At 44.6% G+C, this 72,089-nt stretch overlaps 2 protein-coding genes across 2 annotated transcripts; one reads left to right on the top strand and one right to left on the bottom strand.

Moving 5' to 3' along the window:
- Nucleotides 1-2,521: 2,521 nt before the first annotated feature.
- On the bottom strand, nucleotides 2,522-11,967 carry SLC25A32 (solute carrier family 25 member 32). The gene is made up of 7 exons (XM_073590109.1): nucleotides 11,693-11,967; nucleotides 10,645-10,795; nucleotides 9,605-9,690; nucleotides 4,847-5,007; nucleotides 4,650-4,763; nucleotides 3,926-4,071; nucleotides 2,522-2,975 (listed from the first exon to the last, which is right to left on the bottom strand). Exons 1-7 carry the CDS (start codon nucleotides 11,856-11,858, stop codon nucleotides 2,840-2,842), a joined length of 960 nt encoding a protein of 319 aa, XP_073446210.1. The 5' UTR covers nucleotides 11,859-11,967; the 3' UTR covers nucleotides 2,522-2,839.
- A 24-nt stretch (nucleotides 11,968-11,991) lies between these two features.
- On the top strand, nucleotides 11,992-29,849 carry DCAF13 (DDB1 and CUL4 associated factor 13). Its single transcript, XM_073590108.1, has 11 exons — nucleotides 11,992-12,174; nucleotides 15,241-15,440; nucleotides 16,430-16,537; nucleotides 17,949-18,038; nucleotides 18,725-18,880; nucleotides 19,311-19,388; nucleotides 19,892-19,974; nucleotides 20,873-21,037; nucleotides 21,377-21,512; nucleotides 25,990-26,153; nucleotides 29,098-29,849. Exons 1-11 carry the CDS (start codon nucleotides 12,105-12,107, stop codon nucleotides 29,183-29,185), a joined length of 1,338 nt encoding a protein of 445 aa, XP_073446209.1. The 5' UTR covers nucleotides 11,992-12,104; the 3' UTR covers nucleotides 29,186-29,849.
- Nucleotides 29,850-72,089: the final 42,240 nt, after the last annotated feature.

The following is a 72,089-nucleotide window of genomic DNA, read 5'->3' on the forward strand; positions in this document are numbered from 1 at the left end:
TGAAAATATTTAAAAAAAAAAAAAAAAAAAAAAATCACAATTTTTTCCCACAAAAATGTTGTTTTAGCCCCAAATTTCTCATTTTCTCAAGGGTAACAGGAGAAAATGCACCATACAATTTGTTGTGTAATTTCTTCTGAGTACTTCTATACCCCATATGTGGGGGAAAACTACCATTTGGACACACGGCAGGGCTTGGAGTGTAAAAAAAACACTATTTTGACTTGAACAGATTGCGGAAGCCATGTCACATTTGAACAGCCCGACATACCAAGACAGCAGAAACCTTCACAAATGATCCCATTTTCAAAACTACACCGCTCAAGGAATCCATCTAGGGGAGTAGTGAGTACGTTTAATCCTCAGGCAATTCACAGAATTGTATAACATTGGGCCGAGTACATGGACAATTACAATTTTTTTTCATTAAAACGTTGCTATGACCCAAAGTTTGTCCTTTTCAAAAGGGATAATAGGAGAAAACAAACAGTAAAATTTATTGCGCAATTCTCCGGAGTACGCTAATACCCCATATGTGGTCGAAATCTACTTTTCAGGCATAGTGCAAAGCTCAGAAGGGAACATATTATAGTTCAGATTTTTGTTGTTATGGTTTGTGGGTGTCATGTCACATCGGCAGAGTCCCTGAGGTGCCAGAACAGCTGAACCCATAAGTGACCCTATTATAAAAAACACTTCTCATTTAATTCACCTACGTGGCAGACCGTGCTTTTATACACGCCTAAAAAGGTGGACACCGCGGATCATAGTCCAGATAGTGTCCACAGTGCCTCCATCTGCCTCATTATAGGGAATCTTCCACAGGGGTTCTGTCTGAATCATGTATTTCAGAGATTTACACAGAAACCCGGTGTAGGCGCTCAAGTGTCGAGCGAAGGATAAATGTGAGCGGAGCCTTACTTAGATCTTTGGGAGTCAAAATGAACAAATCGGCACGTGAAGAATTGGTTTTATTTTTTATGCTGCTCCTCGTGTGGTATAAGTGATTAGGCGACTTTATTCTTCAGGTCGGTGCAATTACAGCGATACCAGATTTATATTGGATTTTTGTGTTTGGCAGCTGTCACACACTAAAAGGTGCTTTTTATTGCAAAAACTAGGTTTTTTGCATCACCATATTTTGAGAGATAGGTTTCCATATTTCAACCCACAGAGGTCTTGTGAGGTCTTGTTTTTTGCGGGACGAGTTGACTTTTTTTGGTACCATTTTCGGGCACATGACATTTTTTAGTCACTTTCTATTCTGATTTTTGGGAGGCAGAATTAACGAAAACCAGCAATTCAGGAATTTTTATTTTTTTGTACCGTTCCGCGTGTTGTAAAATTGATAAGGCAGATTTATTCTTCTGGTCAGTACAATTACAGCGATACCCAATTTATATAGTTTTTTTTTATATTTTGACGCTTTTTAAACACAAAAACTATTTTATAGAAAAAAAAAATCGTTTTTGCATCACTTTATTCTGACAGCTATAACTTATTTTTCTGCTGATAAGCCGCCATACAGCTTTGTTTTTTGTGGGGAAAAAATGAAGTTTTCAGGGGTACCATTTTTATTTACATTAGTCTTTTTGGTAGCGTTTTCCACTTTTTTTTTTCTGGTGGATGATGAAAAAGCATTGTTTTTTGCCACTTTTTTTTTACGGTGGTCAATAAAGGGGTTAACTATTAACAGTTTCATAGATCAGGTTGTTCTGAATGCAGCGATAACAAATCTATGGACTTTTTTGCTTTTACATAAATATACATATTTATTGGTGTAATATTTTTCTTTTTTTGTGATTAATTTTTAAATAATTTTAAAAATATTATTAACTTTATTTTTTTTTTTTACTTAGCCCCTGTATAGGACTTAAACTTTTAGATGTCTAATTACTGGTCTCATGCATTGCAATACATATGTATTGCAATGCATGAGAACTGTCAGTTTTACACTACCAGATTGGTGGTTAGACTCGCTATTGATCGCGGCATCTAGAAAATAACTAAGGGTTAACATCATGGGGACCTGATCCAAGTACATCCCTATAATTTCTCTGATCAGAGCTATCGCTCTGCACCAGAACTGCAGCGCTCCAGACCATGGGGGTCCTGAATGCTGCAAGAACGTCAACAATCGTCCGTGCTGCACAAACACCAGCAAGCGCTGACGTTTATCTACAGTGGGCGGTCGGGAAGTGGTTAAGTCAGATCACTTTTCGTGTGGATATTGCACAGAATTTATTTTTTCTGTTACTATAATACGCTGTGGATTTTCTACCCAGGTGAAGAATTTCTGGTGCATCTGCCCTATGTGAACAAACCTCAGAACAGAAAAACAGAAGGTTACGTTCCCACAATGAGTTTTTGGTGAATTTTTGACGCTGCATAATTTTGGAAAAAAATGCAAACAACCAATCTTGTTTAATGGGTGCGGAAATGCTGCAACATCAAAAACTCACCCAAAAGCTCATTGCGTGCAAGTCAAAGTCCATATAATAAGTGACTAGCGGAATCCAGCTCATCTCCAGTTTTTCTTTTTAGTTTGTTACATTCATTTCTATGGCAGAATGTCTGGACTGTATTCTCTTCCGAGGAAATAAAAGCAGAACAGAATTGTATAAAAATATAGCAGCCGATGGCCGGAATGCGACACAAGACGTCTCTTAATCACGAAGAGCAATATATATATATAAGAAAATAAATAAAACATAAATCTGCTCTCGTGTGGGTACCAGCTCGCACCCCTGGACAGCGCTGGCAGTGTTTGGTACAGTCTCCATCGTCCCGGCATCAGATCTCCAGCGTTCCTCCATGCTGCCCACAGGAACATCTTTCTTTACTCCTTGGGCTTCCGCAGTCCGAGCAGAAAGTGAGAGACGTTCTCGTAAGCCACGAAGGTGATGCAGCAGGCGGGAGTCACCCTGATTACGTTGGGGACGATTCCCTTGTAGAAGCCGTGAAAACCTTCTTTCCTTTGGGAGAGAAGAGACAGAAATGTAAGCTCATGTTCTGGCTGCGGATTCGGACCCTCCCCAGTCATTTCTCAGAGGGGTGGCTCCAGACGTCATGGTCAGAGTGCTATTCCGTGTCGATCCTGCAGATTTGTTGAAATGGGAGAAAACTGCTGGAAAAGTAATCACACGCGAGTTATGGCTGTATAACTCATAGCACAACAAGAAAAAAAGGTAATGGTCTTGGAATCCAACAAAATCTATAGGAGCCACGAGCAAATTAGCTTGCAGGTGCATTGAAGCGTGGCGATGCCCTCATGGTATTCCCATTTCAGTAAGTGATGGCACAATGCTATCACCTAATGATCATTGGGGGTCCCGACTCTTGACTTCTGGTTACACCAGTGACCCTAAAGGGGACATCCAGTGAAAACAAGTTATTGCTTATTCACAGGAAAGGTGATAGCTTACTGATCGATGGCCGCCTGACTGCAGAATTAGATTTTTTTTTTTTTTTTTATTTATCCCAGGTGGAGAACTTTAATTCCTGTGAGAATGGAGAAGCAGTGCACATATCAGTCCACCACTCCATTCATTCTCTATAGGACTGCTGGAAAGAGCCGAGCACAGTGACCACAAATGGGAAGAAGGGAGCAGCGGGCATCTATTCTAATGGAAATAAGAATGCCCCGTTCTGCGGATCCCTGCGGTCAAATCCATAAGCAATAATCTATCAACCCCTTTAAGAATGAAAGGGCTGCTGTTTTGTGATCCTCGGTTTTGCCCGATCAGTGGTGTTCCCTGTCGCCCGTTACAGCACAGTTCAGCTGTAGTTCCTTGCACATCTGTGCAATAGTTTGCACTGCTGGGAAGAGACTGCAGCGCAGCCGTCCCTTCATTCTCAAGAACGGTGGATGTTCTGACATAAAGCTTCAAATGAACATCCTAGCACACGGCTCGTACCGACTTACCGCCACGTCCTGCTGATGACATCCATTACCCCCGAGTACTGGTTATGCTGATCCTGTAAACGAGCGCGCACCACTTGATAGGGATAAGTAGCGGTCACTGCAAATATCTTCGACAAGGCAGCCATTGTGATGTATTCCAAGGTGTTCTGGAAAGGGATCAGAGTGATGGATGAGATATAATGCAGAGAGTTATGGGGTCCAATTACCTCAAGTGACTTAAGTTGTGTAATTGGATGAAAAATGGCTCAACCCAATCACTGAGTATCTACAGCTCCGGAGAAGAGTCATCCAATGACAACAAATGTCCTCAACAGGGTCTGGGGCAGCACGGTGAGGACATTGCTGCCACACAATGGTGCAAAGAGATTGTGCAGCAGGATCTATCGACACAGATGGCGAACACACCATATCGCCCACTCTTCTCCTTTTATCAGAAACCCTCCATGAGGACTCCCACCTTTCTTCCCTGCACCCCATCATGACTCAACAGGCCGTCACCAGGGTCTGGGCAACACAGTGAGGACATTGCTAGCACACAATGTTGTAAAGAGATTGTGCAGTTGGATCTGTCGACACACATGGAGCACACACCTTACTGCCTGCTCTTCTCTTTTTATCACAACCGCTCCATGAGGAATCCCACCTTTCTTCCCTGCACCCCATAACGACTCGTGCATGATACGAAGTAAAATACATAGATACATAAAGACCTGCAGGTTATTACCAGTTTTGTGTCACTGGGCCGATTTAGATGCTTATTATAATCCATCTTCAGCTGCTCATAAGCCATAAACTGGAGGGCGCCGTGCGATGTTCCCAGCAGGCCCGGTACAAACCCCTACAAATACCAGACGTGATGATCAGTAAAGGAGACGCCGGACTCCAGGGACGATGACGGGATATTGCGGAGACAGCGATCACCTTGTACAGCCCGGGAATTCCTTCTTGCCTATAGATTTTCGCCAGAGCGTGGAACATGCCTTTGTATTGTCGTTTTGAAGGATCAGTGCCGGCATCGTACTGAAGGACGAGGCGAGTCTTTGTAACCCAGATCGGGTTAGTAAAACAAAGGGTTAAAGCACCTGCATTATGGAAATGAAGGAAGCAATGAAGGTAAAAATCAAGAACTAACATATTACCAGCCTAAATAAGTGGATAAGTAGAGATGGCACGTGGCGTCACTGAATAAAAAGCGGGGCAGGAGCGCTGCTCTGCAGGGAAATGCCATAATGAGGACACCGAGCTGAAGCTGCCGAGCGGTGACTTTATGCTTGGGATTGGCAAGAGTCTCAGAGGTTGGACCCCCAGAGATCAGTCAGTGACGGTGACAGGGATGCTCTAGGCACCCGCTCCCATATTCAAAGTTGTCGCTTTACAGACTAGTGCGAGAACGGCCAGCTTAAATATTCAACGTGAGTGGCAAAAATGGAGGGAGAATATAGTGAGGGCGTCTGGTGAACACACACGATCCAAATATGTCCTAACGAGTGGAGGAACCCCGCTGCCTGGCCCCTATGATCAGTTCCATCACACTACATATCCATAGAGCATTCCACCTTAACCCCTTCCTGACATCCGACGTACTATCCCGTCCACGGTACCCGGGCCCGTATGACCGTGGACGGGATAGTACGTCTACCGCGATCAGCGGCGCCCACGTGGTGAGCGCCGCTGATCGTGGCCGGGTGTCAGCTGATTATCACAGCTGACACCCGGCACAATGTGTCAGGGGCGGTCACGGACCGCCCCCGACACGTTAACCCCTTGCACACCGCGATCAAACATGATCGCGGTGTACCGGGAGTTAAAGGGAAGCATCGGCAGGGAGGGGGCTCCCTCCGTGCTTCCCTGAGCCCTCCACGGCAGCGCAATGTGCAGCGCTGCTGCGGGGGGCTCCTTTCCTCCAGGCCCCCGAATCCAAGATGGCGACGGGGGCCTTCGGGGGCCTGCAGGAAGCTGGCTTCCTCAGTGCCTGCAAAGCGCAGGCATGAGGAAGCCTTCAGCACTGCCTGTGACAGATCGCTGATCTGTCACAGTGATCTGTGATGTGACAGATCAGCGATCTGTCACAGGACAGTGATGTCCCCCCTGGGACTATGTAATAAAGTAAAAATTAAAAAAGTGTAAAAATAAATTAAAAAGAAAAAAAAAATCGCCAAATAAATTAGTAAAAAAAAAAAAAATATTCCCCAATAAATTCATTTTTTGAAAATAATAAAAAAAAAAACAAAAAACAATAAAAGTACACATATTAGGTATCGCCGCGTCCGTAACGACCTGCCCTATAAAACTGTCCCATTAGTTAACCCCTTTAGCGAACCTCTTAAAAAATAAAAATAAAAAACGAAGCAAAAAATAATGATTTATTATCATACCGCCAAACAAAAAGTGTAATAACGCGCGATCAAAAAGACGCATATAAATATCCATGGTACCGCTGAAAACGTCATCTTGTCCCGCAAAAAACGAGCCGCCACACAGCATCATCAGCGAAAAAATAAAAAAGTTATAGCTCGCAGAATAAAGCGATGCAAAAATAATTATTTTTTATATAAAATAGTTTTCATTGCATAAAACCGACAAAACATAAAAAAAACGACCTAAATGAGGTATCGCTGTAACCGTACTGACCCAAAGAATAAAACCGCTTTATCAATTTTACCGCACGCGGAACGGTGTAAACGCACCCCCCAAAAGAAATTCATGAAACGCTGGTTTTTGTTCATTCTGCGTCCCAAAAATCGGAATAAAAAGCGATCAAAAAATGTCACGTGCCCGAAAATGGTACGAATAAAAACGTCAACTCGTCCCGCAAAAAATAAGACCTCATATGACTTGGTGGGTCAAAATACGGAAAAATTATAGCTCTCAATATGTGGTGATGCAAAAACTATTTTTACAATAAAAAGCGTCTTTTAGCGTGCGACAGCTGCCAAACATAAAAACTGCCATAAATAGTAAATCAAACCCCCATTATCACCCCCTTAGTTAGGGAAAAATAATAAAATAAAAAAAAATGTATTTATTTCCATTAGGGTTAGGGTTAGGGCTTGGGTTAGGGCTGAGATTAGGGTTAGGGGTCTGTTGGGGTTCGGGTTGGAGTTAGAATTGGGGGTTTCCACTGTTTGGGCACATCAGGGGCTCTCCAAATGCAACATTGCGTCTGATCTCAATTCCAGCCAATTCTGAGTTGAAAAAGTCATATGGTGCACCTTCCCTTCCAAGCTCTGCCATGCGCCCAAACAGTGTTTTACCCCCACATGTAGGGTATCAGCCTACTCAGGACAAATTGGACCCCAAAAATTGTTTTGCAATTTGTCCTGTTACCCTTAGGAAAATAAAAAATTGGGGGCAAAAATATCATTTTTGTGGAAAAAAAATGATTTTTTTATTTTCACGTCCGAGCGTTATAAACTTCTGTGAAGCCCTTGGGGGTTCAAAGTGCTCACCACACATCTAGATAAGTTCCGTGGGGGGGGTCTAGTGTCCAAAATGGGGTCATTTGTGGGTGTTTCCACTGTTTAGGTACATTAGGGGCTCTCCAAAGACAACATGACACCCGCAGACCATTCCATCAATGTCTGCATTCCAAAACGTCACTACTTCCCTTCCGAGCCCTGACGTGTGTCCATACAGTAGTTTTCTCCCACATATGGGGTATCAACGTACTCAGGACAAATTGGACAACTTTTGGGGTTCAATTTCTCCTGTTACCCTTGGGAAAATAAAAAAAATGGTGACTAAAAGATCATGTTTGTGGAAAAAATACGAATTTTTTTATTTTCACGCCCGGGCGTTATAAACTTCTGTGAAGCACTGGGGGGTTCAGAGTGCTCACCACACATCTAGATAAGTTCCTTGGGGGGTCTAGTTTACAAAATGGTGTCATTTGTGGGGGGTTTCCACTGTTTAGGTACATCAGGGGTTTTCCAATCGCGACATGGTGTCCGATCTCAATTCCAGCCAAAAACGTCAAATGGCGCTGCTTCCCTTCCGAGCTCTGCCATGCACCCAAATAGTGGTTTACCCCCACATGTGGGGTATCAGCGTACTCAGGACAAATTGCACAATAACTTTTAGGGTGCTGTTACCCTTGGAAAAATAAGAATTGAGGGTGAAAAGATCATTTTTGTGGAAAAAATATGATTTTTTCATTGTACGGCTTTATGTTATAAACTTCTGTGAAGCCCTTGGGGGTTCAAAGTTCTCACCACACATCTAGATAAGTTCCTTATGGGGTCTAGTTTCCAAAATGGTGTCATTTGTGGGGGGTTTCCACTGTTTAGGTACATCAGGGGTTTTCCAATCGCGACATGGTGTCCGATCTCAATTCCAGCCAAAAACGTCAAATGGCGCTGCTTCCCTTCCGAGCTCTGCCATGCGCCCAAATAGTGGTTTACCCCCACATGTGAGGTATCAGCATACTCAGGACAAATTGCACAATAACTTTTAGGGTCCTGTTACCCTTGGGAAAATAAAAATTGGGGTGAAAAGATCATTTTTGTGGAAAAAATATGATTTTTTAATTGTACCGCTGTACGTTATAAACTTCTGTAAAGCCCGTGTGGGTTCAAAGTTCTCACCACATATCTAGATAAGTTCCTTGGGGGGTCTAGTTCCCAAAATGGGGTCACTTGTAGGGGGTTTCCACTATTTAGGTACATCAGGGACTCTCCAAACGTGACATGGCGTCCGATCTGAATTCCAGCCAATTTTGCATTGAAAAAGTCAAACGGCGCTCCTTCCATTCTGAGCTTTGCCATGCGCCGAAACAGTCGTTCCCCCCAACAAATCAGGTATCAGCGTACTCAGGACAAATTGCACAATAACTTTTGCAGTCCAATTTCTCCTGTTACCCTTGGTAAAATAAAAAAAATTGAACCTGAAGTATTTTTTTTGTGAAAAAAAGTTAGATGTTCATTTCTTTTTAAATATTAAAAAAAATTCCTGTGACGCACCTAATGGGTTAATAAACTTCTTGAATGTGGTTTTGAGCACCTTAAGGGGTTCAGTTTTTAGAATGGTGTCACTTTTGGGTATTTTCTATCATATAGACCCCTCAAAGTGGCTTCAAATGTGATGTGGTCCTAAAAATAAAATGATGTTGTAAAAATGAGAAATCGCTGGTCAACTTTTAACCCTTATAACTTCCTAACAAAAAAAAATTTTGGTTCCAAAATTGTGCTGATGTAAAGTAAACATGTGGGAAATGTTAGTTATCAAGTTTTTTGTGTGCCGTATCTCTGTGATTTAAGGGCATAAAAATTCAAAGTTGGAAAATTGCGAAATTTTCAAAATTTTTGCCAAATTTCCGTTTTTTTTCACAAATAAACGCAAGTTATTTGAATGAAATTTTACCACTAACATGAAGTACAATATGTCATGAGAAAACAATGTCAGAATCACCGGGATCCATGGAAGCGTTCCAGAGTTATGACCTCATAAAGGGACAGTGGTCAGAATTGTAAAAATTGGCCCGGTCATGAACGTGCAAACCACCCTTGGGGGTGAAGGGGTTAAGGCCGGTTTCCCACGTCTCCTGGTGCCAGTGCGGACTGGTCCTAATCCAGACCCCGCGGCCTTACATAGGGCTGTGAGGGGGCCAAGTTGGGATTAGGACCCCGGACTGTGAATGTTTGATGTCTGGATCCTGCCTCGGCCGTGATAGACGTGACTTACCGGCTCCGGCGGCGGACAGGAGGTGCTCGGTGGCAGTCAGGCTCTCCGCTCTCCCTTCCTTTTTGTAGGCCTTGATGGCGTTATAACTAGTAGACAGAAAAAGACACAATCAGGATGGAATAAGATCAGGGAGACTCCAGCCATTAATACCCGTGTCCTGATAATACAGGAGCCAACAAATCAAATAACGTGAACCCCTAAGGGAGCGTGAGCAGAGGCAGCGTGCAATGGGGCGAAAGAACAGGGGGCTTATGTTCCCCCGATAAGAGATGAAAGCCGCTGACAATCAGTGTGACCAGTCAGGATTTCATGCACTGCGGACCCCTTTCCTCAACCTGATCAGTTGTCCTTCAGGAGCCTTGGAAAGTTGGGTAACAACTACTGTGAGATCAGTACTGGCAGATACAAGACTTATCACCAGCGGACAAACACTAACTTTTTTTTTTTTTTTTTTTTTTTTTTTTAAGGGTTTGGATAACTTTGGGGGCATTTTTTTCCTCTACTTAAATGTATGCATTTTGGGGGAAAAAAAATAACTTTTACAAACAGCTTTCATTAAATATGTTTCACAGTTTGCTTTTTCCGGCTTGGTTTCCCTGCACACTGCTGAATGAGCCAACTAAGACTCCATCAGAGAGCTGGTTTTGGCGATGAGTTGGTAACTGCGATTTTCACAGATAGAATATAAAGAGTTGTATGGGGCAGATAACATGACCGTGTTTTTTTTTTTTTTTCTCACAGTCCAAAAGTTGGTACAAAAACCCTGCCCGAGTAGACGGCACGGGCTGTTCAGAGCCTTTGAACTTAGTGATTGGCTGCAGCGCCATCCATGTGACATCAGAACTGCAGACAATAACAGACAACGGGCTCAGGCGGCCTCAACTCAGATGGACCAGGGGAGGGTGGGTAATAACTTGTTTTGTTGTTTTCTTTCAAGCAAACTGCAGATGGAGGATAGAGATTTTCTGAAAAACAGTAAAAGAAAAATAACTTCCCCTGGCAATCATACCCATTAACGCTCTCATGTTGTATTCACTTACAAGAAGAAATAAAGCCCCCAGGAGGCTCCTGCGCCCCACATATTTGGGGTAACCCCCTGATAGAGACCACGTAGGCCTTCTTGTTTCCACACAGTGGACATACAATGCAGGATGCCATTATACTTTGGTCGGAGCTCCAAGCCGTCACTCACTGAAAAGTCAAAACACAAAACGGAGATTAATATCCAGTAAAGCTTTATTTTCCCCTTAAAAGCATGTAAATGGGGTTAAAAATCATTTTTGCAATTGGGTTTCATAAAAAAAACAAACAAAAAAAAAAACAAAAAACACAGTTTCCCTTCTGTAGCCTTTGTGCTGCTGGATACAGAATGAGTTAACTGAGAAGCCATAAGTGAGCGCGTTCTGGAGGGGAGTTTTTAACTCTTTTTTATCTGTCTTTTTTCTATGCTCTTCTCAGATCATTTATGACCTCATCAAAGGTGAATGTGCAGAAACAGAGAGCCGCAACAGCCGAACTTTAATGTAGGATTCTCCAACGTCCTAACACCCCCGATGCAGCGATTCCCCACCACGTCAAGATCTCTGCTTGCTGTCGCCCTATGCTGGGCATGTGGAGCGGGCTCAGGAGCTGAACCAGCACCACTCCTGGCAGGTACCAGCTGGGTTACACAGTCCGCACCTGCCTCCAAAAGCAAAGGGGGCAGCTGTTTAACCACTTAGTTGCTGTCAATCATTAGATGACAAATGACCACAGGTGCAAGTCCCTTAGGGGAACTTAAAAAGACACGTCATACAGGCCCCGACATGGGAAGAAAACCAAATCCTCGCTCGGCTGAGCCGATGGGAACAATAAGGGGAGAATTGTCAGATTTTTTTTTTACTTCTAAAACCAGTAAAGTGGAATAAAACGAACAATAAAACATATGTCAGATCATGAAGGGTTAATGGTGAGGGGTTAAATAGTGCGGGAACTGATGGTCAGGGGTGAGTGCGGCAGATACAGGACTCCTCCTGGTTATACAGTGGGGGACTGCACATCCCAGCATGCCCCGCACCGTGAGATCCGCGATGGTTCTCGGTTTTTTACCTGCGAAGCGGATCTTGACCAAGTCCAGCGGGTGCAGCACCAGGGTGGAGATGACGCCCCCGCTCAGGCCGGCCGCCAGGTTCTCGTACTGGACATGTCTGAACACGTCCCTCACCACCGTCACCGGGTGCACGGGCTCAGCAGCCGCTCCGGACGGGACGGCCATGTGTACGTTACATCAGGCTCCTCTCCGCTGACCTCCAGCACTAGCCCCGCCCACTATTCCTCCTACAGCTCACCTGCTGCCCAAAATAAAGATGGCGACGCTAACAACTAATCAGTGACTGTACAGGCTGCCCGAAGTAAATATGGCGGCCACACGATGGAATGACGTAGCTACAGGAAGCGCTGACTTTTAACTTCCGGTCCATGCGGTGCACGGGAGAGAGAGGAGCTCGGTCTGGTGGTCGCCATGAAGGTGAAGGTGCTGTGTAGAAATCCTGATGATTACGTGCGGGAGACCAAGAAGGATCTGCCCAGAGGTGAGGACTGTCCGCCATGATGGTCACGTGGGGGATTCAAGATACGCAACTTTATTTACTCCTGACCTGTGCACATAGTGTGTGTGTAGTTATCTATGTATCCCGGCTGCCTGGTCACTTGTATGTGTTGTCATGGAGTGAGTGTCCTGTAGGAGGTGCAGTCTGGTGTCGCGGAGCGTCCCGTATGGGGGGGGGGGGGACAATCTGGTGTCGCGGAGCGTCCCGTATGGGGGGGGGGGACAATCTGGTGTCGCGGAGCGTCCCGTATGGGGGGGGGGGACAATCTGGTGTCGCGGAGCGTCCCGTATGGGGGGGGGGGACAATCTGGTGTCGCGGAGCGTCCCGTATGGGGGGGGGGGGGGGGACAATCTGGTGTCGCGGAGCGTCCCGTATGGGGGGGGGGGGGGACAATCTGGTGTCGCGGAGCGTCCCGTATGGGGGGGGGGGGGACAATCTGGTGTCGCGGAGCGTCCCGTATGGGGGGGGGGGACAATCTGGTGTCGCGGAGCGTCCCGTATGGGGGGGGGGGGACAATCTGGTGTCGCGGAGCGTCCCGTATGGGGGGGGGGGCAATCTGGTGTCGCGGAGCGTCCCGTATGGGGGGGGGGCGACAATCTGGTGTCGCGGAGCGTCCCGTATGGGGGAGGGGGACAATCTGGTGTCGCGGAGCGTCCCGTATGGGGGAGGGGGACAATCTGGTGTCGCGGAGCGTCCCGTATGGGGGAGGGGGACAGTCTGGTGTCGCGGAGTGTCCCGTATGGGGGAGGGGGACAGTCTGGTGTCCTAGAGAAGAGTGAGTGTTTCTGTGTGAGACCCTGGTGGTAACTGCGTCATTACCGCAGACTGCGGTCGTTTTTGTGCATTAGTTTGTTGCGCGGCTTTTACCAGTAGCCGTAACTTTTCCATATGAGTTTTCGGTGGGTGAGTTGTAGTTGTGAATTACGCCATTAATGTTAGCGTACAATGTTCTGAAACGCCTTTAAAAAATGGTGAAAAAAGCCCAAACCATTCCACTGTCTGTTTTGTTTCTCCAGCGTTCACTGTGCTATAGTACAAGAATCTCTTGACAGCGGCGTTCAATATGTGCTGGCCAGAAGCGCATCACGAGATAGCGTGGCACTGATGGGTTGTCATGACAGCCGAGGGTCTGCAGAAGACCCCTGTGCCTGTTATTACCATTATTCTGTGAACGCCGGCGGTGTCAAAATATAAAATAAATTAATAAGCTTTTTTTTTTTGGGTCGTCGCAACATTGCAATAATGGGCGATCAAAGCATCGTTTGTACCCCAAAATGGTATCAGCAAAGACGTCAGCACAGGGCTCGTATACTGTGAGAGAAAAGTATAGGTCACAAATAGGAGATCACCCAAGACTGGATTTGGCAAAAAATAGAACATGTAATCTTTATTAAGACATGAATGACAAACAGACAAAAATTTAAAAGTCTAAAATTCGTCACTCATGTGACATACACACAAACCCAGGCTCATAATAGAGCCACACCCCCTTGGCTAAACACTCCAAATATACATTTAAATAAATGGCCCTATGTTTAGTTAAATAGCATGCCATATATAATCAAAACAAACCATGGGGTTATAGACAGATACAACGCCAATAGTTGTTTCATGTGAGTACACAGATATAAAAGCTAGAAACAATGGCCCTGAACCACAGTTTAATATTATCATTTATTGCCAATAGGCATTGAAGCATGCGATCAAAAAATATAGAAAAGACCCACAAATGAGACATAATACATGGAGGATCAAACGTAAGCTCAATTGACAATATATAAAAGTAAGATAGAAATAAGACCAAGTATCAAATGCTGTGTCTCCTATAGTTTCCTCGTATACAACAAGCAAGTCCGGGCATGTATAGTTGAAATATTAGAGGCTCAGATAACCATCTCAAAGGTAATAAAACATAGCCCCAAACTGCCCATGTATAGATCCCATATATACATGGCCATAAACTGCAAAAGGAAAATAACTCCTTTGCACACCTCAAGTTACCAATTCAGAACCAAAATGAGTAGCTCGAACCCAGGCTGTGATGGTCACAGACGCTCTGGTCTCTGCCCTCCTTGATTCTACTCCTATTCATATATGGCGCCTGTGCGTTGAGCATCAGCAACCATACTGTATTTCATAGGTGACTATCACAGCCTGGGTTCGAGCTACTCATTTTGGTTCTGAACCCATGGTTTGTTGTGATTTATATATGGTATGCTATTTAACTAAACATAGGGCCATTTATTTAAATGTATATTTGGAGTGTTTAGCCAAGGGGGTGTGGCTCTATTATGAGCCTGGGTTTGTGTGTATGTCACATGAGTGACGAATTTTAGAGTTTTAAATTTTTGTCTGTTTGTCATTTGTGTCTTAATAAAGATTACATGTTCTATTTTTTGCCAAATCCAGTCTTGGGTGATCCCCTATTTGTGACCTATACTTTTCTCTCAGTATACATGCTCTTGTCTATAGGTCAGGTTGGATCCCTGTGTTTAGTCAGTGGTGCCCTCTCAAAGTTTGTCTTGTCAGCACAGGGCTGAAAAAATAAGCCCTCACCGGCCCCAGATCCCGGAAATGAAAATGCTACGGGTCTCGGGAGACGGCTGCAACTGCAGGAACGTCTTTTCTTACGAATTTTTGAATTTATTTTTTTTTGTACCACTTAAAAATCAAACCTATACATGTTTGGGGTCTGTGAACTCGTAAAAATGTAACCTCGCCTGGGGTTAAAGGGGTTGTCGATTTTGCAGACGTGATTGTTTTAACTCATCGCCCGTTCAAAGCGTCGTACAGACCCAGTCACATCCACAATTTCCGGCCGTGATTTATTTTCATCTGATCAAGTGACCAAGACAGATTTTTATCAACCGTAAATAAACCATAAAGGTATCTGTGTCTGTCCACTACTTGGACCTCCCCATCTCCATCACTATATGCCCCCATATTCAGTAAGAGCAGCCTTTACTCGGTGCCGGCACCATTCCCGCCTTGTCACATCAGCATTTACCATAAGGCACGTGTTTTAACTCTAAATGCATTCTCTTCCAGTTCCACGTAACTACGACCCTTCGCTCCACCCGCTTGAGGTGCCACGTGAATACACCAGAGCTCTGAATGCCACCAAGCTGGAGCGCGTGTTTGCCAAGCCTTTCATTGCCGCCCTGGAAGGTCACAGAGATGGAGTCAACTGTATGGCCAAACATCCCAAGAGCTTGTCCACAGTGCTGTCAGGGGCTTGTGATGGCGAGGTAAGGAACCCCAGCGGCTGTAGGGTGTGTAAACGTTCGCAACCAGTTTTGCAAGGCATGATTAACCCTTTTGACTTATCACAGAAGCAGCCATTCCTACAGATAACACCTGGACTCGAGAAGCCTTCAGGGTTGGCTGTTTAATTTCCTTAGATGCTACTAACAGTGCCTGATTAAAGCAGGTTTTTGCTATGTAATCTGACAGCAGAATGATGTAGGGGCTGAAACCCTGATTCCAGCTATGTGTTGCTTACTGGGGGCAGCAGTTGTGATACAATCCCCTGTTTTCTCTGCTGCAGATCTAGCGGAGCTCTGATTGCTGAGCCCTGTATAACTGGCAGCTTTCTGAGCGCATATAATTAGAGAGCTGCTAATCAGTGCTGGGGATGTGGTTAGACCAGGAGGCACGAGACACCTAGTCCTGTAGTGATAATCTCCTGCTGATGAAACAAAAGCAGCCCAGTAAGTGACACATCGCTGGAATCGGGGTCTCTGCCCGTACCTCATGCTGCTCTCAGATTACATAACAAAACCTGCTGACAGATTCCCTTTAAGACACTTAAACAATGTAACTGAAGGGAGCGGTCTTTCAATGTTTCGCTACTGTGTGCCCAAGGAAACGTTTGCCCGGCGGCCTCTCGGGTATTCGGTCAGAGTCAGTGAGGTTCACCATGAGACTGATTAGTCGGTGCTGTGCTTCCCACTAAGTATGGAACCCAAAGTGCAGTTGTGAACAAAGCCGTACATGACAGCCATCCTGTCCAAAGGACTACATGTAATGCACGGACGTGCCAGTGTGACCGGCACACAGAGCAGGCTTCCAAGCCAGGGACCTCGGTCATCTGTCTGCCCTAGTAAGGTTTCACGTCAGGAGTTGTCCTCATGGTGCCCCCTCTTAATTAATAGCAGCTGCTCTGGTCGTCTGTCGTAATTTTTAGCTGTGATTGACTTTTAATACAGGGATGATCTATTTTTTTTTATTTCCGCAGGTGAAGATATGGAACCTGACCACACACAAGTGCACCCGCACCATACAGGCACACGAAGGCTTTGTCCGAGGGATGTGCGTGCGATTCTGTGGGACTTCTTTTTTAACAGTACGTTTCTGTGATGGGTACAAACTTAAAGTGGTTTTGAAATGCATGAAGATCTACGAGAGTTTTGATATCCCATCAAAGTGTATGAATATACCCAACAGTACATCTCCATTAAATAACCCAATCATCAGAATATATAGAAAAATATCTTTATTACAACAGCATAGCAATACAACAACCAGATACTATTAATTCTTAATATCCATACAATAATAGTGTACAGTTTAAAAATGGACAGGTGAACAGCAATATAAACAACACAGCAAAGGAAGGCCACACTGTATTAACCAGGATAGGAGAAGCAAAGTACCTCAATCAATAAGTGTCACTAAATATCCATTAATTATCATGATCACCATATATTAAATAGTACTGCCTCCCAATCCTCGGTCATGGAGTATAAAAACGGTTTACAGAACTTTGCAAGTATGTAAATAAGTTTCAAAAAAAGAGAGCAACATATCAAAGAGATTGGACACGGAGACTAATTATATCCATCTCATATAATCCAAAGTAAAGCGCCAAGATAATATGCAAATCCAGCTAGAAGTAAAACCGCCTCTTACCCATGACAAATGTGACACTCCAAAGCGCTGGTGCCCCTAACTTAAAGTGGTTTTGTCTAAATAAATTTTTTTTTAACTTTTCACCTTGCACCAGTTACTTACCCTCTGCTTCTCCAGCACTGCCTCGGTCTTTTACCGGCTGCAGTAGTGAGGACGGGCACATGCAGGGCACATCACCGCTGCAGCCAATCGTCGAGCTCAGCAGCGCTGCCCAGGTAGACTGCACTGGTGGTTGTGCCATTTTACATTTCATCTCATACACCCATAGGAGTCAGTAGTGGAGGCATCTTCTCTTCAGGATCCTTAACTTTTGGGTGGTGCGGGTCAGAAAATGTCTCTCATTTTGAAGTAGACTACTTTCACCCATTTGTTTTTTCTCCTTTATCATAAGTGTATCCTATTTTTTTTTTTTATGATTGACTCTAATTGGATGAAACTCAGATGGAAAACTGAATTCTAGTCTGTCTAGTTTCATCTCGTACACTTTAACGGTTGAGTCTGATCTGCAAAACGGATGAGAATAGGACCTGCCCCGAGACTTGCAGACCAGAGACACGGATCCGTATGGGTTCGGAGTCCGTGTGCTGTCCAGAAAAATGGACGGGACACAACGACACATGGATGTGTAAATGGCGCTGAGGGATGCGGATATGCAGGGATGTCGAGCGCTTGCTGCCATGCTACCCCTCAGATTATAGCCGATCACTGGGGGTCTCGGCAGTATGGCACAATGTGATGTGTGTCTTGTAAATGGACCCTGTGAAAAGTAGGAACTCTAGATGGCACGGAGGACAAACACAAGCTGCCATTATGAAATTCTTAATGGGTTTTTACATCTGCATTAGGTCGGTGATGATAAGACCGTGAAGCAATGGAAGATGGAAAATCCAGGCTATGGTGAGAAAGAGGAGCCCATCAATACAGTTTTAGGAAAGGTAAAATAATGAATGGTTAAATAAGAGCTGAACCTTCCCCGCAAGCATCGGGGACCCCTGTATTGTACATGCGCAGTCAAAGGTGGTATTTAGGTGGGCCAGAGACCATTTCACTTGAGTTCCGGTGCCGTAGTCACACTGTGTAATTGCGACCAGGCCCCACAGATGTAGATCTGCTGACACGGAGAACAGCTGAACAATGGGAGTATCGGACCCTACCCAATCTGATATTAATGACCTAATCCTGGATCAACCTGTTAATGACTAGTATTGAGCAAATGTGCTCTGTTAAGGTGTTATCTAAGCATGCTCGGGTGCTGAGTGTCTTTGGCGTGCTCGAATAGTATTTTCGAGTTCCTGCGGCTGCATGTCTTGTGGCTGTTAAGCAATCCCTACATGTTTTGTGCCTGTCGAACAACCGCAAGACTGGAACATATTATTCGAGCACTCCGAAGACTCACGGTTAGCACCCAAGCATGGCGAATAACACCTTATCTGAGCACGTTTGCTCATCACTATTAATGACACTTTCCACTGCACTGAAAGGTTATATTGCTTCACATTTTACATAGAAATATGCTTTAAATTTTTTTTTTTTTTTTTTTGGTCCAATATTGTAGCTCTATTTTTACTATTTGCTTTTGTTCGAATCCTGATCTAGAGTCTTCTTGCTCTCATGTTTGCAGACAGTATTTACAGGGGTGGACCACCACTGGAGGGACGCAGTGTTTGCTACCTGTGGACAGCAGGTGGATATCTGGGATGAGCAGAGGACGTGTCCCATGCGATCCTACACCTGGGGAGTTGACAGCATCTCTAGTGTCAGATTTAATGCCATCGAGGTAATGCTTTTCTGATAGCACTTGCTGGTAATTCCAGCTTTCCATGTTGTGTATGATGTTGCTGCTGATCTCATATCTGGACAGGAGAAATACTTGAGCTGATTCGCTCAGCTCACTGATTGTATATCAGCAATATTCAAACGATGCACCCCCAGTAATTTCTAAATGGAGGGGCAGCTGCTCTCCTCTGAGACTGACAATGGACTCGACGGAAAGTCCGAGGCCATCTTTGATCTTGTGGAGAGCTGCAGTCGGGTTAGTGCTTCCTCCACTCCATTTTAGCGATTAGTAGCGGTCTGCAAAACTGCACCCCAAATATCAAAACTTCTGATTTCCAGCGTTTTGTCAAAGTGCAGTGTGATTACACAGTCTAAATGTTGCCCTCCTATTGTTGTGCTATGGCGGTTGTTTTCTAACACTTTTTTTGCAGACAAATATTTTGGCAAGCTGTGCTGCAGACAGGAGTATTGTTCTCTATGACCTGCGGAAGCCTACACCACTGAAAAAGGCAAGTCCCACCCTGACAGCCCCCCACGTGTGCGTTCGTGAGGGGATACCCCAGATCTGAGGCCTTTTTTCAGCATGGGATTGCGGTCCCAACAATAAAAAAAAAAAAAACTTATGGAAAAGCTAGGTAATAACTTCCATATTGGTGGGGATTGGACTGCCAGGGACCTCATACAATCCTGAGAACAAGGCACTGAAGTGCTCCAGTGAATATGTATGAGATAACAAAGTGCTCTACCTGGCTACTTCCATTCCAACGGGATCTTTCGGTTCTCTGTTCTTGAGATTGATGGGGGTCCCACGGTCGGAGCCATGCAAGTTATCGCCTGTTGTTTGGAAAGTTATCTTTTAATGTTGGGAATATCTGCAACAATGCCCTCCTTACTACCTTTACCTGCCTGACGCCTGTTGGCGATTACAGGTATCTTAACCTGTGGAGCTAGCCTTCCTTTATGTAGTTTCTGCTTTATTTGTTGAATAATCCTTTTTCTTTTAATGGGGCAGATGATTCTAGAAATGAGGACCAATGCTATCTGTTGGAATCCTATGGAGGCCTTTATATTTACAGCCGCAAATGAGAACTACAAGTAAGTAAAAAAATCTGTTACGAGAGGGCTTACCAATCATTACAGATTTCCCCTGACCTACGAGTGTCAGCCGCTCTGTCATCTCCTTCCTAATCCGGGGAGACCCACTATGTATTCTATGTCCCCACTTTCAGTCCGAGCAAAGAGCTGCTAAGTATCAGTGACTCTGGTCCACCTGGACCTTCCATGTATTTTGTGGACGGGCATTCATTTTATTTGTCAGCATGTAATCCTACATTTCCTCTGCACGGAGCGGCATCCTCTGCTGATCATATCTGTGTGCAGGAGCTGCAGCAGATCGATGAGCTAACTGAAAGTGGTTTTCTTCTATAAAATTGTTATTCCCAAAATATATTTAGGGGATAACTTGTGGATTGCTGTGCATCTGACTGCTGGGACTCCCACCGATCCCAAGCAGAGCCCCATCTTGAATGCAGCGGAGGTGCACATGCTCTACCACACCTTTCTGTGACATTCCTATAGATGATGAATGGAGCATGCATGACTCTGCTCCATTCAATACTGAGCTCTGCAGATGTGGTTCCAGGACCCTTTCATAGGATCGCCTGGGGGGTCCCAGAGGTCGGGCGCACAACAGTCCATAAGACATACCCCATCCTTTCTGTTCGCACCATTCATGGTGATTGCTCAGTATAAGGAGCTGTGCCACTTTCAGGCTCTACAGCACGGGTACTGCTCCTTCGCACTGATAGTGATCACATGTCCTAAGGACAGATTATCAGTATTAAAGGCTTATTAAACGCTGTTAAATTTAAAAAAAAAAAAAAAAAAAAGATTGTCCTCCCGAACTGCAGGAAGAGCTCATTATCTCGTTCACAAGTTTGTTTTAAGATAAATGTTTTTTTCTGACTCCGTCATAAATGGTCTCCTCCTGCAGACTGTACACATATGACATGCGATACATGGATGCCCCCGTAATTGTCCACATGGACCACGTATCGGCTGTCCTGGATGTTGACTACTCTCCAACCGGGAAAGAATTTGTGACTGCCAGCTTTGATAAATCCATCCGCATCTACCCCTTTAGCAGTGGATACAGCAGGTGAGTTTTTCCATAGAAATATTGAAAAAAAAAAAGATGCAAATTAAAGTAACTTTGGGGCTGAAAGTCTGGAGACACATAGGGAGGAGAAGTGGGGTGTGACTATAATATACAGAATGGTCAAAACTGATTTTTCAAGTCTGGGTAGGGGGGAGAAAGTGCAAGAGAGTTCAGAATTTTCTAGCTTATAAGATTTAGATTTAGCTAGATCTGGTTAAACGTCTGTAATGGCAGTCAGATATATCGGCAGCGCTAGAGAGAATGATTAGCTCGATGACTCGCCGTTTCTGCAAATATTGCATGTTCAGAAATGATTTAACGCGTAACTGTCGATCGCAGGGAGGTGTACCACACGAAGAGGATGCAGCACGTCACCTGCGTCCGCTGGTCATCCGACAACAAGTACATTCTGTGCGGGTCGGATGAAATGAACATCCGTATTTGGAAAGCAAACGCATCGGAGAAGCTGAGCCTGGTAAGATTGTCCAAGGAAGCCATACACTTACTGCAGAGATCCTGCACCTGATATACAGCTCAGTACGAGGCTGTGACTCAGCAGCACTGTACCTTGCCTTACTTGATGACAAATACTGAGCTTACTGTCAGAAGTTCTTATAATGGGGTATTCTGGCTTCATGATGTTATTGCTCCTGATCTATGCAATAAGCACCATATATGAAGCTCCGCAGCTGTGCTTCTTCCCACCATGATCGCAGTGGGTAGCGGCAGGAGATGCAGGGCTGTGGAGTCGGTAAGCCAAACCTCCGACTCCTCAATTTCCCTTATACCGACTCCACGACTCCGACTCCCACACATATTGCTTATATTTAAGTGAAAAATTTATTGTAGTACAATGTGAACCTCAGACATTTAATCATTTTTATGATCCAATAATCAAGATATTTAGATAGAACAGAATATTTATTGGTGTACTACCCGGTTTTCATTCTTTTTGGTACAGATACGATATGGATAGACAGATATGGATAAATGGATATATAGATAGAGCAGATTTCTAATCTGCTTTTGCTATTGAAAACATTATCTATGAGCTCAAAAACCTTTCAGGTGATGCAGTTTTTTAAAAAGATGATCGGCTTTTGCAGCTGAAAAACGTATCCTCAAAAAACACTGGAAAAACGCTGTGTATGAATGTAGCCTTAGATCATGAATAGAACAGTCATTTATAGGACATTTCACAACTTTCCCAAACTCCTATAAAAAAAATATTCAGCACATCCTGCATTGAATTACTGTACCCAATTTATTATATATTTTCGGAGTCGGTCCATTTTACACCGACTCCAACTCCGACTCCACCAAAATGAGCACCGACTCCGACTCCGACTCCACAGCCCTGAGGAGATGCGAGATTTTCACAAACTCTTAGTTCTGCAGTCCTTGTCAGGGATGTTGAATTTCTCTTATGACTTTGATTTATCATTTTCAATTATAGTTGAAATTGGCAATATAAATTAACTAACAAAAAAATAGAACTTATACCACGTCCTCAGAGGTAAAAACTACCGCTATAGGCCCGCCCCTGAGGACCCAGAACTATACATCCCTTATTGAAAAATGACAGGGAGGGGCTACAACGTCATACATCTGCAGTTGTTTTTTTTGTTTTTTAAACTAAAATGTGAAAAATGTCCATAAAATAAAATTAAAATGTACCAATGCAAAAATGTAGTAAAAAAATCACCATTAAAGGGGTTGTCCGGGCTTTTCACATAATCTCAGTGCATATCTGGGCTGCAGAATGCTGACAATAAGTAATTTACCTTCTGTGGCCAGTTTGCAGGGTTTGCTAGACATCATCTCTTGCTTGTAAGAAAAACGTCCAGGGGGGTGTGTTCTGGCATTGAAATGAGAACTGGTCGTTTCCTCCTCACTAGTTTCACTTTCCATAGATCACTGTTCAGCGTGTGTCTGGGGGAGGAGCAGCTGGGTGGTTCTGCTCTCTGCACTGAGGCTGCTAGAGGGGGAGGATTTGTTACTGAGTGAGGAGGGATAGGCTTGTTCATGTGGTCGGGGAGGGCCTGTTGCTATGGAGGGTGGGGTTGTTGCTATAGAGGACATGTTTTTAGTAGAGTAGGAGGAAACGACCAGTTCTCATTTCAATGCCAGAACACAACGGACGTTTTTCTTACAAGCAAGAGCTGATATCTAGCAAACCCTGCAAACTGGTGACAGAAGGTAAATTACTTATTGTCAGCATTCTGCAGCCCAGATATGTACTGAGATTATGTGAAAAGCCCGGACAACCCCTTTAATTATGAAAAATTGTGTATTTAGGAAAAAAATTATAGTGTGTTGTAAAAGAAAACATCCAATTATTTTTGTAACTTGTACAAACTTTCTTTTCATACATGTTTGTACGCACACAGGCAGTTTTTTATTACACCATACCTACCACTTTGGGAAAAAAGGAACCAGGGACCCAAAAAAGTGCATTGAAAATGTGAAAAAGCCACAAAAATATGATGGTCTCGCAATTTGTACAAGGCCAGCATTCGCACCTGATGAACTCTCTGACATGTGCACGGCATGTATGGAGCTGTCTCACGAGCTGAGCCCCATCCCCGTGGCTGATCGCGGCAGTTTGACCCCTTTAAATGCCGCTCTCAGATGTAACAGCGGCATTTAGGAGGTTGGGAATTGATGCAGTACTTCAGCATAATAGTGCAAGTGATCACATGTTCATGGTTATGGATGGACTAGTGGGGAAAAAATGTGTCTGTCCTGAAAGAAAAAAAGCCCTAAAACAACTCTTAATAGACAGAAAAATAAAAAGCGATCTAGCTGATAGAAAGAATGGAGGAAAACTTATGTGAAGGGGGGGCTAGCTTCTGGACATAGCATTTACTCTCCCTTAGTGTCTTTAATGGGAAGGAGCAGACTCCGTGCCCACGTCTTTTGCATCCCCAGACAACCCCCTTCCTTCTCTTCCTCCGAGCCCATTAAGGTGCCAGAAATTGTGCTGCAAATCAGTTTACAAATGTCTGTTCCTAGTTCAGCAAACCGCAAGAGCAAGTAGACATCACAACCGTGAATAATTTAGTATGTTGCGCTAATTCTTACTACCAGCCGTGTGCCAAGTTAATCCATCAATGTCTCTGGCCACATGGAGGCGCTCTCCAGCCTTTGCACTGCTGCAGATAACTTTCGGGCTCCTGTGACTACTCCACCATCGCTGATTTATTTTTCGGCGTTCAGGTCATCGCTTAACGCTTTGACATGGAAACACGATTAATTGAATCCTAAGGCCTGTTTCACACTTCCGTTTTTTCAAATCCGTCAAAATCCGTTGGTTTCCGTAAAAAAACGGATCCGCCATTTTTTTTCAGGATCCGTTTTTTTTGTCCCATAGACTTACATTAGTGGTTACCGCGGATCCGTCAAAAAAACGGATCCGGTTTTTTAAAAACGGATCCGTCTGCATCAGTTTCCGTCAAAAAAACGGAAACGGATCCGTTTGGCGGACACAAAAACGGAAGTGTGAAACAGGCCTAATTTTCTCACTTCTTAGTGTGCAGCCGATGCAAATCACCAGGAGAGCAGTACTCTGTCACCATTTAATGGCTGACGGCATTTAAGGGGGTCCAGGAGGCGGGAGGGATTTTTATAATTACTCAGATGAGAACAGCACTGTGATGGAGACCCCTTTACACTAACTTATCACGTTGATTGGCCTCCATATTAAATTCTTCTACTTGCCTAATGTCGAGGCTGCCGCCCCTTTAGTTCTCAAGAGCCAAATCACTAGTTTGGAGTAAGCTCCGCACCCTCTGCAGCTGCTTTCTGCTGGGGGCCAGGACACATGCAGCCATCACTGTGTTACATAATCCACTGAGGTCCTACAAAAGTGTAAGGAGACAATATGGCTTTTCATTGTACACCTCTTTCTTTTCATCTTAAGTGTATTTCTTTTTTTCTAAGTTCACAACATCTTCCAGGCAAGACCCGAGCGTCCTTGCCTGTAGTGCTGAAAGCGTTAATCTTCCTTTCTGCACCTTCCGGTAATGTTCTGCGCACACACCGCTTTTGGTCGACTAAAGTGTTTAGCTTGTACCAAATCAGCAACATCGCTTTACAGTTCCACAATTAAATTAAAGAAAATCATTGCTTTTAATTAGGATAAAAGCCTCATCTGGAGGCTGCTGACAACTTGCTGCATGATCGGGAAAAGAATACAAAATGCAGGGAAAATAATCATGGGAAGGGGCAAAGATGGGGCCGCCAACTCCTCCCCTCTCAGTAATCATCTGATATTTACTCCTTTTTTTTTTTTTTTTTTTTTTTTTTTTTAAATTCACTTTTAATCTTAAAGGGATGTGATACCTAGATAACGCAATAATAAAAAACATGGTGTAAGCCCCGAGTTCTACCTTCCAGCTTCCACTCCAGAAAGCAGTAATATTTGCAGGGACTGAAATACACTTTAAAGGGTTATTCCCATTACGGCACATGGATATTGTCAAATAGTGCTTGATAATAGCCATTCTTGGGGTATTGACTTTTTTTGGTTTAACGCTGGTTTCCCAGGAGACCGACCACCGTTGCTAAGGCCAAACATGCCCAGTGCTTACAGTTTATTTTCGATTGAGCTTTTGAGCGTAGCTCTGAAGCCGGCCAGGAGCACTGGAGCACAATGTTATCTCCTAATCCCGGCCAGCTTGAGCGACATGTTTAGAAGCTAGAGAGCAGCGGTGGTCGGTCTCCTTGGCAATGATCTGTAAGCAAAAGAAAAAAATAATGGTAAATGACAAAAGTTCTGGTGTTTACAAGCACAATCCGATAATGCCAACATGCGAAGAAGGCAATAGCTCTTTAAGCTAATGATTTGTAGGGATCCGATCCCATTTTTGGTGTGTGTGTATATATATAATTTTTTTTTTTTTTTTTTTTTCCACCCATCTTCGGAGGTAACGCTTGTGGTATTCTTTCAGTTGTCTCCACGAGAGAGGGCCACCAATAACTACAACCAGAAGATGAAGGAGAAGTTCCAGCATCATCCACAGATTCGAAGAATCGCCCGACACCGGCACTTACCCAAGTCCATATACAACCAGATATCGGAACAGCGCATCATGAGGGAAGCTCGCCGCAAAAAGTATGTAACCTATATGTGCTGCCACGTATTGGTGGCCACAGAAGCCCGTTCTGTGGTATTTACTATCAGAATGTACAGTTTGACATGGGGCAGACTTGTATATTTATTTAGCGCCGTTAATTCAACAGCACTTTACAAACATCACTGTCCCCATTAGGGCTCACAATCCAAATCCCCTCTCAGTATGCTGTTGTATAGGTTTCTTACGATTTCCTCCTACACACCTAATTCCTTGCAGACGTTCTTGGTGGGATTGAACCCAGGGCCTCAGTGCTGCAAAGTAACAGTGCTAACCACTGAGCCAGCATGCTGCCCCTTGCCATCATTGTGTGATTGTCAGCAGAAGATGGCATCTTTGATCCCATGGCTAAGCTCAAACTAGAGTATTTTCAGTCCATGTGGTTTCTGTGTGTACAACAAAACTACACATGTACTGCCTCCCGGAATAACATTGGTCCCTAATGGTGATGAATGATTGTGATGTAGTTGAATATCCTGGTAAAAAAAAATTCTCACATTAACCTTAGGGTAAGTTACAAACATCAAATAGGATCAGGGGTCCGGGTGCCTACGATGATGTTGGGTAGCCATGTGTGTCAGAGATGTCCCTGGGAAACTAGGGGGCTGCTTCGTACAGGGGATCAATCAGATTGCCTGGAGTTGGACTCCCAACTATCTGACCCCCCCCCCCCCCCCCCCCAAAAAAAAAAAAAGTCAGCCATCATGCCACGATTTTTACAACCTGCTTTAAATGAAAAGTTCGACAATTTTGAAGGCCCTCTGCCTAACACCACTGACTCGAATGTTCTTTTAGGAAGTCATGCATATTCTAACTAACGTTCATTACACAGGGGTTTCACTTGCCTTTACATAAAGTTGCACCCAGGAATATACAGTTAGGTCCATATATATTTGGACAGAGACAACATTTTTCTAATTTTGGTTCTAGACATTACCACAATGGATTTTAAACAAAACAATTCAGATGCAGTTGAAGTTCAGACTTTCAGCTTTCATTTGAGGGTATCTACATTAAAATTGGATGAAGGGTTTAGGAGTTTCAGCTCCTTAACATGTGCCACCCTGTTTTTAAAAGGGACCAAAAGTAATTGGACAGAATAAATAATTGTAAATAAAATGTTCATTTCTAGTACTTGGTTAAAAACCCTTTGTTGGCAATGACTGCCTGAAGTCTTGAACTCATGGACATCACCAGACGCTGTTTCTCCTCCTTTTTGATGCTCTGCCAGGCCTTCACTGCGGTGGTTTTCAGTTGCTGTTTGTTTGTGGGCCTGACTGAAGTTTAGTCTTTAACAAGTGAAATGCCTGCTCAATTGAGTTGAGATCAGGTGACTGACTTGGCCATTCAAGAATATTCCTCTTCTTTGCTTTAATAAACTCCTGGGTTGCTTTGGCTTTATGTTTTGGGTCATTGTCCATCTGTAGTATGAAACTGCGACCCATCAGTTTGGCTGCATTTCGCTGGATCTGAGCACACAGTATGGCTTTGAATACCTCAGAATTCATTCGGCTGCTTCTGTCCTGTGTCACATCATCAATAAACACTAGTGACCCAGTGCCACTGGCAGCCATGCATGCCCAAGCCATCACACTGCCTCCACTGTGTTTTACAGATGCTGTGGTATGCTTTGGATCATGAGCTGTACCACGCCTTCGCCATACTTTTCTCTTTCCATCATTCTGGTAGAGGTTGATCTTGGTTTCATCTGTTCAAAGAATGTTCTTCCCGAACTGTGCTGGCTTTTTTAGATGTTTTTTTAGCTAAGTCCAGTCTAGCCTTTTGATTCTTGATGCTTATGAGTGGCTTGCACCGTGCAGTGAACCCTCTGTATTTACTTTCATGCAGTCTTCTCTTTATGGTAGATTTGGATATTGATTCGCCTACCTCCTGGAGAGTGTTGTTCACTTGGTTGGCTGTTGTGAAGGGGTTTCTCTTCACCATGGAGACTATTCTGTGATCATCCACCACTGTTGTCTTCCGTGGGCGCCCAGGTGTTTTTGCATTGATGAGTTCACCAGTGCTTTCTTTCTCAGGATGTACCATACTGTAGATTTTGCCACTCCTAATGTTGTAGCAATTTCTCGGGTGGGTTTTTTCTGTTTTTGCATCTTAAGGATGGCTTGTTTCACCTGCATGGAGAGCTCCTTTGACCGCATGTTTCCTTCACAGCAAAACCTTCCAAATGCAAGCACCACACCTCAAATGAACTCCAGGCCTTTTATCTGCTTAATTGAGAATGACATAACGAAAGGATTGCCCACACCTGTCCATCAAATAGCCTTGGAGTCAATTGTCCAATTACTTTTGGTCCCTTTAAAAACAGGGTGGCACATGTTAAGGAGCTGAAACTCCTAAACCCTTCATCCAATTTTAATGTGGATACCCTCAAATGAAAGCTGAAAGTCTGAACTTCAACTGCATCTGAATTGTTTTGTTTAAAATTCATTGTGGTAATGTCTAGAACCAAAATTAGAAAAATGTTGTCTCTGTCCAAATATATATGGACCTAACTGTATGTCCTGGACTGTCATTGACCCTTCAATCTCAGCTCTGCATCTCTCGTGGGTCACAAGACACAAACAATGTCATGAGACCGCTGCAGTCATTCAGGAGTCACTGACCGGCTGCAGCCTTCACTATTCCTTCAGGGGATGGAAGAAACACTGTTCTTAACCTCTGGGGGAATAATGATGGCTGCAGTGTTCAAGGGACCCTTTTTTGCTAAAATACAGGCCGGGGGGGTGCGCATGACTTGCTGTGGATGTGCGGCGCTGGTCAAGGTGGAGAGTATAGAGGGTTTTTTTATTTTCTGTTGCATCCTGGAGCTACTTGGTGCACAACCCCTTTAAGCTTCATTACGTAGATGGTGATGGACACTATTTTATCTTGCTAATTAATATTTGTTTTTTTTCATTCTTCCAGGGATGTGAATCGCCGTAAACACAGCAAAGAGGGTGCAGTGCCCATCGTGCTAGAGAAGAAGAAGCATATTGTGGCCGTGTTGGAATAAAATGTGCCCTGTTGCTATGTTGCACAGTTGTGAACTCTGTTGGCTCTGTAATGTATTATAGCACCAGGAATATTTATGGATAGGATTAACAGGAGGTGCAAATCTCCACGACATCTCATTTATAGTGTAAAAAATAAATCAGGGAAGCTATCAGCAAGCAGGCTAGAACCTGCAGAGATGTAAGAGGGTTGTAGACTCGCCTCACAGACTTCCTCTGCTGATCAATGTGCTTATCCCAGTGGTCGCTGATGGGGCTCGGGCATCCGTCAGATGGAACAGTCACTACTGCCACCCATCAGCGGCCACTGATTGACTGCAGTGCTCATGTGACATAATGTGTATGTTAGCACTGAGAGACGCAGTGTCAACGGAATTGCTCCAGTCTGGGAGGCGATTATATATGTTTGTTTGTTCTTTACATGTTTATTTTGGATGGGGCACTGCAGCATTGTAACACAGGGTTGTTTAAGTAGTGGACAACAGCTTTCATTTCTCAGAATCAGCTTTTTTTTTTTTTTTTTCCATTACGCTGCACAGACCAAATATTACCCGACCTTAAGAAGTTGCTCTACTTTACACTCGCTGACTATATAACGAGAGGTTGAACTAATTTCTAATGTTTATATCGCTTTAAGATTTTTGTAATAAAAAGTTATGTAAATTATTATATTATACTTTAATTTTGTCTTGTTCTCTAGATTATATAATGTTTTTACAGTTGTCTTAAGCAGGGCTGTGGAGTCAGCAAGCCAAACCTCCGACTTCTCAATTTCCATGACTCAGTCTCCACCAAAATGGGCTCCGACTGACTCCACAGTCCTGGTCTTAAGGCAGTTTTCATACATGTGGAAACGCTGCGTTTTTGTCTGTAGGATTTCACACCAAAATGCACAATAGCGACTTGCTGTGATTATTATTGGGAGTATTTTCTGCTTTTTTTTCCTTAGATCACCAAACTGTTTTTAAATGTGTTTTGTCAGCGTAGAAACATTGGGATACTGCATCTTAAAATATAATTGAATTTTCTCCTACGCCTCATTGTGGGACACAGACAGTGGGTGTTATGCTGCTTGCCACTAGGAGGACACTAAGTAAACCAGAAAAAAGTTAGCTCCTCCCCTGCAGTATACACCCTCTCAATGGCTGAGATTTCTCCAGTTCTTGCTTAGTGTCTATAGGAGGCACTTGGGTCTGATTTCAGACCCCACCGTTTTTTTTATTTTTGATTTTTCTGTAAATTTTTATTTTTTAATTAGCGGAGTGAAGGGGGCGACGGTTCCTTTCTACGGCCCGCTCTCCCCCGAACCAACAACAGGCAAGCACGCGGAGTATACCTCCCCATACACTTTCCTGCGACGAATGGGGCTGATTCCTCTGATGATGGTTCCCTGACGGTCGGTACTCCACGGATACAAGGGCAAGCGCAACAGGACGAAGCACAGGAGTACATGGAGGAGGACTTGAGCAGCGCTTTCCGGGTGCCCTGAATCAGCCCCAGAGCTCTCCATCCCTCTGCCACAGGGTGGATCGATTGAGCAATACCCCTTTTAAGACCTCCTCCAGCTCTGCTACATCCCCGGAGGATGAGACACCTGCAGCTGGAAGACCCCAGACAGCGCGACCTGCCTGAGCACAGGAGTGGAGGTATGGGGTTGGGTCCCTGTCCCTGGGAGAAGCGCTGACTTAGCGTCAGCGGCGGTACACTGGCACCTGGTCGCTTTTCTGGCCTACTAGGCCGCAATTTGAATAGCTCCGCCCCCTCCTCTTGGCGCCTCTCATTCCTTACGAGATTCGCAATTCTAATTTCGGGGCCATGTCTTTTACCTCAGCTGCCGTTAACCCTTTCTGGAGTGATATGCCTGCTCTGGACAGCCGGATACCGGGTGACACCACAGGGCCACCGCTTTCCTCCCGGGGGACACAGCCCAGGACCGTTTGTAAGCTGCATCTGCCCTCGGATTAAAGCTTATCCCCTTCCCGGCACATTCTCTGCAGCTGCAGACACTCTGCCGTTAACCCTTTCAGGAGTGCTATGTCTCAATCTAAGGAGGCTAAATGGACTGCTAAGAAGCACACGTTTTTTACCGTGTGTACCACTTGCAAGTCTGCCTTACCCAGTGCACAGACTAATCCGTTATGCATGGACTGCGACCCGGCCTGCGCTCCAACGCCCCTTGCCACTGCTGCTGACAGGCCTCCTGCGTTTAGTACCCTTGAGTGGCCTGCGTCCCTGTGACGGTCGGTGGAGTCTCTGACCCAGGCTATATTCTCCCTCCGGGAGGACTCTTTGGACTCTTTAAGTCAGAAAGCATCCTTACCTCCCGAGGAGGGCTCTGGCGTCGGCCGGGAACCGTCCACCAGCAGGGGCCGTACTCGTTCAAGGGATGGTCAGGTCTCTAGAAAGCAGACCCATGACGCGTCCCCTAGTCACGTTCACGCCTCAGCATCGGCAACACCTGTCTCTCGCTCTCCCTCTCCTGAGGTTCACAGCGAGCACGACTCTGAATTCGAATCTGACACGTCAGCCCCTCAGAATCCCCCCACTGATCAAGAGTCTCTTGTTTCTCTTATAGAATCAGTCAACAGGATTCTGAAGTTGGATGAGGAAAATATTCCGGCTCCAGCACACCCTATCTTTTTTTAAGAAAAACAAGCGTGTGCGCAGGTTATTTACCAGCCATCCGGAGTTTAAGGAAATTGTCCAGAAACATAGGGATCGGCCACATAAGCGGTTCACAGGGCAAACGTCTATTGAGGCTAAATACCCTTTTGATCCAGACCTAATCAAGGATTGGTTACAGTCCCTTCCGGTGGACCCTCCTGTATCGCGTCTTCTTAAACGCTCCTATCCGTTTGAGGGTTCCTCAGTCACTAACCCCTCCGCTCGTGAAATTGACTACCTTGCCCGTTCAGTATTTTTAAGCTTCAGGAGCAGCGTTTTTTCCATCTTTCGTGGCAATTTGGGTCACTGAGGCAATGGCCGCTAGGGCAGAAGTCTTGATTATTTCCTTTCAGGGCACCAATCTTCCTCCGAAGGCAACCACTGTTGCCAGGCAGATAATTCACGCAGCGGACTTTGTAGTAGACTTCTCTTTTGATGCCGCCAATTGCGTGGCTCAAACTGCCGCTAATGCAATCTCCATTAGAAGAACCCTATGGCTCCGCGGCCGGTGGGTGGATGCCACATCTAAAAGATCTGTTGACTTTTCTCCCCTTTCAAACGGGTCGTGCTTTTGGAAAGAAACTGGACCAGCTCATTTCTGATATTACCGGAGGAAAAAGTAAATTCCTTCCTCAACAAAAGGCTGTTCGGCCGTTTCGCAACCAACAGCCGACGCGTTTTCGATATTTTCGCAACAATTCCGGTTGGTCCTCCTCTACCTTCTCTTCCAGATCAGGTCGGTCCCCGTGCAGAGACAGCGGCTCCCAGGTCTCATACAGACCTAACCACTATTGGAAACCCAGGCCTAGGACTTCTGGATCTAGGGGAGCCAGATCTCATAGATCTACCAAATAACTTGTTGTGGTATCCGGCGGACACCGACAAAGTTGGCAGCCGTCTACTTTCCTTCAGCCACACCTGGCTCGCAGTCGTCCACGACAAGTGGGTCAGGGAGCTGGTGTCCTCCGCATACAAGATAGCATTTTCTTCCCCTCCAACTCGGTTTTTCCTTTCCTGTCCCCCCCCCCCCAAGAAAGACAAGAGCCTTCTTCTGGGCTGTTCAGGCTCTGCTAAGGGACCGAGTCACCATTCCGGTCCCTCATCACGAGAGGTTCAGGGGATTTTATTAAAACCTTTTTGTGCTTCCAAAAAAAGGACGCTTCGATGCGACCCATTCTGGATCTCTAACTGTTAAATCAGTTTGTCAAGGTACGGTGATTCCGAATGGAATCTCTCCGATCAGTTGTCGCTTCCATGGAAAAAAGAGTTCCTAGCATCCATCGACATCAAGGACGCTTACCTTCACATTTCGATCTGCCCGTCCCACCAGCAACTCCTGCGTTTTGCAATTCACGAGGAACACTTCCAGTTCGTTGCCTTGCCCTTCGGACTCGCCACCGCCCCCAGGGTCTTTACCCAGGCCATGGCCATTCTCCACTCTTGGGGAGTGGTAGTGTTACCGTATATGGACTACCTGCTCATCAAGGGTCCGTCCCTTCCAGCCTGCGAGGAAGATAAACTTCGAAAAGTCTTTCCCAGAACCGGCTCAGCAGATTTCCTTTTTTAGGAATGATCTTGGACACTTCCCGCGGGTTGGTCATTCTCCCTCCAGAAAAGACCCAAGCCTTACAACAGGCAGGGCGGTCTCTTTCCTGACCGGTTTCTCACTCCATTCGTTTCAGCATGAGAGCTCTCGGAAAGATGGTGACAGCGATGGAAGCAGTTCCATTTGCACAGTTCCACCTCCGTCCCTTACAACATGCGTTGCTGTTAGCTTGGGACAAGAACCCGTTCTCCCTGGACCGTCGGATCCTTCTGTCCCTGCGGGTCAGGCAAATCCCCAGGTGGTGGACACTGAGGTCCTCCCTGAATCAAGGGAGGTCTTTTCTCCCTGTAAGATGGTTGGTAGTAACCGACGCAAGTCTTCTCGGCTGGGGTGCAGTCTTTCGTCACCACATGGCAAAGGGTCGTTGGTCAACCCGAGAGTCACGTCTCCACATCAACATTTTGGAGATACGAGCGATCAGATTAGCTCTACAGAGTTTCCACCATCTCCTCGCAGGTCACCCCATCAGGATCCAATCTGACAACGCCACCTGTTATGATTGGTTTTCTGTGACTTAGCTTGGTCTTGCTCTCCTCTTCGGTGACCCAGAGAGGTTGGTAACGAAGCGGATTGCAGACCCCTGATCCTATCCACACAACTAGCAGTAGCCGTGGAGCGTACCTACGATGATTCTAGATGCCTCGACACAGCCGGAGAACTAAATAAGCCTAAAGCAAGAAAGGGGAAATCTAAACTGCCCCAGAGCAGACCCCAAAGGAATAGATAGCCCCCCCAAACATATATTGTCGGTGAGACAAGATGAAAACACAAACGCAGGTAGGAAAATAGGCTGGGTAAATGATGGGGCCCACAATAACTGGACAGGAAAGGAAAGACACGGTCTGCAATCACGCAAAAAAAACCTGCAAAAAATGCCCAACACGTCTGATAGAAAAAATACTGAAGTCACTAGACTTCGCCCACTATATCAGCACTCTAGTATATTCTGAAAGCAGAGCAAAGAGAGGTCAATCTAATAAGGGACAAAAACAAACTGGCACAAACATTAACAAGGATAGAAATTCAGCACAGCCCCAGCCGGGGCTGGCTGACCACACAAAACTGAATAGACAAAACCAAATCAAATGTGAACAATAGCAAAAGAACACTTAGCTTGAGCATGCAGGGACTGAGCTGGAAACTTAAGACCTCAGGAGGCAGGAAAAAATCACCAGCAGGGATAGAGGGAGCCGGCTGTCTTAAATCCAGTCAGAAACTCCAAATGTCCAATCGTCCTCCTCATTATCAGGTGGCAGGCCTCTGTTAATTAGTCAGCTCCATTACCTCCTGTAACCACCAGAGGGAGCCCGGAAAGAGAACTCGCGACCCCTCTGTCAATATAACCAGCTCCACTACTTTGACTAGTAACCAGAGGTAGGCTAGAAAGTGAATTCACAACAGCCACCATTCCGGCCATATTGGAATTCCTTCAATCCGCATTAAAATCAGGCCTCGCGCTTAGCTCGCTCAAGGGCCAAATTTCGGCCTTGTCAGTGCTTTTCCAACGCAAAATTGCCACCAAACTTAAGGTCAAGACGTTCATTCAGGGAGTTTCCCATATGGCGCCTCCTTATAGAAGGCCATTGTAATCATGGGACCTTAACCTGGTTCTCGGGGCCTTACAGGAGGCTCCTTTCGAACCACTGCAGGACGTGTCACTGACCGTCCTCTCTTGGAAGGTGGTCTTTCTAGTGGCAATTACGTCAATCAGACGAGTTTCAGAATTGGCAACCCTGTCCTGCCGTTCTCCGTTCCTGAATTTTTATGAGGACAAGGTAGTTCTCAGGACGTCCCCGTCCTTCCTGCCCAAGGTAGTCTCCTCTTTCCATCTCAACCAGGAAATTGTTTTGCCTTCCTTTTTGTCAAGCGCCCTCCATCCCATTGAGAAGGCCCTCCACATCCTGGATGTGGTTAGGGCACTGAGACAGTACATCTCGCGGACGGCTCTCTTCCACAAGTCAGATGCCCTGTTAATACTTCCAGAGGGGGGGACATAGGAAGGGTCTAGCCGCGTCAAAAGCAACGCTAGCCAGGTGGATTCTATTGGCGATTCAGGAATCCTACCGTCTCAGGAACAAGCCTGTCCCAGCGGGGATTAAGGCGCACTCTACCCGGTCAGTGGGCGCCTCTTGGGCCTTCGGCACCAGGCCTCGGCAAGGCTGTGACTTGGTCCAGTCTGCATACTTTTACAAAACATTACCAAATTCATTCTCAGGCCTCTGCGGATACAGCTCTCGACAGACGCAGCCTGCAATCGGCAGTACCTCAGTGATGACTCAGTGGTACATGGGGTATTAGCTCCCCACCCAGGGACTGCTTTAGGACATCCCACTGTCTGTGTCCCCCAATGAGGCGTAGGAGAAATAGGGATTTTTGTGTACTCACCGTAAAATCCTTTTCTCCAAGCCAATCATTGGGGGGGAACAGCACCCACCCTGTTTAGCCGATTGGCTCACTGTAGCATTCTTAGGTTTTGACATAGTTATGGTTATTGTTGACTGTTTATGCTCCTACTGCTTTTTTTTCACCGAACTGGAGAAATCTCAGCCAAAAATCCCTATTTTGCATGCTTTTTTTTCCAGTCTCCCCATTGAAGTCCATAGATGTAAAAAATGCAACAGGTCAACAAACAGTGGGAAGGAGGTTTCATGTAATCGCATCTACTTTGCTTTCAATGTTAAATGCTCACACAAAAAAAACAGCAGAAAAAGCGCGGCACTTACATTGTGGCCAAGGCCAGTTTTAGACAAAGTGGGGCCCCAAATGTTCACATATTACACCATCACGCCAAAACATTTCAGTTATGTTTACATGTGCTGAGTTGAGGCCGATAAACGAGCGTGATCAACAGTATCTAAGTCGTTCGACGTTTGTTCCAGAGTTTCTTTACATCGGCTGACGATAATGATGGGGACAGATGGTCAATACAGTATAATGCAGGTCCCATATAGTATAATGCACACCTCATGGTCCTTAGAGTATACTGTTGTCTCCTCATAGGGTATAATGCAGCCCACACAAACACATAGTATAATGTTGTCCCCTTTTAGGGTATAATGCAGCCATACACTGTATAATGCAGTCCCCTCACAGGGCATAATGTAGCCTCCTCAGAGTATAATGCATCCACACACTTTGAATACTGAGAGAACGGAGTAAAAAAGTTTAGCTACTACACAGTCTTTTTTGTTGAAATGCCATATAACAAAACATACAAAAATACTACAGTATGACAAGTGTAAAACTAACTTTATCCATAAGTATAAAGTGAGAAGCTAAATAGACCCTAAAAAATGACAACTGAGCCTAAACCATAAAGGATTGATTCTTACCCATGTGGATCTTAGTAGGAAACCAGACAGCCCCAACACGCGTTTTGCTTGGGCTTCTTCGGGGGCTGTCTCTTTGACACTTGTCATGATATGGTCAATTGTCAAAAAGAATGTCACAAAAATACTATATCTGTAACTTAATATACAAATAGTGTTTTGAGGAACATGATTCCCCCCATCTACAGTGTATACTATATAGTAATGACTCCAGATTAATTTTTTACCCGAGTCCTTTATGACTGATCATGTCAGTTTTGTCATTATGATTTTTTATTGATTTTTGTAACTAAACATTGTTATATGGTATTTCAATAAAAAAAAGACTTTGTATAGTACTTAAACAGACATTTTGACTCCTTTCTCTCAGTATTCATTTATACCTTTTTGGAGTTGTTCTGTTATTCATGATTCTTTCTGTGGCTATTAGGCACCTAGCTTGATTGTTTTGTTCTGACTTATTTGCTTCCACACACACAGTATCATGCATACATACAGTAACATGCATACACATACTCTCCTCTTCCTTGTTCCCCGTGCTGCTCCGGTCTCAACAGCGCCACTGCTAGTACAGCGTGGCGCATGAAGTGAGGTCATCATGCACTCGCTGAGTCACAAGCAAAGGGGTAAATGATGGGAGAGGGCGCGTCATCTGACGCTCTCTCCTCCATCACTGCTTTCAACTGTATGATGTTGATAAGTTGAATGTGGGGAGGGGCGGTGCTGGGCCCCTCTTACTCATGAGCCCCATACCGGCCACTGGCTGGGGGCCCCTGGAGGAGCGGTAACCTTAGGCAGCTGCCTAGTCTGCCTGCCGCTCACTTCGGCCCTGACTATGGTGGTACATGGCCCCAATGAGTGTTCTATTTAGAACTGAAACATATTCTAAAAGTCTCTTGGTCTGTTGGAGGCATGTGCCATCGTCCTAAACTTGTCAACATGTACAAAGACAGCATAAAGGAAACTGATCACATTAGATAATGCTACTAACCTGCAGATGTAGGGTTAATCTGCAGAGTAATGGCTCTAGAAATGTGCGGCACCTGGGAGAAAATGAATTCTATTCCTCATGAGAGCGATCGACTGTCAGAGGCGTAAATTTAAAAAAAAAAAACTATTGCTGAATTGTGCTTTTTGGTTTTTTTGCTATTTTGCCACAATGCTTTCCAGTTTATCAAGTGATAAAATGGATGGTGTCCTTCAAAAGTACAACTCATCCTGAGGAAAATCAAGCCCTAATAGCTATATGGACAAAGAAATAAAAAACAAAAAGTTATGGTTTTTGGAATAAGGGAAGGAAAGAACAAAAGGAAAAATCGCCCTGTCCTTAAGGGGTTGAAGAGGACCTTTGATCAAATTTTTCATGTTGAACTGGACACATGCTGTAATAATGACTGCAGAGCAGAATAAAAAAAATGTTTTTGCTTTGTGTTTTTTTTTATTTTACCTCTCCGTTTCGAAGGAAATAGCAATCAAAGTATTTAGCGCCCAAGGAGTTAACAACCACTCGGACTTACAGCAACTGGTGCGGGGAGAAGAACATGCCACCAGGGAAAACTATCTAATAACGCCTACAGTGGTATGTAAAAGTTTGGACAGCCCTGGTCAAAATTACCGTACTGTTATTGTGAACAGTTAAGTTGAAGCTGAAATAATCTGGTCTAAAGTTAAAGATGACACACTTCCTTTTGTGTTTTAGATGACAAAAAAAAAAAAAGTTTTTTTCCTCCACACAGACCTTTTGATCATTGTGGCCAAAGAGTTCTGTTTTAACCTCATCGGTCCACAGGACTTGTTTCCAAAATGCAACAGACTTGTTTAGATGTTCATTTGCACACTTGTAACACTGAATTTTTATGCAGAGAACGCAGGAGAGGTTTTCTTCTGATGACTCTTCCATGAAGGTCATATTTGTGCAGGTGTCCCTAAACAGAACAATGTACCACAACTCCAGGGTCTGCTAAATCTTTCTGAAGGTGTTTTGCAGTCAAGCCGGGGTTCTGATTTGCACCTTAAGCAATCCTATGAGCAGCTCTCACTGAAATTTTGCTTGATCTTCCAGACCTTATCTTGACCTCCACTGTTCCTGTTAACTGCCATTTGTTAATTACATTTCGAACTGAGGAAAGGGCAACTTGAAAATGCTTTGCTATCTTCTTATAGTCTTCTCCTGTTTTGTGGTTCTCCACCATCTTACCGTAATTATCAGAGTGCTAGGCAGCTGCTTAAAGGAACCCATGGATTCTGTTTTTTTGGCACAAGGTTAGAGGAGGCTGGGTTTTTATAACGTTGGTAAATTTGCATCACCAGGCCTTTCCTAACAATGATAGTGAACAAGCCATAACACAGCAGGCTAATTAAGGTCTGAAACCTCGGTCAAAGTTATGAGCACACAAATCTCCAAGGGTGTCCAAACTTTTACATCAACCTATTTTCCTTTTTTGTAATTTTTAAAATGTAGAAGATAAACAGATTTATTTTTTTTGCTTGAAATACAAAGGAAATGTGTCATTTTTAATATTAGGCCTTTTAGCGATCACTTCATCTTCAACTTGTTTAACTGTTCACAGTAACAGTAATTTTGACCAGTAGTGCCCAAACTTTTACATGCCACTGTACTGGACCTAACTTTTATAAATATATATAAAACTAATGAAAACGGACTAAACAAAAATGATGGTGCCCTAACTTAATATTTTTTTGCACAACAAATAATTTCTGTAAGGGAACAGTCAGACAGCCGCTTAACTCAGATGGCTATACAATGCTCGGACTGGTCGTTGGCCCTCTCAACCCAAGTGTGACAGCATGTATTTCTATGCCGCTATCACACTCTGCTCAGGAGAACCGACGGCCAGTCTGGGCATTGCGATCCTTGTTCAAGTTGTACAGTGGTCTGACTCTTCCCTATCTCTCAATGAGACTTGTCCACAGGTATTTTGGCCACTTCTCGGAGCAAACTGCTCCCCCATCTCAGGTGTGAAGGCACCTTCTCCAGACTGCAGGTTTAAGTTCCTTCCACAATAGTTCAATAATATTTAGATCAGAGCTCAACGAAGCCACTTAATAATCCAATGTCTTTTGTTTTTTTTACATTCTTGGATGTTTTTACATTTGTTTTGAGTCATTATCCTGTTTGTAGACCCATGACCTGAGACTCAGGCCAAGCTTTTTCACACTGCTCAGCACATTTCATTCCCGAATGTCTTAATAGTTTTGAGATTTCATTGTACTCTGCACAGATTCAAGACACCCTGTGTCAGATGCATCAAATCAGTGCCAAAACCTAACCGAGCCTCCTCCATGTTTCTCAGTAGGTACAATGTTCTTTTCTTTTTATAGGCTTCATTTTTGTGTCTGTGAACATAGATCAAATGTAACTTGCCAATAATTTCGTGTTTTGTTTCATCTTTCCAAAGGTCATTTTTCCCAGAGCCTTTGTGGCTTGTCAATATGCATTTTGGCACACTCTATTCTCACCTTTTTGATTTGCTTTCAACAGTGGTTTTCTCTTTGGTCGTTTTCCATGAAGTCCACTTTAGCCAAGCCAATGAAGGATGGTGCGATCTGACACTGATGTATTTTGACTTTGGAGTTCACCTCTAATCTCTTTGGAAATTGTTCTGGGCTCTTTGATTACCATTCATATTATCCGTCTCTTAAATTTGTGATCAATTTTCCTCTTGTGGTCACGTCCAGGGAGGTTGGCTACAGTCCCATAGACCTTAAACTTCTGAATAATATGTGTTAGGCCATGTGCACACATTGAGTATTTAGTGAATTTTTTACCCCAGTATTTGTAAGCCAAAACCAGGAGTGGAACGGTCAAAAGAAAAGTATAATAGAAACGTTTGCACCACTTCTGCATTTTATGTGGCCCAGGGCTGGATAATACAGCAGAAAACTGTAACATGCAAACAACATAAGATGGTAGAACAGAGCTGATACCAACCATGTAGTTAATCAATATGGAGAGAAAATATACCTCCTGATTGCCCTAGGACATGTGGAGCTGACCACAAGAAAGGAATTGCCTAATGCAATAAGTGGCCAAAGGTGATAGTCATGGCTAAAGGTGCAAAGTTGCAATAAATGCATAAATAGGTAAGAGTCACCAGACCATATCAGAGCAGCAAAGGTCTCAGAGGGGTTAAGAAGAGGGGGTGATAGGCAGTATTATATGACATGTGCTTGCTTTTTACTTGCTTATTGGCAGCTTTATAGTCCAGTTTGGTCCAAAATATTTCAGGTTCATCTCACTTGTTTTTTTGGGGGTGTTTAGGTTTTTGTTTTTTTGCACATTTTAAATGTTTTTAAATTTATTATGTGCGATATGAAATAAAGGTTTCTATTTAATTATTGAGATGTGCATACCATTATTAGCTTAGTCTTTTTCTTCCCCCAAAATCGCATTGTAAAACATAACTGTAAATATCGTTTTAAAACCAAATAATCTTAAAAATATATATATAGGTAGATTAAAAGCCAGCAAATGATCTGCCACTTACAGTATAGAATAGGTTAGAATAGAGTATGTTTATACACATAGAATATGTTTATATATATATATATATATCTTTATATTTCATAGAGCGATAGAAGAATAGCCGTTAATTCATTTGGCTGCTTCTGTAAAATCAATGCAGAAGCCGACAGGATAGAAGACATGGTTTACATACAGTAAACACATGCAGAACAGTTAGATGTCTGTGAGCAATACAGTTAGTATAATGTGTGTGCAAATTAGGGGACATGTATGTATTTAATAAAAGATTATTTTCGGGGGGAAAAATGGCGTGGGTTCCCGTGCAATTTTCCATGCCAAAGAGGGAAAGCCAGCGACTGGGGGCAGGTAGCATATATTAATAGCCTAGGAAGAGACCATGGTTATTGCCCCTCCCTGGCTAAAAACATCTGCACCCAACCACCCTAGAAAAGGCACATCTGTAAGATGCGCCAATTCCGACACTTAGCCTCTCTCTTCCCACTGCCGTTTAGCGTTGGCATATGGGGTAATAGGGGGTTAATGTCAACTTTGTATTGTAAGGTGACAAGCCCGTCTTAGTAATGGAGAGGTGTCAATAAGACACCTATCCATTACTAATTCTATAGTATGTAAAAGGATAAATAAACGCAGCTAGAAAAAAGTATTTTAATGAAATGAAACACCACACAGTTTTGCCATCTTTATTGTTCTGCTAATCTAAACGACAAACTCGATCTCCTGTAATAAATAAAAAATAAAAAAACAACATTATACCATACCTGCCCTGCGTTCGGTCCCACGCCGTAATCCATATCTGGGTGATATACCGTTTGCAACCAGGACGGTGCCAAGATGCGACCGTCCCGGCTGCAAACTACTGGTGAATGAATTAAACGCTGCCAGCGCAGACTCAGTGACAAGCGGTGATGTCACTGAGTCTGCGCTCCCTCACAGCCTGAACTGAGATGAACTTTTGAGTGTAGGAAAATGCCAGTTGATTTTCCCACGCTCAAGAGTTCAGCGGGTTGACAGGCTGTGAGGGAGCGCAGCATCAGTGACATCACCTCTATTCACTGAAGCTGTTCTCGCAGCCTCCGTGAATTGCTGTGACCTCAGGACTAGCATTTTCTGGGGCGGCTGAGCGCTGGTGTTTGTAGCTGGGGGGGGTCACTATCCATGGCCCCTTTCCTCCTAGGCTATAAATATCAGCTCTCTACTGTCTGCGTGGCTATTGCTGGCTATAAATTATAGGAGTACCCCACAACATTTTTTTCCTTGAAATAAACATTTATTTGCTAAATACATGGCAATAATTTTGCACGCACACTATTCTGATTGAATTTGTCACTGACATGTATGTATGTGTATATACTTATATATACACTATATATATTTATTTGATATATATATATATAATATATGTAATATGTATGTTATATATATGTATTATATGTATAGAGAAATTATATAAATTATACATATTACATATATTATGTGTATATATAAATTATATATATTGTGTGTATCTATATATATAAATATATAATATATGTACAGTATAAATTACATGTATATATACAGTATATATATTATATCTATATGTATATATTAGATACTGCTCAAAAAAATAAAGGGAACCCTGGACACTTAAGGTCCTTTTACATTTAGCGATGCACCAGCGATCCAACCAGCGATCCGACCCGGTCAGGATCGCTGGTGCATCGCTAAATGATCGCTAGTGAGCTTTCATACAGAAAGATCTCACAGCGATGCAGCAGCGACGCAGCGCACGATACTTACCATTCACACACAGCGATCCTGCGTCCTCCCGCCCGCCTCCACGCGTCGCTGGACGTCACAGCAGGAAGCCCAGCAGGAAGCAGATGACGAGAAATGGAGCCGGACATTCTCGCGCGATCAGCGATGAGCAGCGGGGGAGCCGGTCGCTGGTAAGTATCACACATAGCGATATCACTAGCAATATCGCTATAACGTCACAAAACCAGTGACGTTTTAGCGATATTGCTAGCGATATTGCTTAGTGTAAAACCCCCTTTACTGAGCAGACACATAGATGTTAGTGACCTTCCTATCTTTTCTAACTGTTGTTTATTCCATTTGCACAACAGCAGGAGAAATTGAATCACAATCAGCGTTGATTTCACATAAGTTTGACTGACTTGGAATTACATTTTAACATAGTAAGGCCGAAAAAAAGACATTAGTCCATCCAGTTCAGCCTATAAAATTCTGTCAGAATAAATACCCAGATCTACTTTAAGTGTTCCCTTTATATTTTTGAGCAGTATATATATTTTATATATATATACACACACTGATCAAAAAAATAAAGGGAACATTAAAATAATACATCCTAGATAGCTCTGAATGAAATATTCCAGTTGCAGATTTTTATTCATTGCATAGTGGAATGGGTTCAGACCAATACCGTAAAACATAACAATTATCAATGTAAATCAAAATGAAAATCCCATGGAGGTCCGGATTAGCAATGATACTCAAAATCAAAGTGGAAAATCAAATTACAGGATGATCGAACTTCAATGGAAATGCCTCATGACAAGGAAAAGATGCTCAGTATTGTGTGTGGCCTCCATGTGCCTGTATGACCTCTCTACTGTACAACACCTGGGCATGCTCCTGATGAGGCAGCGGCTGGTCTCCTGAGGGATCTCCTCCCAGACCTTGAGTAAAGCATCCACCAACTCCTGGACAGTCTGTGGTGCAACGTGACGTCGGTGGATGGAGCGAGACATGATGTTCCCAGATGTGCTCAATCGGATTCATTTCTGGGGAACTGGTGGGAAAGTCCATAGCTTCAATGCCTTCATCTTGCAGGATCTGCTGACACACTCCAGCCACATGAGGTCTGGTATGGTGAGTCCATCTTATGCTACAGTACCACGAGTGTGAAAGCACAATCAACATTCAAAAGTAACCAATACATCAGCTAGAACGCATTGGCACTGAGATGTGGTCTGTGGTCCCCACCTGCAGAACCACTCCTTTATTGAGGGTGTCTTGATAATTGCCAACAATTTCCATCTCTTGTCTATTCCATTTGCACAACAGCATGTGAAATTGATTGTCAATCAGTCTTGCTTCCTAAGTGGACAGTTTGATTTCACAGAAGTTTGATTTACCTGGAATTATATTCTGTTGTTTAAGTGTTCCCTTTATTTTTATGAGCAGTGTATGTATATATATATATATATATATATATATATATAATGTGTGTCACTGACGTCTATATATGTTTATGTATTCTATGTGTATATATCTAGTGTTTTGTGAGCTGTCAGTGTGATTTTACAGTAGCTGGACATGAATTGCCGGCTTTTCAAAGGACACCGGTGCGTAAAAATCGGACAGCACTTGCATGGTGCGAGTGCTGTGTGATTTTTTTCTCGCACCCATAGACTTTCATTGGCGAGTCTCGGACGATATACGGTGCAAATCGCAGCATGCTGCAATTTCACTCGCACGTATAATACGGCCGAGAAAAAAATCGCTGATGGGAGCTGCCCCATAGATTAACAGCGGTCTGAGTGCTATGCGATTTTTTCTCACATAGCACTCGTCCGTATTCCTCACTAGTGTGACTCCGGCCTAACTGTAGTAACAGGAACATCTTGGTGTTTGGAGAAGGTCTTATAGCCTTTACCATTAACATGTTTGTCTAGAGTTTTCTTTCTAACCTGAGACAACTACTGTATGTCCTTAGCTTTCTTTGCACCATGTTCACTGTGGTACATACCGTGATAACAAATAGCACAGCGACTACTTTTCACCCTTTAAATATGCAGAATGACTGATTACATATTTGTAGACACCTGTGATGCTAATTACAGGACACACCTTAGTTAAATGATTGTGAGCTGTATGGCAGGTCTTACTACATATCATATGGCATCAGACAATGTCATGTGTAGTTTTGGTAGTTCACCAGTATCTGTCATCTAATATATAAAGCTCAAAGTGTGTATGTATGTGTGTATGCACGGGATAGGCATCCGCACCGTCGCAGCTACAGCCACAATATTTGGCACAGTCACACGTCTGGACCCCGAGAGCGTCCTAAGCTATGTTGTGAGGCGAAATTTTAACCCCGCGCGTTCCAATTCACCAAACAATTTTGCCCCTATCTACATACTGGGGGGAAAAGTGTGTGCGCGTCAAGCCCCGCCCCTCATTATGATGTCATAATGCCCCTATTTGCATACTGGGGAAACAGTGTGCGCGTATCAAGCCCCGCCCCTCGTTATGATGTCACAATGGTTGCCATGGCGACGCTGATGTCGTCATAGGTTGCAAGCCCTGCCGCCGCTCATTTTGTCATAATGGTTGACTATGGGATGGAGGATGTGTGATGGGTATATGGACACTGGACTATGGGATAGAGGATATATATGACAGGTATATGGGCACGGGACTATGGGATGGCGGATATGTAGATGGGCACGGGACTATGGTATGGAGGATGTGTGATGGGTATATGGGCGCTTGACTATGGGATGGAGGATATGTTTGATGGGTATATGGGCACGGGACTATGGGATGGCGGATTTGTATATGGGCACGGGACTATGGGATGGAGGATGTGTGATGGGTATATGGGCATGGGACTATGGGATGGAGGATATGTATGACGAGTATATGGGCACGGGACTATGGGATGGAGGATATGTATGATGGGTATGTGGGCACGGGACTATGGGATGGAGGATATGTATGATGGGTATATGGGCACGGGACTATGGGATGGAGGATATGTATGATGGGTATATGGGCACTCGACTATGGGATGGCGAATATGTATGATGGGTATATGGGCATGGGACTATGGGATGGAGAATATGTATGATGGGTATATGGGCATGGGACTATGGGATGGAGAATATGTATGATGGGTATATGGGCACTCGACTATGGGATGGAGGATATGTATGATGGGTATATGGGCACGGGCCTATGGGATCGTGGATTTTTTATGATGGGTATATGGGCACGGGCCTATGGGATCGTGGATATGTATGATGGGTATATGGGCTCGGGTCTATGGGATCGTGGATATGTATGATGGGTATATGGGCACGGGACTATGGGATGGAGGATAATTATAAATTGTTATAACTAACCACAGTTAGTTACTATGCCCGGGCAGCGCCGGGCTCTTCAGCTAGTACATAATGATATTCTTTATTTTTATATAGCGCTAACATATTCTGCAGCACTTTACAGTTTTTGCACACATTATCATTGCTGTCCCCAATGGGGATCACAATCTAAATATCCTATCAGTATGTATTTGGAACATGCTCAAACTCCGTAATTGCACATAAACCCAAGCAGCAAAAGAGTGATGTAGAAAATGAAAATCTAAAGATTTACCTCCAGGGTTAATGACAGCATCATCCTAACCTGTGTGTATCAATGTCACGATGTCTGCCCATGACCGGTGTACAATATCTGCACAGTCATCCTCTACCTTCCAGACATCTGCATCACCTTACTTCTTGGAAATATACACCGAATCGACATGTTGCAGATTTAAATCTGCTGCAAATCTGCAAGGAAAAAAAGCAATGTGTGCATAAGACTTCAGGAATCTCATTCATTTTGCTGGCACTAGGAAATGCTTTGGGTTTTGTGACAAAACTGTGCAGAAAAAAAGGCAAGAAAAACGTGTGTACATACCCTTACTGAATACAGATTTGACAAATTTTACCCATGAATTGAGATTGAAAGATCAGTCCAGGAGGAGAAAAAAGCAGATCTCTCTGATAAAATATACATTACAAAATGTTATGGTTTCATTTGTACTTTTGAGTTATGAAATAAAAATTACTCTAACTTTTGGGGGGCTTTGTGTGTGGGAGAAGTACAGGGACGGTTTTAGACAAAGTGGGGCCCCAAATGCTCACATATCACCTCACGATAAAACAATGGAACGTTTGCTGAATGACACCCATTACTGCAACAGGTTCTTGTCTGAAACGAATCAGCACTCCTATAAGGCTGTTTAGGTTAGGTCCAGTAAGGAGCAGGCTATTGAGAGATGCCTTCATACTGACCAGTGGAGGCAAGCACCAATTTGATTTGGTTAAGTTTGTGAGGATGGAAGATACCAGCATTCTTCTCCTTCCTTCAGTGGTGGTGCAGGCTCTGCATGACCTGTGAGGAAAATATTCTGCATGAAGTCAACAAAATGTTTCTCCATATCAGGTTTTCTCTTTATGGCATGTTTCAAAGATGAAAACCTTTCCGTTGCCTGCTGCTCTTTGTTTTGCAACCTTGTTCTTGGAGAACAAAAGGGTAAAAGTGCTACCCAGCTGTTGGAATCATCTTGGGAAAATTCCTTTTCCATAATCCTTATGATGAATTGTTTGTCCTCTCTTGCAGGTGCCAGCTTATTGTCTTCACTTGTAGACTTGAACACTCTTGACCTGAGGTTGTCAGCACAGGACAGGGGTTTCTTACTGCCATTTACTGTCACTGAGCTTCTTTTTCACCCAATAATGATGTGGGTATGGCCCACAAGTGCTGCAACCATTTGGCAAAACATGAGTCTTAAATGAGCAAATCCTTGTAGGCCTCTTCATCTTATCTGTGCAGACATTACCTATGATAACCCAGCCTAGTTCAAAGCATAGAGCAAATGGAGCATCGTATGGTCTGTTGATTTGCTGACATACGTTTTGTAGGTGGAGAATTTATTTGCCGAGCATAGAATCGTAGAGTTGGAAGGGACCTCCTGGCCATCTGGTCCAACACCCTGCTCAAAGCAGGATTCGCTAAATCATCTCAGTCAGATGTCTGTCCAGCCTCTGTTTGAAGACTTCTATTGAAGGAGAACTCACCACCTCCCATGGCAGCCTGTTCCACTCATTGATCACTCTGTCAAAAAGTTTTTTCTAATATCTAATCTGTGTCTCCTCCCATTCAGTTTCATCCCATTGCTTCTAGTCTTTCCTTGTGCAAATGAGAATAAAGATGATCCTTCTACAATGTGAGAGCCCTTGAGATATTTGTAGACAGCTATTAAGTCTCCTCTCAGTCTTCTCTTCTGCAAGCTAAACATTCCCAAATCATGCAACCTTTCCTCATAAGACAGGGTTTGCAGACCAGTCACCATTCTGGTCGCTCTTTTCTGAATTTGCTCCAGTTTGTTGATGTCTTTTTTAAAATGTGGTGCCCAAAACTGGACACAATATTCCAGATGAGGTCTGACCAAAGAGGAGTAGAGGGCAATAATGACTTCACATGATCTAGACTGTATGCTTCTGCTTATACATCCTAGAATTGCATTTGCCTTTTTTGCTGCTGCATCACACTGTTGACTCATATTCAGTCTGTGATCAATTATTATACCCAAGTCTTTTTCACATGTGCTGTTGCTTAGCCCTATTCCTCCCATTTTGTTTATGCTTTTTTCATTTTTATTGCCAATATGTAGTACTTTGCATTTTTCCCTGTTAAAAACCATTCTGTTAGTTGCTGCCCACTGCTCCAGTTTATTTACATCTTTTTGAATCCTCTCTCTCCTCTAGTATTAGCTCCTCCTAGCTTTGTGTCATCAGCAAATTTAATCAGTTTACCCTCAATTCCTTCATCTAAATCATTGATAAAAATGTTGAACAATACAGGGTCCAGGACAGAGCCCTGTGGTACCCCACTTGAGACATTCTTCCAACTGGATGTGCAGCCATTTACGACCACTCTTTGGGTACGATCACTAAGCCAGCTATGAATCCACCTAACAGTTGCCTTGTCCATTCCATACTTAGCCATTTTTTCAATAAAGATTGTGTGAGATACTTTGTCAAATGCTTTGCTGAAGTCAAGATATACTATATCTACAGCATTTCCCTGATCCACCCAATCAGTGATTCTGTCAAAGAAGGAAACTAAGTTAGTCTGACATGACTTATTAGTTACAAACTCATGCTGACTCTGTTTAATCACTTCATTCTTGTCCAGGTACTTACATACATGTTGTTTAATAATTTGCTCAAAGATCTTTCCTGGTATAGAAGTCAGACTCACCGGCCTATAGTTGCCTGGGTCCACCTTCTTCCCCTTTTTGAAGATAGGAACAACATTTGCTCTTCTCCAGTCTTCTGGGACTTCTCCTGTTCTCCAAGAATTTTCAAAGATTATGGAGAGGGGTTCAAAAATTTCTTCTGCTATCTCCTTCAGAACTCTGGGGTGTAATTCATCTGGACCTGGAGACTTGAATTCATTTAGGTTAGCTAAGTATTTCCTCACTAACTTTCTGTTTATAGATATCCTGGATTCTTCCATTGCCTTAATAGGACAGTGAAGAACCGTTGATGTTACATTTCCTTTCTGAGAGAAAACAGATGCAAAATAGGAATTTAAAAGTTCGGCCTTCTCAACATCTTGTCTTACCATTTCATCATTTTCATCCTGTAAAAATCCTATAGCATCTTTGACTTTTCTTTTACTTTTGACATATCCCCAAAATCCTTTATTAATGCTTTTGCTTTTGACATCTCTTGCAAGCCTCAATTCATTGTCAGCTTTAGATAATCTGATTTGGGCCCTGCAATTTCTGCAGACAGCATTATATTCTTCTTTAGATATGCCTCCCTCCATTTTATAAACATTTCTTTCTTCCTTTTTAGCATGTGCTTAAGTTCTGTGTTCATCCATCCTGGTTTCCTTAAACGCTTCCTATTCTTCCCTCTTTTCGGAATAGTTAACGATTGTGCTTCGAGAATTTCATTTTTCAAGATTTCCCATCCTTCCTGGACATTTTTGTCCTTAAGGATATCCAGCCAGAATCAGGGTATCTGACCTGTTGTCAAGAGATGAGGGTGATGAAGAGCAGTCTCTGTGATTGGAATCTCCTCTTTGTTTGACGGTATATGGCTGCAATCGCAAGAGTGGATAGGGGTATCTTCACGTTGTTCTCAAGAGAAGATATTATAAGTCCATTGGCCCTTCTCCTAGAGACCTTTGTAACACCACTCCAGGTGCCCAGGGTGTAGGGGTGAGCATTTCCATTTAAGTTAAACAAATCAAAGAGTTCTCACCTCGCAAGTGATCGGTTATTCTGATCATCCAGGATGACATACATCTTTGCAGTTTTCTCTGGCAAATCCTTGGGGTGTATGCTCACCAGGCATATCTTTGCACCCTATTTGTCCCAGAGGTAATCTCTGCAGACTTCTGTGCATGAAAAAGATATGGTGCTAGGATCTGCATTTTCCCCGCCATGCCTTATGGTGGGAGAAGGCGTAAGAGCTGCAGAGTTAGTTTGGTATGGATAGAGAGCTTTTACGTGGTCTTTATTGTCTCACTCCAAACACCTAATAGCAATTTTACAGCCTTTAGTAAAGTGTTCAGCAGAAACACAGCATCTGTAACATACCCCAAAGTTCTTTAGAATCTCCTTGCATTCGTGGAGCAGTTTCTTTCTGAAGCCAATGCACTTCTTTATGGGATGTGGCTTCTTATGAATGGGACACAGTCGATTAGGGTTTTACCTTTTTACCTTTTGTTGCTATTGTCTGGAGATGATGAAGGTGGACCTGTGCGTTTTCTGTTATTAGGATGTGAGCTTTCATATTTAGGAGATGATAAAACAGGGCCACTGGGCTCTCTGTAGGAAAAGCTTGGGTCAGTCTTACTTCTGTGAGTTTATCAAAAATATTGCAGTCGGAAAAAGGAGGAAGGGAGACTTAGTTTTCTTTTTTGTACCTTGACCCACGTGTGGTCCACTTTTCTTGAATAAGCCCATAAGCGTCCATTCTAGCAAACGACGGACGGCGCTGGTCTGTCGCTATCCGACTTTTCAACGGAGACAAAAAATGATAGGCCTCTTTCACACATCAGTTTTTTGCCATCAGTCGCAATCCGCCAGATTTTGAAAAAAAAACGGATCCGACGACTGATGCCATCGGATCAGTTTTTTTCTCATAGACTTGTATTAGCGACGGATTCCGACTGATGGCCTCACGTTTCATCCGTCGTTCGCCGGATCAGTCGGAAATTGTTTGTCATTCCTGATCTATCAGGAATGATTGTGGGAGTCAGGGGTGCACTGTTTTGGCTTAGTATATAGTTTCTCGTACGCTTAAGAGGGTCTTCAGCATCGAAAGCAGTTAAACTGTTGCTGCCTGGCTCCCACTGATATCTTGTTTCAGAACCTTTAACCTTGCCATGGATGGGGTGTGTTCACATTCCTTCACTAGGGCCTCTATTTCTGCATTTTTGCGCAATGCGCTGGATTACATTTCTGTCTTTTGACGTGCTGTGCTGCCTTCAATTTCTGCATTTTTGTGCTCCACTTCCCAAATCATGGGACATGATAGTCTTCCATATAGTTTATTGCAGCCCACATGTACCTCCATGGAGTATAATGAGGCCCCCATAGTTCGCCATACAGTATAAATAATGCATCCGATAGTCCTCCATACAGTATAAGTAATGCATCCCTTAGTCCTCCATACAGTATAATACACTCCCCATAGTCCTCCATACAGTATAATGCATCCCATAATCCTCCATGCAGTATAAAGCATCCCATAGTCCTCCATAGAGTATAATGCACCCCACAGTCCTCCATACAGTATAATGCACCCCACAGTCCTCCATACAGTATAATGCATCCCATAGTCCTCCATAGAGTATAATGCAACCCCCATACAGTACATATAGTATAATGCACACCCATTAGTCCTCTATAGAGCATAATGCAGCCAATACAGTTGAATGTGCGATGTTGGATTGGGACCGCTCTGACTCACGGGTCACGGAAGAGTGGGTCATTTGCTTGACTGGGAAGATTCTTGGTGGGCCATTTGCTTGACTGGGCAGATTTTTGGTGGGCCATGCAGCTTGAACACCTGCTCTAGACTCCATGTTTTACAACCCATTTACATTCCATTAGCATATCCAGCAAGCACAAAGCCCCATTGTGAAGTCTGATTGTTGGCCATCGGAACAATCAATGACTACTGAGCAAGTCCTGTTTTAATCTCAAAATCTACATGTCTCACTCTGCCTGGGGATTCTGCACATCATTATTGCAGTCAGAGACCCTGGTTGTGCTTAATACCAGTGGGCAGTCTGTGCTGTCAATGCAGCTGCTAAGGAGCTCAGAGAAGAGAATTGCCAGGGGACATGTCAAAAAAAGATTTTTAAGCCAAAACATCAAGTATGCTGGAATGAAGGCTGAATGTATCAGCAATACTAGGAGGAGCCTAACAACTGGGACTGACCTTTCCATTTTCTGGATTGGCCTTGTTGCAGATTCACATTGGATGTGGTAAATAATCAATGTGACTGATGCTATACTGCCAGGTTTACACGTGGTTTGTGCATTAATAATTGTGTGTTGTGTGCACTGAGTATTTCCTGTGCGCTATGCTTGTGTGATGTGAACAGAGTGTTTGTGTAAACTGACCCCTGGCTGTAGTCTTGTGAGTGGGCCGCCCATTCCATGCCAGTTATAGGAAATTGAGTGTTGTTGGTGGGTGTATGTGACGCGCCCAAGGGGCCGTGGGATACTCGGTACCGAGACAGTTAACTTCAATGGGAGATGTCACAGTGGCGGTGACCCGGTCCGTGGTCCCAGGCGGTCATGTAAAAGGGGTAGAATTGGATGAGGATAAAGTTTATGTAGTGATTCGTGACGCCAGTTGGAGTGTTCGACTGTAGTATAGCCGGCACTGCAGATGACCCCTGGGGGAGTAGATGGTGATGGCAGTGAGGATGTTAAACCCTCTCCAACCAGGGCAGACCCTCAGAGATTGTGATGAAAGTAGAAGGCACGGAGTAATAAGGCAAGAGACAAGGAAAATCACTTTATCATTTACTGTAGTTCAGGTGCAGTTCAGAGGAGATATTACTACTCTCACCAGGTTACAGTCTGTTCTGCAGAATGGGAGTAATCCTTTCTCTCTGCGGTGACTCAGTGTAGCCATTCCTAGACAGGCTGATGTTTGTGCCAGGTCTGGCCATGTAAGGTACTCCTGAGACATGAAGCTTTCTTTCCTCTTAACTTGGCCCTAACTGGAGTCTGGGTCCCTGCATGTTCCTTGCGGTGTTGTAGCGGCTCCTCCTTCCGATCTCTGCCAATGGACCCTGCTGACTCACTTCTGTGTTGAAGCTGAAGTCATCGCTCGATGTCGGCCTCCTCCTCTCACTTCTCTATCTCCTCCTTTGCGGAACCACACTTTGCAGATATGTACCTTTTCACCCACGTAAAGGCTATGCAAGCGGTAAGGCAGGGTGTTATGGTTCACCATAACCCATGATTCAGAGTATGCAATTGCCTAGAAAAATGGCACTTCCAAAACATATACCTCAAAAAAAAGGAAAAGGAGAAGCTTTATGCCAATAAAAACAAGAAGTTTTATTCAAATTAATTTAAGATTAGCATAATAGATAAAATACTATTGACAGGGACAGCAATACAAGAAATTGCCGCAAAGAGAAAAGGAAGGCACAGTGTATAGAAAGCTTAATCCCTTTGCACAGAGAGTATCATACCACCAGGGTATAGAAAACATATATATACTGTTCAATATAAGGAGCGACAAAATAGCTTCCCAAAAAAAATTGATGTATATGACAAGTATCTCTAGGCAAAAAGTGAAAAAGACATATTATTCATTCACTGACCAAAAATAAACTGAAGTGCAAGCAAAATAAGTGCCTATTGGTTCCATCTTAGAATGACTGAGGAATGAATTATGAACTGTGCTGAAAAGGCAGGTAATCATTAGCAGGGTTAGGACACTGTTCCTTGGAGCGGCACGCACCCCGACGCGCGTTTCAAGGTTGGCTTTATCCAGGGGAAGCATGTGTGTAAGTGCCACTGTTATGATGAGTCACCGAAGGAGGAAAAAACAAAATACCAGCTAAGTCCAGAAAAACCAGAGAGGTTGGCAGCTATCGGATTGCAGACCCCTGAACCTATCCACAACAACTAGCAGTAGCCGTGGGGGGTTCCTACGGTGCCTTAGACCCCTCGATCACAGCCGGAGAACTATATAGCCTAAAGACAGAAAGGGGAAAAACTAAACTGCCCCAGAGCAGACCCTAAAGCAATAGGCAGCCCCCAACATATAATGACGGTGAAGCAAGATGAAAACACTAGCACATATAGAAAGATAGGTTGAGCAAATGATGGGACCCAAGCTAACTACATAGGACAGGATAGGAAAGCTGCTGTCTGCCATCCGCAAAAACCTTATCAAAATGAGCCAACCGACTGATAGGAAACCAGGCCCTGAAGTCGCTAGGCTTCAAAAGACTATATCAGCACTCAGGTATATTCTGAAGACAGAGCAAAATATCAACAAATCAGAGACAAAAATGGAGTTCAGCTCACCCCCGGCCGGGGATGGCAGAACTCCCAAAAAACAAGGCAAAACAAAAACAAAACTGAAGAGTACAAAGAGGAGCAGAAAAACTTAGCTTTGAGATGCAGGAATCAGACTGGTCTCCAAGAATCCAGCAGGAAAATCAGCCAGGAAGAAGGGCGTCGGCAGCCTTATATCCAGTCCTCAATTCCAGCCACCCAGTCATCATCTAGCTGCCCAGGTGTTTGGTAATCAGCCTCACTACCTTCCTTCACCAGAGGAGGGAGTTCATCAGACCTCAATGGTGAAGGGAAAAATGAACTCACAACAGTACCTCCCCCTTGAGGAGGGGTCACCGAACCCTCATCCATGCCACCAGGGCGATCCGGGTGAGCCCGATGAAAGGCACGCACCAATCTTTCGGCATGAATATCAGAGGCAGAGACCCAGGAATTATCCTCCTGACCATAACCCTTCCACTTAACCAAATACTGGAGTCTCCGTCTATGGGAATCCAGTATCTTCTCTACCTCATATTCCATGTTACCTTCAACCAATATAGGGTCAGGAAGTACCACCACAGGAAATACTGGTTCAACAAACCTCTTCAACAAGGACTTATGAAACACATTATGAATTTTAAATGTGACAGGAAGAGCCAACCGAAAAGAGACCGGATTAATAATCTCCAAAATCTTGTAAGGTCCAATAAATCTAGGCTTAAACTTAGGAGAAGCCACCTTCATAGCGATATTTTTTGATGACAACCAAACCATATCACCCACCTTAAACTGGGGACCAACGGTCCTACGCGGTTGGAAAACCGCTGGGCCTTTTCCTGGAAGAGAGACAACTTATCCACTACTTGGTCCCAGATCTGGTGCATTCTCTCCACCACAGTGTCAACACCTGGGCAGGCAGAAGGCTCCACCTGCCCTGAAGAAAATCGAGGATGAAAACCAAAGTTACAAAAAAAAGGTGACATCAAAGTGGCAGAACTAGCTCTATTATTTAACGCAAATTCGGCCAAGGTCAAAAATGAAACCCAATCATCCTGATCGGCAGAAATAAAACATCTCAAATACGACTCCAAAGTCTGGTTTGTTCTCTCCGTCTGCCCATTGGTCTGAGGGTTAAACGCAGAGGAGAAGGACAACTGAATTCCCAGCTTGGAACAGAAAGTCCTCCAAAATCTAGACACAAACTGAACTCCTCTGTCAGATACAATGTTCTCAGGAATCCCGTGCAAGAGAACCACCTGTTGCAAAAACAAGGGCACCAACTCAGAGGAAGATGGCAACTTAGGGAGTGGTACAAGATGGACCATCTTAGAGAATCTATCACAAATCACCCAAATAACAGTCATTCTCTGAGAGACAGGCATATCAGAGATAAAATCCATTGAAATATGGGTCCATGGCCTCCTGGGCACCGGCAAAGGCATCAACAACCCACTAGAGCGAGAACAAGGTTTAGACCGGGAGCAAGTCCCACAGGACTGCACAAAATTTCTGACATCATGAGACAAGGCGGGCCACCAAAAAGACCGACTCACCAGATCTCTAGTACCAAAAATACCTGGATGACCAGCCAATGCAGAGCAATGAACTTCAGACATCACTCTCTTCCTCCACTGGTCAGGAACATACAACTTTCCACTGGGACAACGCTCAGGTTCGTCCTCCTGAAACTCTTCCAGAGCACGTCTCAAATCGGGCGAGATGGCAGAAAGAACTACCCCCTCGCCTAAGATGGTAGCAGGCTTAGTCACAACAGGAGAATCAGCAAGGAAACTCCTAGAGAGGGCGTCTGCCTTGACATTCTTAGTGCCCGGAAGAAAAGAGACCATAAAATCAAAACGTGTGAAAAACAAGGCCCACCTAGCCTGTCTAGGATTCAAGCGCTTGGCCGACTCCAGGTAAATCAAATTCTTGTGGTCAGTAAGGACCACGACTTGGTGTTTGGCTCCCTCCAACCAATGTCTCCACTCCTCAAATGCCCATTTCATGGCCAACAGTTCCCGATTCCCCACATCATAGTTACGTTTGGATGGGGAGAACTTTCGGGAAAAGAAAGCACAAGGATTCATTTTAGATGTCACAGGATCTTTTTGGGACAACACCGCTCCTGCACCAATCTCAGAAGCGTCCACCTCCACCTGAAACGGGAGTGAGACATCAGGTTGCCGCAAAACCGGAGCAGAAGTGAATCTTCGCTTCAGCTCCTGAAAGGAAGAAACAGCCTCCGGAGACCAATTCAGCACATCAGCACCCTTCCTAGTCAAATCCGTCAATGGCTTGGCAATACCAGAAAAATTAGCTATAAATTTCCGATAAAAATTAGCAAAACCCAAAAACTTCTGGAGGGCCTTCAAAGAAGTGGGCTGAACCCAATCATAAATGGCCTGTACCTTGGCCGGGTCCATTTCAATAGTTGACGGAGACAAAATAATCCCAAAAATGAAATCCTCTGTACCCCAAAAAGGCATTTCGATCCCTTGACATACAGGGAATTCTCCCTCAAAATCCGGAACACAGTCCGAACATGTTCCACATGAGAGTCCCAATTCTTGGAGAAGATCAAAATATCATCCAGATAGATAATCAAAAATTTATCCACAAAGTCTCGGAATATATCGTTCATGAAGCACTGGAAGACAGAAGGGGCATTAGTGAGCCCAAAAGGCATCACCAGGTACTCAAAATGTCCCTCCGGAGTATTAAACTCCGTCTTCCATTCATCCCCATGCTTAATGCGAATAAGATTATACGCCCCCCTGAGGTCAAGCTTGGTAAACCAGCAAGCACCTTTAACTCTGGAGAATAGATCAGAAATCAGGGGTAACAGATACTGATATTTAACAGTAATTTTGTTGAGGGCATGATAGTCAATACAAGGCCTTAATGAACCATCCTTTTTAGCCACGAAAAAAAACCCAGCACCTAAGGGTGAAGAGGATGGTCTAATATGACCCTTCTCCAATGCCTCCTTAATATAGGATCACATAGCCTCGTGCTCGGGTACAGATAAATTGAAAAGCCGACCCTTGGGGAATTTACACCCCGGGTTCAGCTCAATTGCACAGTCATAACTCCTATGAGGAGGTAAAGACGCAGACTCATTCTCACTAAATACATCATAAAAGTCAGCCAAATAGTCAGGAACATTATGCGACTGGGGAGAGGTGGAGACAACAGGAGCATCACTAAGGGCACACCGACAACCCCAACTCACCACAGACAAAGATTTCCAATCCAGAACTGGATTATGGATTTGCAACCAGGGAAACCCCAGAACAATGGTATCATGCAAATTATGCAACACCAAAAATCTGCAATTTTCTTGATGGTCTGGGGCGACCCGCATTACCACCTGGGTCCAAAACTGAGGTTTATTCTTCGCCAAAGGAGTAGCATCAATACCCCTCAAAGGGATAGGCGTCTGCAGAGGTGTCATAGGAAATCCACAACGTTTAGCAAAATCCAAGTCCATCAGGTTCAGAGCTGCTCCTGAATCCACAAAAGCCTTGGCGGAAAATGTGGACAGGGAGCAGATCAGAGTAATTGCCAGAAGAAATTTAGGTTGAACACCACACACAGAAAACGTGTGTGCACAACATTTCTCTCGTTTAGGGCAGACAGAAATAATATGCGAGGCATCTCCACAAAAAAAACACAGCTTATTACGCCTTCTGAACTCCTGACGTTGCGCCCTAGACAAAACTCTATCACATTGCATAAGTTCAGACATTTGTTCAACAGGTGGCAACATCTCTCGTGTAGTTTTGCGTTCACGTAAACGCCGATCCACCTGAATGGCTAATGACATAGAATCGTCAAGACCAGAGGGAACAGGAAATCCCACCATAGTATCTTTTACAGTTTCTGACAAACCATTCCGAAAGAGGGCTGCCAAGGCACCATCATTCCAGGTAGTAAGGACCGCCCACTTTTGGAATTTTTGACAGTACAACTCTGCCGAATCCCGATCCTGGCTTAATGCCAACAGGGTCTTTTCAGCCTGATCAATAGCATTAGGTTCATCATACAACAACCCCAAGGCTTGAAAAAATGCATTCACATTATTCAGAATAGGATCATCAGGTTTCAAAGAAAACGCCCAATCCTGGGGATCGCCGCGCAGCAAAGAGATGACAATTTTAACCTGCTGCGCGGAGTTCCCCGACGAGTTAGGCTTCAAGGCAAAAAATAATTTACAATTATTTTTGAAATTCAAGAATTTAGACCGATCCCCCAAAAATACATCAGGAGTAGGAATCTTTGGTTCAGCAGCATGAGAATGAGCAAGATACGCGGAAATTCCCCGCACTTCAGCAGCGAGCTGCTCCACATGATCAGATAATTGCTTCATCTCCATTGAGAGAAAAATTCCCCCTATGGCCTCAGAGATATAGAGGAAAAAATATGCACACAAAAAAAAAAAATTCTGACACTTTTTTTTATTTTCTTAACAATTCTCTCCTGCTATTGAGTACCCTAGGATCTGCGGTATGGCTGGTGATTCTGTTATGATGAGTCACCGAAGGAGGAAAAAACAAAATACCAGCTAAGTCCAGAAAAACCAGAGAGGTTGGCAGCTATCGGATTGCAGACCCCTGAACCTATCCACAACAACTAGCAGTAGCCGTGGGGGGTTCCTACGGTGCCCTAGACCCCTCGATCACAGCCGGAGAACTATATAGCCTAAAGACAGAAAGGGGAAAAACTAAACTGCCCCAGAGCAGACCCCAAAGCAATAGGCAGCCCCCAACATATAATGACGGTGAAGCAAGATGAAAACACTAACACAGATAGAAAGATAGGTTGCGCAAATGATGGGGCCCAAGCTAACTACATAGGACAGGATAGGAAAGCTGCTGTCTGCCATCCGCAAAAACCCTATCAAAATGAGCCAACCGACTGATAGGAAAAACTGGCCCTGAAGTCGCTAGGCTTCAAAAGACTATATCAGCACTCAGGTATATTCTGAAGACAGAGCAAAATATCAACAGATCAGAGACAATGGCAGAACTCCCAAAAAACAAGGCAAAACAAAAACAAAACTGAAGAGTACAGAGAAGAGCAGAAAAACTTAGCTTTGAGATGCAGGAATCAGACTGGTCTCCAAGAATCCAGCAGGAAAATCAGCCAGGAAGAAGGGCGTCGGCAGCCTTATATCCAGTCCTCAATTCCAGCCACCCAGTCATCATCTAGCTGCCCAGGTGTTTGGTAATCAGCCTCACTACCTTCCTTCACCAGAGGAGGGAGTTCATCAGACCTCAATGGTGAAGGGAAAAATGAACTCACAACATGCCACCATGTTATCTTAATATAGTATGTCAGAAACATTGGTGGCAGTGGCTTGTTCGCAACGCTTCCTCCCACAGACTTGCGTGAGATCATCCCGGCTAGGCGTCACGTGATGTCCGGCCTCCTTCCTGCCCGACGCGTCAGAGCAGGGGGAGGCGCGGACAGCAGCTATAGACACGCCGCCAGGGCGATGGTGTAGCAAGAAGAATATGAATTCCTCCTGAGGAAGAAGTGGTATACACTTCGAAACGCATTGGGAAATAAACAGTTAATCTTTCTCATAATCTGGATTCGTGAATTTGTCAAGCAGCGCACTGAAGTCCATAAATTTATTCCAAAAAAATCTACAGGATAGGAATAGATACACGACTCAGCAGTCAGTATCACACAGGATAGGATTAGATACACAGCTCAGCAGTCAGTATCACACAGGAGAGGATTAGACACATGGCTCAGCAGTCAGTATCACACAGGATAGTAATAGATACACGGCTCAGCAGACAGTATCACACAGAATAGTATTAGATACACGGCTCAGCAGACAGTATCACACAAAATAGGATTAGATACACGGCTCAGCAGTCAGTATCACACAAGATAGGATTAGATACACAGCTGAGCAGTCAGTAACACACATGATAGGATTAGGTACACGGCTCAGCAGTCAGTATCACACAGGATAGGGATAGATACACGGCTCAGCAGATGGTGTCACACAGGATAGGATTAGATACACTGCTCAGCAGTCAGTATCACACAGGATAGGATTAGATACACAGCTCAGCAGTCAGTATCACACAGGAGAGGATTAGACACATGGCTCAGCAGTCAGTATCACACAGGATAGGATTAGATACACAGCTCCGCATTCAGTATCACACAGGAGAGGATTAGACACATGGCTCAGCAGTCAGTATCACACAGGATAAGATTAGATACACAGCTCAGCAGTCAGTATCACACAGGATAGGATTAGATACACAGCTCAGCAGTCAGTATCACACAGGATAGGAATAGATACACGGCTCAGCAGACAGTATCACACAGGATAGGAATAGATACACAGTATCACACAGATTAGGAATAGATACACAGTATCACACAGATTAGTGTGAGATACACGGCTCAGCAGACAGTATCACACAGAATAGGATTAGATACATGGCTCTGCAGACAGTATCACACAGGATAGGGTTAGATGCACGGCTCAGCAGATGGTGTTGTGAGTTCATTTTCCCCTTCACCATTGAGGTCTGATGAACTCCCTCTCTTCTGGTGAAGGAAGGTAGTGAGGCTGATTACAAGGCACCTGAGCAGAATGATGATGACTGGGTGACTGGAATGGCTGACTGGATATAAGGCAGCAGACGCCCTTCTGCCTTGCGGGTGATTACTCTGAGGGATTCTTGGAGACCAGTCTGATTCCTGCTCCTCAAAAGCTAAGTTTTCTGCTCTACTTTTTGCATTTGTGTTTTGGTTTTGTTTTGCCTTGTTTTTCTGGATTTCGGCCTTCCCCTGCTGGGTGAGCTGAATTCCTTTTTGCTCTGTCTTCAGAAAATACCTGAGTACTGATATAGTCTTTTTGAAGCCTAGCGTCTTCAGGGCTTTTTTCCCTATCAGTCTGTTGGCTCTTGTTTTTGAGAGGGTTTTGGCGGATTGCAGACAGCAGCTTTTCTATTCTGTCCTATTTAGTTAGCTTGGGCCCCATCATTTGCTCAGCCTATCTTTCTATCTGTGTGAGTGTTTTTTCATTTTGCTTCACCGTCATTATATGTTGGGGGCTGCCTATTGCTTTGGGGTCTGCTCTGGGGCAGTTTAGATTTCCCTTTCTGTCTTTAGGCTATGTAGTTCTCCGGCTGTGATCGAGGGGTCTAGGGCACCGTAGGAATCCCCCACGGCTACTGCTAGTTGTTGTTGTTAGGTTCAGGGGTCTGCAATCCGATAGCTGCCAACTTCTCTGGTTTTCTGGACTTAGCTACTATTTCTGTTTTTGCCTCCTACGGTGACTCATTCATAACAAGACGTTATCACACAGGATAGGATTAGATACACGGCTGAGCCGTCAGTAACACACGATAGGATTAGATACACAGCTCAGCAGAAAGTATCACACAGGGGAGGATTAGGTACACAGCTCACCAGACATTATCACACAGGATAGGGTTAGATACACAGCTCAGAAACAGGATGTGCCAAAGGAGAGGACATTTTCATTCCAAGAATTCCACTCATTCCATCTGATTTGTTTTTTTTATTTTAAATGCCTCCAGTTTCCAGTTCAACTGCTATTTGCAATGTCCATTAACAATGCTCAGGGACAGTCCTTGAAAGTAGTAGGGATCGATTTGCAATCTCCATGCTTTTCTCATGGTCAATTTTACGTGATCTGTTCAAGAGTTGGAACTGCAAAAAATCTGTTCATCTTTGCAACGAAAGGAAAAACCAAAAATGTTGTTTATCAAAAGGCTCTTGAATGAGTTGAAAATAAAATACTATCAATATTTGGGTAATCGTTTAGTTAATTTGTGTTGCAAATCTGTAGTGTTGAATATATGATGTGAAATGTTTTTATGTGCAGTATAATCATTATAATTTGTTATAACTAACCACAGTTGGTTACTATGCCCGGGCAACGCCGGGCTCTTCAGCTAGTAATAAATAAATAAATGTTAGTCCTTTTGGTATTAATGTCCCTCTTTATCGTCAGCTCTTTTTGCCTCTTGGTGGAGGAGCAGGAACGTCATCCAAGAATGGATTGAAAAAGTCAACCAGTAGAGAGCCGCCATATTCCAGATTTCTGACGGTAACTACATGCAAAATAGAAGATAAATTTGTTAAGATCATAATAAAATAACATTTAAAATATAGCACAATTACAGAAAAGGGGCGAAGCTCAAGATTTCGTTGAGACCCAGTGGTTGAATGGATCGAATTCTGGAGATCCATCGGGCCTCTATTTGAGCAAGGTGATTTCTCCAGTTCCCTCCTCTTAAATCGATTATGTACCCTATCAATGCCCATGACTTTCAAAGACCCGGCATCACAATCATAGAAAGTTTCAAAATGCATTGGAAGCAGTTTTAATGTAGTCGAGTCATTTTTCAGTCACGGGCATTGAAGATATCCCGGAAGTGTTCTCTGACTCTCACTTTTACTGGTCTGGATGTTAACCCTATATAGATCTTGGGGCAGGGATATGTGGCATAGTAGATTAGCCCTAAGGTGTCGCATGTTATGTTTTGAGTAATTTCGAAAGTTTTCTTACCATTACTGGATTCGAAGTTAGTGGCATGAAACATGTTGGGGCTGTTGGCACGTGCAACAGAAATGGACTTATTGTTTATGTAAAGGAGGACTTTACACTAGCCTGACAGCAGACGGCGATAGTATGAAGTTATATGTTTGCTGTATTGTGGGGAGGGAAGCTCTCTTGTTATTATTAGCTTTTACGTTCGCTTTTGACTGTATTATACCAGCAGCATGGGCTGTGTGCTTCTGAATTCTTATCTCATGTTTACCCATAAGAAGTAAATGCTGTTTATTCAAGATAACTTGCTCAGTGAAGTTCTCCTGTGTACCAGTGAATTCTCAAAAGATACACACTGCTACAGGGGCAAGCAATGCAGGTTCCACATGGGTAAAATCATAACTCCCACAATAGACTTGACCTCCTCGCCTCAGCTCACAGGACAACCCCATCTTGGGATTCGCACTGCTGTCCACCATCTTGGAATTAACAATGCTGTGCACCATATTGGGACTCATGCTGTTGCCCACCATCTTGTCTCTATCACAAGTATTCGGTTTCCTGATTTCTCCATTCAAAATGTTTTAATTCTGCTAACTACGCTAAATGTATACTGACCTCTGACGGTAGACGTGTGAATGGGCTGCCCATTCCATGCCGGGGCCAGTTACAGAAAATTGAGCTTGGTTTGAGAGCGCATGCGACATTGTACCTGAATCTGATACTTCCATCATCAGTTCTATTGCACTTAGTACAGTCCCGCTACCGTTACCCATTTCAATCAATAAGCCAGACCAGTCCTTATAAACAATGTCCACTTTATGTACGGCCAAACTGGTAAGCAGGGGATAACAAGTTATTCATCCTACTTCTCCATCATTACAAATAAAAAATTAGGGGTAAAAAATAATTTAAAAGGTAAAGACTCAGGGTATCAGGGTCATAGTGATACACATGGACCTGTATGACCCTACCCTTAAGAAAAGGCAGGGTCAATCCATATAACTAGCTTCGTTGCATCTGATATATAAAAGTAATTGTTTCAGAATGGGGAACACATTTTGAATTGTATTTTAGTGGATTCTTTCTGCTCATAAAATAAACATAGAAAAAAATAGTCACTTATTTTTCCACCGATATCGCCTTATATTGGCAGAAGAAATGAAACCCCATGTATCATGAAAAAGAAGACTGCAAAAATTACATTAAATATCCAAAGGAGAACATTTTTTTTACAGCTCTATAAACTGCATGTGCGAAAAATCCAGAAATGTTACTGGTCAGGAACAGGGGTAAATGTTAGATTTTGAACTACCTAAAGAAAGGGCTTCTTTTTCATCTTTATTTTTTTCATGGCTTTTGCTTGTGTGCAGTATATTTGGCAAAGTAAAAACGCAGATATTTTAGGCTTAAAAGTTTAGTGCATAGGAAAAAATAATGGGTCGCCCTCACAGGGCTGTGGGGTTCTCAGTACCAGGCCAGTGCCAGGGGGATGTGTCACAGCAGCGGTGACCCGGTCCGTGGCCCTGGGCGCCCAAGCAATGGGGTAGTTAATGGTAGAATAGTTTGTGACGCCACCCGTGGTGTTTGGCAAGTATGGTGCTAGGCCAACGCTGCATACAGATCCAATGGGACTGATGGTAGGGTGCAGCAAAGATGTAAAAGCTCCCCACAGGTGGAGTTGTAGTCCCAGGGCAGTGTAGATGTAACCGGCACGGGGATGTAGCAGTGCTGGAAGCGTAGGGAACAGACAAGACACAGCGGTTGCAGTTTCTGTATCTTTACTTAGTATACGCAGTCCAGGGTCCTGATTACAGATGGTGTTGGAGCAGGTTAGCCTGGAAGCAGATCAGGATTCTCTCTCAGCAGAAGGGCTGTGCAGTCTCCTTCCTAGCGCCTTGTGGTGTGAAGCACCCCAGTACTTAGTTACTCTGGAATGCCTCTCTTCAGATGTTCCTCTCTCGGGGACTCCTCTCTTGAGTCCTGGCTCTCTATTCAATTGCTGTTGTGTCCCAAGTCTTTGATGGGAGCAGGGCATTTACAGCCTCCTACTCCTCTGGTATCTGTGGCAGGACCGTTAGTATCTGTACCACCGTGGAGACCAGGCTCCAGTTCGTGCGCTTTTGCCGTGAGGGAGCTCTCCACCCGGAGCTCAACCTCCACTTTCCTCCACACGTCTGCACACATGGACCTCTTTCAACTAACTGGCCACTCCTTCCTCTCAGCCCTCAGGGAGCACCCCCTCCCCTTCATCCTGGTTCAGAGTTCCCCCTGCTGGCCTGGAGTGGAACTGTGTTGCATGCATTAGGTTAACTGCTGGAGAGACCCATCACCGCTTCCAAGCCTGGCATTACCCTCCCCTGGAGGAAGGCAAGGCCAGTGTGGCGACCATACCCCTGGGGTTGCCACATTACACCCTAGTGCAAGTCAGCACTCCTGGCCTGAACAAGAACATGAAAAACATATAAACAGTTACAATAATAATAGTACAAGATTTAAAAATGAAAAATGTACAAAAACCAAGTGCTTCAAAAATGGTCCTATTATGATGATAAGTCCAGCATCAATGTCCACGGTCCATTCCTGGCAATGGTGAACTATTTATAAAGAAAGTTTTTGACCACACACAAGTCCTGTGGTTCAGTGTCCATAAATAAAACTGGTAACTTCAAAAGGGAACTCTTACAGGTTACCTGTAGGCACAAAACTTGAAAAACAGTTACATATATACATATACACAATTTCAATATTTACATTTACATGTGGATATATATGCGATATCTATGGGGTGGTATACCTTGTGTGGTGCGGGTAGACCTGCGTAACTCTAGTGTGGGTAAACTGGGTAGCATTCTCCTATGGACTCTTAGACTCACCATGGGTACAACAGGTTCACCACTGGCAGGGCGAGGGTTCTCTGGCTCCACGGCTGGTATGGCATCTGCTACCCGATTTTCCTGATTCTCTTGAGTGACATCTTCCTGTGCTACCACTTGGGGAAACAGAAACACTGGCACCACTATAGCATCGTTCACTTTAGTCCAATTCGCAGGGATTTCTCCAAGCACTGTGCTGACCTTCTCTTCTTCCACTATGGGCTGGATGTTATCTGGTTCTTCTCTTCTTTCTTTCAACTGGTCAGGACACAACTTCAAATGATCTCTTGATACCGCTGCTGAGGTCTCTCCTCCATCTTTACTCACAAGGCATACCTTAGTATTATCGAAATTTGAGGGCAGAATGGTATAAGGTTCAGCTTCCCTCTGATCATCCAATTTGTGCAACCTTCTCTTTCTTTTCAAGACTTGCTCCCCCGGCGACAAAGGAACAGCAGGTGCATTTTGATTGTAAAGCTTCTCCTGCTTTTGTCTTGCCTGGGCCAAACTCTTCTCCACACATTCTTGAACTCTTCTGTACTGTTGCTGCCTCTCCGTGTCCCAATCAGCATCTGGGGACGCCACTTCAGGTGTCAGGACTCCCATGTCCAAGTCAATAGGCAGCTTACCAGGTATGGCTCTCATCAGGTATGCTGGAGTACAGTTGGTAGAGTTCACTGGAATATGGTTGTAGAGGTCTACCAGATCTGGCAACTTTTCGGGCCACAGATTTCTCTCCTCCAAGGGCAATGTCTTCAGCAGGTCAATCACTACCTGGTTCATCTTCTCGCACATGCCATTGATCTGAGGGTGATACGGTGTTGTCCGGATCTTCTTACAACCATACAGGTTACAGAATTCATGAAACACTTCTTCCTCGAAAGCTGGACCTTGATCAGTAAGCACTCTCTCAGGGTACCCATGTGGTCTACAGAAGTGCAGTTGGAACGCTCTGGCCGCTGTTCTGGCAGTTTGATCTTTGACAGGTACAACCACCAGGAATCTTGAATAGTGGTCCACAATGGTAAGGGCATAGAGGTAGCCTGACCGGCTAGGAACCAGCTTCACATGGTCCAGGGCCAACAACTCAAGTGGCTGTTTGGTGATGATGGGCTGCAGAGGAGCTCTCTGGCTGTCTCTATCCTTTCTGCGCAGGTTACACTGTCCACACTCCCAGCACCACCTCTCAATGGCTTTCCTCATGCCAGTCCAGTAGAACCTCTCTCGGAGCAATGTTTCCAACTTCTTCCATCTGAAGTGTCCAGCTCCATTGTGGTATGCTTCCAGGACCATTGATGCATCTCTCTTTGGGACCACTACCTGCCAGACTAGCTCATGAGTGCGGGCATTGATACTCCTCCGACATAGCTTCCCTTCATATATGAACAGCTGACCTTTCTCCTTCCACAACTGCTGGGTTTCTTCAGGAGCATTCGAACCTGGGCGTGAGTCAGCTTGTAGCAGTAGCTCCTTCACCAGGCAGACTGCAGGGTCATTATCTTGCGCTTCGGCCCAGTCATGATGGGGCAATGGATTCAGGGTGACTTCCTTCAAGCCAGACCGCCTGTTTCTCACTCCTTGAGCACGCTGGGCCGCCAGTGGTCGGTGGAAGGGAGGCAACTCTATCTCTTCCAGAGCCTCAGGGTCTTCTCCTGCATCTGGCAGATTAGGCGTCCTGGATAGCGCATCCGCATTGGCATTCTTGTGCCCTGCTCGGTACTTGATAGTAAACTCGTAGTTAGACAGCCGAGCCATCCACCGCTGCTCCAGGGCACCCAGTTTTGCAGTGTCCAAGTGGGTCAACGGATTGTTGTCCGTGAAGATTGTAAACTTGGCTAACGCTAGGTAATGCTTGAACCTCTCGGTGACAGCCCAGACTATGGCAAGGAACTCCAGCTTGAAAGAACTGTAATTATCCGGGTTCCTCTCAGTGGGACGCAGCTTCCTGCTGGCGTAGGAGATCACTCTCTCTTTTCCATTCTGTACCTGCGACAGTACTGCTCCTAATCCCACGTTGCTGGCATTCGTGTACAGCACAAAGGGTTTGTCATAATTTGGGTAAGCCAGAACTTCGTCACCGGTGAGGGCCATCTTCAATCTGGTGAAGGACTTCTCCAATTCTTCAGTCCATTCAAACATGGAATTCTTCTGCTTGCCTTTCTTGGACTGCCCCACCAGAAGGTTTTGTATCGGGGTAGCTATTTCAGTAAAGCCTTTGATGAATCTCCGGTAGTAGCCTACCAGTCCAAGGAATTGGCGTACCTCATGGAGGTTGCTGGGCTTCTTCCAGTCCCAGATGACCGTGACCTTGTCAGGATCTGGTGCCACACCTTCTGCACTGACCACGTGACCAAGGTACTGTACCTTAGGCTTCAGGAGGTGGCTTTTGGAAGGCTTCACCTTCAGGACAAAATTGGACAAAGCTTCAAATACTTCAGCCAGGTGTTCCAGATGCTCTTCATAGGTCTTGGAGAAAACAGTGACATCATCCAGGTACAACAGGACCGTCTCAAAGTTCATGTGTCCTAGGCAACACTCCATTGAAATGTTCCTGGAGCAGTGCAGAGCCCGAATGGCATGTAATTGAACTCACAGATACCCATTGGAGTAGTAAATGCGGTTTTCTCCTTATCTGCCTCTGCCACGGGAACCTGCCAATACCCACTGGTGAGATCCAAGGTGGAAAAGTAGTTAGCAGTTTTAAGTGCAGCTAATGATTCCTCAATTCTAGGTAATGGGTAGCCATCTTTATGTGTAATGCTATTAATTTTCCTGTAATCAACACACATTCTCATGGTACCATCCTTTTTCTTTACAAAAACTATTGGAGCTGCCCATGGGCTACAACTGTCCCTGATAACCCCAGCTTCCTTCATCTCTTTCAGCATACTCTTAGCACATTGGTATTGTGTTGGGGGTATAGGTCTGTACCTTTCCTTTATGGGTGGATGGTCTCCAGTAGGGATATGATGTTGGACCCCTTTTGCCTGCCCAAAATCTAGTGGGTGTTTGCTGAATACCCGCTTACACTCTTGTGTCACTATGTAGACCCCATTTCTCTGGTATGAAGGTGTAGAGTCAGTTCCCACCTGCAGTTGCTGGCACCACTCTTCTAGCTGCTTTACAGAGCCATTGTCCTCCACCTGGTCAGATAAGACCAAGGGCTCTGCTGCCTGCAATGAGTTGTTATTAACAGTGAACAGCTTGGCAACTGTGGTGTACCAAGGTATTGTGGCTTCCTCCTCCCCACAATTCAAAAGGCGTACAGGTACTCTCCCCTTTTGTACATCAACCACCCCTCTGGCTGTCAGGACAGTGGGCCTGCTTTCGGAGTATACCGGTTCCACCAATGCCTGGTAATCCCTCCCTCTAAGGCCTATAGCTGCCCGACACCATATCAACATTTCACTCCTGGGGGGTATTAAAATGGGGAAAGCATCACTCACTCTGACGCTGCCAATCTCTCTGCCACAGAGTTCTACCTGTTGTCTTTGCATCAGGGCTCGGATCTCCTTCTGCAGGACTCGTTGTTCTCCGGAACCAGCAGTCTCAGCCACCTGTTGCAACAAGACAATAACCTCGGACAGGCAGTTTTCAATTACATTGGTACCAAGAGTCATCATGGGATTACATTCACGTCAATCAATATCAACAATTATCAGACCTTGTGATTTTAGTTCTACCCGCCCCACTTTAACAGTATTTTCCTTGCATCCAATCTGCGGCAAGGTATGACCGTTACTAGCAACTACTGTTAGTTCATCAGTTGGGCCATGGGTAAGCTCTGAATCAGCCCAATATCTCTTGTACAGAATGTACGGCATAGTGGTAACCTGGGAGCCAGTGTCCAGCAAAGCGTTCATGGGGATGCCGTCAATCACCACAGTAAGGCTCGGTCTCCCTCCCACATACTTGGCTCTCCAGTTCCTTGGGCCTGCTGAACCTACTCCTGGGGGTTGGCCCTCTGCCCCAGGGGTTGCTCATTTAAAAGGACAGTGCCTTGCAAGATGACCTGCCTTGTAGCAGCGACGACATATGGGACGTCCGTCCTGGTCATAGCGATCGTTGTTCCTTCCTCGAAGTGGCGGGGTTCTCCTCCTCCGGAGCCATGGGACATCCTCTGGAATGGAAGCAAGCTGGACCTTTTCTTTGGAGGACTCCTGCAGGGACTGCACGGTTTTGGTAAGTGCTGCCATTCCTTTGGTCAGCTCCTGGACCTGAAGACGCAGCTCCTCCATTATATCTTTATCCAGGGTCTGGGCATCAGCCTCCACAGGGATGGAAGGAAAAGGCGTTGTTTCCTGATGGTAGGTGATCGCTAGGTGCCTCTGGGGCGCTGGACGGCTGTCCGTGGGTTCCTGCAGTACCCGTATAGCTTTATCCTTAAAATCAGCAAAGTTCAGATCAGGGGTTTGCATGGTGAGGATGCGAAGCTGCCCCCTGTGGGTACTAGACAGGAGTCCTTCAATGAACTGCTCCTTCAACAGTTTATCTTCTTCTTTTACACTTGCTTAACTGCTCGCAGCGCCTCCTGCAGGTTGAGGGCATAGTCCCTGATACTGTCTTGTGCCCTCTGTTTACAGCCAAACAACCGCATCTTGATTTCAGCTGCAGTACGGGTGTCAAAAGTGCTCCTCAGCTTCGCCAGGACCTTTGCAACAGTCTCTTTATTGGTGGCCTGCCAGGCTTTCACCTCCCACAGTGCTGCTCCCGTTAACTGTCCAATCAGGATATTCACTTTCTGGTCTTCAGACAGAGGGTAAACTTTAAACAAACTGCACAGTCTCTCTTTAAATTCACTCAGGGTATGCGACTCACCCGAGTACTGCGGTAGCCAGGCAGCTCCCGGGATGTAGGGCATGGATAGCGGCATTTTGGGGACCGCTGCGGCGGGCGCTCCTCCTGGCAGCACCGCGGGGTTGGCAACGGCGCCTGCCGTTGCATCGCCGTTTGGCGCGGACATCTTCTCCCCCCTAGTTAACGTTAGCCAGGGCCGGGGGTTGTGTGAGCTCACCAGCGGCCGCTTCACAGGCCCGACGCTCCGGGCTGTAGGCCTCAGCTTCTCCTCTTCTCGCGCGCTGTCCTCTCTTCCCGCGCGGCACTTCACTTCCTCGCGCTCTGTGGCAGGCTCCGCCCACGAAGGCCCGCCTCTTTCTTCCCGTGCGCGACAAGCAGCTTGGCAATGGCGGCTTCTGGTGCCAATTTCACACACATTCTTTAAACACAGTCTATGGCACGCAGGACCCGGGGGGTACCGGGATCCGTAATCCTGTTCGTGATGCCAAATTGGGTCGCCCTCCCAGGGCTGTGGGGTACTCGGTCCCAGGCCGGTGCCAAGGGGATGTGTCACAGCAGCGGTGACCCGGTCCGTGGCCCTGGGCGCCCAAGCAATGGGGAGGTGTAGTTAATGGTAGAATAGTTCGTGACGCCACCCGTGGTGTTTGGCAAGTATGGTGTTAGGCTAACGCTGCATACAGATCCGCTGGGACTGATGGTAGGGTGCAGCAAAGATGTAAAAGCTCCCCACAGGCAGAGCTGTAGTCCCAGGGCAGTGTAGATGTAACCGGCATGGGGATGTAGCAGTGCTGGAAGCGTAGGGAACAGACAAGACACAGCGGTTGCAGTTTCTGTACCTTTACTTAGTATATGCAGTCCAGGGTCATGATTACAGATGGTGTTGGAGCAGGTTAGCTTGGAAGCAGATCACGATTCTCTCTCAGCAGAAGGACTGTGCAGTCTCCTTCCTAGCGCCTTGTGGTGTGAAGCACCCCAGTACTTAGTTACTCTGGAATGCCTCTCTTCAGATGTTCCTAGAACTATAATTGTACGACAGACAGCTGTAGCCTCTCTCGGGGACTCCTCTCTTGAGTCCTGGCTCTCTATTCAATTGTTGTTGTGTCCCAAGTCTTTGATGGGAGCAGGGCATTTACAGCCTCCTACTCTGGTATCTGTGGCAGGACCGTTAGTATCCGTACCACCGTGGAGACCAGGCTCCAGTTCATGCACTCTTGCCGTGAGGGAGCTCTCCACC

Source organism: Dendrobates tinctorius, unplaced genomic scaffold (genome assembly GCF_039654945.1).
Source record: "Dendrobates tinctorius isolate UK_male_01 unplaced genomic scaffold, ASM3965494v1 ptg000116l, whole genome shotgun sequence".
Taxonomy (NCBI): Eukaryota; Metazoa; Chordata; class Amphibia; order Anura; family Dendrobatidae; genus Dendrobates; species Dendrobates tinctorius.

Excerpts from the sequence above, each read along its gene's own strand:
- SLC25A32 (XM_073590109.1), bottom strand. The coding sequence starts at position 11,858 with ATGGCCGTCCCGTCCGGAGCGGCTGCTGAGCCCGTGCACCCGGTGACG. Across the intron at positions 9,691-10,644 it reads TGGGGGCTTTATTTCTTCTT|TTATAACGCCATCAAGGCCT; the intron begins GTAAGTGAATAC and ends TCTGTCTACTAG. Across the intron at positions 4,764-4,846 it reads GAATTCCCGGGCTGTACAAG|GGGTTTGTACCGGGCCTGCT; the intron begins GTGATCGCTGTC and ends TGGTATTTGTAG.
- DCAF13 (XM_073590108.1), top strand. The coding sequence starts at position 12,105 with ATGAAGGTGAAGGTGCTGTGTAGAAATCCTGATGATTACGTGCGGGAG. Across the intron at positions 15,441-16,429 it reads CAGGGGCTTGTGATGGCGAG|GTGAAGATATGGAACCTGAC; the intron begins GTAAGGAACCCC and ends TTATTTCCGCAG. Across the intron at positions 16,538-17,948 it reads GTGGGACTTCTTTTTTAACA|GTCGGTGATGATAAGACCGT; the intron begins GTACGTTTCTGT and ends CATCTGCATTAG.